The sequence below is a fragment of the Balaenoptera acutorostrata genome, chromosome 4, assembly GCF_949987535.1.
Source record: "Balaenoptera acutorostrata chromosome 4, mBalAcu1.1, whole genome shotgun sequence".
Taxonomy (NCBI): Eukaryota; Metazoa; Chordata; class Mammalia; order Artiodactyla; family Balaenopteridae; genus Balaenoptera; species Balaenoptera acutorostrata.
This window is the reverse complement of record NC_080067.1, coordinates 123670805-123737634: the sequence shown is the minus strand read 5'-3', so window position 1 is coordinate 123737634 and position 66830 is coordinate 123670805. Positions and strand designations below refer to the sequence as shown.

Sequence of the window (66830 nt, the reverse complement as noted above, 5' to 3'; positions counted from 1 at the left end):
CACTTGTAAGACTTTATGTTGTCTGTCACTTGTTTTTGATATTTTAAAAACTGCTTCTTGAATTGGAGCTCCTTTTCCTAAGAAATATCATGTGGAAATCCAATGTATAAAAATATATATAAGTCGGGCCTCTCTGATTAGGTGTGTGTGAGGTACCCAGAGTCACTGAAGTACACAAAGACCTGTTTAAAATGCTTTTCACATAAATACGTTCTTCTAACAAGCAAGCACCTTGTCTTGTGAATGTTGAGAATGGCATGTCCACTCAGACCTTTGCCAATAGGGTAAAGGATTTTAGTCTTAGTTCTATATATATATATATATATATATATATTATTATATATATATATAAATAACCATGAAGAAGTACTACAACAGAGGAGAATATAGCAGTATGGAGAAACTATTGTTATCTTCTGAACAATAGATATCCCTACCCCAGCTAGAAAGAGACCTGCTTTTGTTTGGCAGGATCCTGAGAATAAGGACCCTTCATGGATGCTGTAGATAGTAAAACCAGCTAGAAAATGAATTACTCTTTTTTGAACTCTCCAGTCTATGTTTGCTTAAGTCATTTAACTTAGAGTTCATGCTTGTAACGATACAGCGGTTAGCTAGATACTGTGTGAAAAAAAGAAAGGAGGAAAGAAAGAAAAGGGGAAAAAAGCTAGATTGGGAAGAAAGCACTTGGAAAGAAAGACGTGAAGAATCCTCATGTCTAATGAGGATTTTGCTTAAGTTTCCGCCACACGGTGTGTGATGTGGCACGTTCTCCATCTCTCTGAACCATCTCTGTAAACCATCCATTTATCATTACTGTTCGGCTGAGTTTTTGAGCACTCTGTGAGAGACCCAACAAAGTGCTGGCGACAATCTCCAGGTGAGTTAGGAGCCAAGGCTGGGGCTGGCCTGAAAAACCTCTATGAGTGAGTTTCATAAACATGAATGGTTTACAGTGTATCCTGAAACCCACCTGCTCCTCCCGTATTAACTTGGAAGATACGTGTCACCTAAACTCACTGTTAAGATTGTGATGTGTGATTATGATGTCAATTAGGGTTGTATTGGCATCTGATCTCCAACTTTCCCTGCTACTTGGTCTCTAAGCCATAGCGGCTTTCACCCCTTCCTCCTGCCTGCTTAGCCAGTGGTACTAAATTAATATCAAGTGTTTGGACAACCAGGGGTCATTTTGAACATCAGTCCCTTACTTCCTCTTCAGGAGCTATAAAATTCACCTACACCAAGAACTGGTTAGAATAATAACTATTAGCATAACTGGTTTATACTTCCCTTGGCCAGAAAAGTTCTAGCTTCTTAATTTCCTGTCTTCACTCTGCTGAGATTATCAGATGCCAGTTTCGAGACAAATGATGAAACAGCCATAAAAGGAGGAGTGTTCAGGAAGGCTCAGCTCACTACTGGGAGCTCACGTTCATATATTACAAATGGGGTTCCTCTTGCGATCATCCTTTCAGTGAAATGTAAAGGAGCAAGATTCTGGGTTTGTATTTTGCTTTTGACAGGCCCATAAAAAAGAAGAGCCAGCCCATGTGTCTAAAGAAGAAAGAGGAAGTGAATTACTGATATATGGGGGCAATATAATAGTTAAGAACCCAGTGCTTTTCAAAAATGAATGGGCATACACATCACCTGGGAATCCTGTAGAAAGTCAAATTCTGATTGAGTAGGTTTGGGATGGAGGCAGAAGGTCTGAAGTTTTAATAATATGACCAGTGATACAATTCTGCTGGTCATGTATCCCACTTTGAGTAGCAAAATTCTAGAGTCAAATTACCTGGGTTCAAGTCCTGGTTCTTGACTCCACCAAGCTGAGTGACGTTGGGTAATTTAACATCTATATGACTCATTTCCTTATCTGTAAAGTGAGAATAAAAATATTACCTACATCCATGAGTTGTTGTGAAAGTTAAAAGAGTTCATGTATAATAGCACTGAGAAGAATATCTGGCACATGGTAGGCGCTCAATAAATACTAGGTAAATGAATTACTTAACAGAAGGATAGAAGCCGGGAAAGGGCCTGTGCTTTTGAACCCAACTCTTTTTTTTTGGCTGTGCTGCACAGCTTGGGGGATTTTTAGTTCCCCAACCAGGGATGCAACTCAGGCCCTTGGCAGTGACAGCATGGAGTCCTAACCACTGGACCACCAGGGAATTCCTCCAACTCTTCTTTTTTTTGGGAAAAATAATGATAGTGAAAATATCACATTAAAAAATATTTTTATTGAATTACAATATTATATTAGTTTTAGGTATACAGCATAATGATTCAGTATTTTTACAGATTATACTCCATTAAAAGTTATTACAAGATAGTGGCTATAATTCCCTGTGCTATATAATATGTCCTTGTTGCTTATCTATTTTATACATAGTTTGTACTTCTTAATCCCATACCCCAAATTTGCCCCTCTCCCCTTTGGTAACCACTAGCTTGTTATCTATATCTGTGAGTCTGTTTCTGTTTTGCATATACATTCATTTATATTATTTTATTCCATATATAAGTAATATTTCATTGTGTGCATATATATATATATATCACATCTCTTTATCCATTTATCCATTGATGGGTATTTGGGTTGCTTCCATATCTTGGCTATTGTAAATAGTGCTGCTATGAACACTGGGTTCACATATCTTTTTGAATTAGTGTTTTCATCTTTCCTGGAGGTATACCCAGGAATGGAATTGCTGGATCATATAGCAGTTCTATTTTCAGTTTTTTGAGAAAGCTTCATATTGTTTTTTATAGTGACTGCACCAATTTACATTCCCAGCAACAGTGTACGTGTTCCCTTTTCTCCACATTCTCTCCAGCATTTGTTATTTGTGTTCTTTTTGATGATACCCATTCTGACAGGTGTGAGGTGATATCTCATTGTTGTTTTGATTTACATTTCTGTTTTAATTAGTGATGTTGAGCATCCTTTCATGTGCCTGTTAGCCACCTGTATGTCTTCTTTGGAAAAATGTCTATTCAGGTCTTCTCCCATTTTTTGATTGGGTTGTTTATTTTTTTGATATTGAGTTGTAAGAGCTGTTTATATATTTTGGATATTAACCCCTTATCTGTCATAGCATTTGCAAATATTTTCTTCCATTCCATAGGTTGTCTTTTCATTTTGTCGATGGATTCCTTTGCTGTGCAAAAGCTTTTAAGTTTAATTGGGTCCCATTTCTTTATTTTTGCATTTATTTCTTTTGCCTTAGGACACAGATCTAAAACTCTTTTATGTCTCCCCAAAAGAGTCATCTGCCCTTTCAGCCTCTAACTTTGTACCATTGGTTGTCTTTGAGTCAACTCTGTAGAATCCTAATTAGGGCTCAGAAGAGCAAAACGGGAAGCCTCTGCAGAAGGTAATGGGTTCTTTTTTTTTCACACGTGAGGGCAGGGAATGATCATATTTATATTTAAGAAAATCGCTCTGAGAGCAGATGGGAGACAGATAGCAGGAGCTGGACAAAACTGGGGCTGGGGAGATAAGGTTATAGACTGTCATAATTGGCCAGGGAAGAGACAAAATGAACCTGAGATTCGGGTAGTGGAGAGAGTTGGGGAGGGGTCAATACAAGCACAATTAAGGAAGTTGACTTGACATAGCATTAATTAGCGGGCACAGCTGATGTTTAGGGAAAAGCGTGGGAAAGTTTTCTAGCTTGGGTAAGAAGATAGATCTTGGGAATGATTTGCAAAGATAGAGAGTAAAGGGAGAGGGAATATGTCATTAAAAAGATGAATAAAACAGAAGGAGAATAAGATGGTAATAGGACTAATTTTGGACATATTGAAAGTGACTGTGGAGCTAGATAACCACAAGCAATTAGATATCCAGGTCTAGAACTGAGGAGACATACATGTTGACCAGACAGATTTGGAAGTCACCAGCATTTGTGTGTTAAGACCCTGGAAGGGAATGAGTCTATCCAGGGAAGTGTGAGCTGTAACACAAAATGGAAGCCATGAGGAAGACTGAGAGAGAACCACGGGAGAGGGAGAAACAAAGTCGAAAGAGAGTTATGGCAGAAAGCCATGAGGCAAGTGCTTCATCAAGAAGGGAATGGTCAATAGAGCCAAATTCCATAAAACAGCATCCACACTGCCAGGAACCAGTTCTCCCTCCATGATTCATTGAACCTGTCAACACCACATCATGATTCTAATCTCTCAGGTCAAAGCCCAGTACCTTTTTTTGACTCATTCTGTTTCCTCATTCTCTATATTTAAGGCGCTAAATTTCCTTCCCATTCCTTGATATCCATTCCTTTGTCTGTAAACTCAATACTATATTTATTCCCTTCAATTCTTTACAATAAATTTTTAACTTGAAAAATTGGTTTTGTTTGGGAAAATAAGTCCCTATGTATCTAAGTATTAAGAAATGTATGAGAATAATAAACACCAAATTTAGGATGAGGATTACCTCTGCAGAGGGTAGGACAGTTATGATTAGGGAAGGGAGAGATATCAACTGCATTAATAAAGTTTAATACTTAAGCTGGGTAACAGGATCATGGATTAAAGTGTCCTGATAGTTAAATAATGCAAAAAAAAAAAAAACCTATTTAAGAAATGCTTTATAATGACGTCACCCTGAAATTCAAGTTTTTAAGGTCTTCTTAGTATGGGACCCTGCTCTCTGTCTTATCTTACTTCCCACAGTTCCTTTCAGTATTCTCTTCTGGGTCTGGCTCCTCTCTATATCATTCAAAAAGGTCATTGTCAAGTGCATTTCTTTGTTTTCTTTCATTATTAGTGTCCCCCGGCCAGGAATGCAACTCCACTCAGTCAGGTATTCCTCTCCAAAATCTTTACAGCCCTTTAAGCTCAGAAACATTTGTTGCCCTCTCTCCATTGAACATGAACTCCCCACCCTCTGAAATCTCATGAGTGCATGCATGTGTGTGTGTGTGTGTGTGTGTATGTGTGTGTAACATCCTTATCTATCAATCACTTTCAAATCTATTTGCATGATATTTTTATCAATATAGTTCAGTAATTCTAATCCTGGTGGCACATTAAAATTATCTGAGACATTCTTAAGAAATATTATATGTCTGAGCTTCGACTCGAACAAGGCTGAATGACAGAATTTTAAAAATCTTCCAAGTTGATTCTAATACTGCAGTTCTAGCTTGATCATGCCTTGAAGGCAGGGACCACCTTTTCTTAGCCACCTCTACACTAGCACAGAATTTCACATATGAGTACATGAAATATGTGAATACGAGCTTAAATACCAATTTCATTCAATGAAACCCGGAAAAGCTAATAATCTTAAGAAACTACTGCACTATTCTTCTGACATTACAATATATAAAAAAGTCCACTTAACAGTAACTTGACTTTCAATAGTTCACTGTCATGAATATTTGGAAGCAAGTTACCTAAATGTGCAAACATGAACAGCTGGACTGAAGTCGAACACTGACTGAGTGATGTTAAATACTGGAATCCAAGGAGGCAAGGCCATAGATAAAAGCTTTTAGTTCCAATGTTTGACAACTGATCCTTAATGCCAGATAGGATCAAAGTAGCAGTAGACAAGTATAAAAAATGAAGCATGAAAAATGTAGGGCATTTAGCAAAAGAATGACAGTACAAAGATGTTAAAAATAATCGTTCATGATAATATGCAATAGTGGGATAAATCCTGTTCTAATTTTCCAAATTAAATCATAAATGTTTATAACTTGTGTGTTGCATTGTTCTTTATAGGCAAATGGTATTTAACTGCCTAAAGTTGTTACATCTGTGTTAGTTGTGTCAAAATGATATGCTTCTATTTGCAATAGTCTTGATGGCAAGAGTTAGTTAATTATTTACATCATTGGCATACCATCAGAAAAGAGAATGTATTTTTAATCCAAATTTTCAGAAGGAAAATGAGAAGATATATTAGATAACTTTTAATGTCTCTTTCAACCTTTAGATTCTTTAACTAAACTATTTCTATTGATCTATCTTCAAGCTCACTGACTCTTTCCTCTGCCATGTCTCATCTACTGATGAGCCCACAGAAAGCAGTCTTCATTTCTGTTACAGTGTTTTTCGACTTCTTACATTTCTTTTTGATTCTTTCTTAGATTTTTCATCTCTCTACTTACACTACCTCTCTGTTCTTGCATGTTGTCCTTTTTTTTTTTCATTAGGGCCCTTACCATATTAATCATAGTTATTTTGTTTTATTAAAAAATTTTTCAGAAACTGTTTATTTTCCAACAAGCTTATTTCCATTTTCTGTTTAAGAATCTGTAGATGAACAGCTTAGGAACACTCCGTGGTTGCTCCTACATGTCCAATGGCCTCAGCAGTGGGAGCTGCAGACTATTCTTCAGCAGTAAACTGCTGAAAAGGCACAGGAGGAACCTTCATGCCTTCAGCCCAGCCTGCGACCTCGGGTTGAGTAACAGTAAACTCAGGAGCTGGAGCAGTGCATTCACTCTGAAATTTCTTCTTGGTCACAGCCTTTTCAGCAGCACCCTCTTCTTCCTTTTCAATCTCTTTAGGATTCCTGTAGAAGTAGAGATCAAGCATGACTTTCCATGAGTGTTCCTGGGAGATGGTGTCATGCACACGTAGAACTTCTAGAACAGCATCCGTCACATCAGACCTGCTGAGCGAGCTCCCTTGTATGGGTGGCAATGTCCACATAGCACAGAGGAGAGTCTGTGTCACACAGAGCAATAGTAGGCAGGAGATGCCCCTGTGAGAGGCTGGTTGTCAGCCCTGGGATCAGTAACCACCAAAAGTCTCTAGGCTCCAGTAAGGCTTCCTGGATCTAGTTCCAAGTTCCAGGAGTAAGGCAGCTAGCACTAGAGCAGAACACTTCAGCTCAGCTCACTGGCCAATACTCCTGGATGATATGACGCTGACATCAGCTGGGTTTTCAAAGGCAACAATAGCACCAGCTGCCGGCAGAAGCTTCTCTCAGATTTTCTTCAGATTTATGAGGTAGATGCTATCACTTTACCTTTGGTGATGGACTATTCCATTTAGAAGTCAAGGTTGGTACCACCTAAGTGTGTGACTGCTGAGAGGAATTTGAGGAACTCTTCCTCTTTATTTGCAGGACACTGGGGGCTCTGGACATTGTGAAAATTTCCCTCTAAGTTACAACAGAACCCAGAACAATGCTGTATGGACCCCTCTCTGGGTAGCACATAAAGGCTAATCACAGTTATTTTCAATTCTCTGTCTGATAATCCCCAAATCTGTGTCACGTCTAAGTCTGGTTCTAATGCTTGCTCTGTCACTTCAGTCTGTTTTTTCTTGCCTTTGGCAGGCCTTGTAATTTTTTGTTGAAAGGTGAATATGATATGTACGAATAATTAGAATGAGGTAAATAGGGTTTTAGTATGAAGATTTATGTTAACTTTTGCTGTAGCAATAGGTTCTAGAAGATTCGAATTCCTCTAGTGTCCTTGCTTTGTTTTTCCTCTTGACATTGGGCTTTCCTGAGAATGCCTCCTCAGAGAGAGTCTGCTTCTTGTAGGACTTAGAGGTGTAATCTACTGTTTTACTGGAGCCCTGTTGGTGTGGTAGTATGGTGTGGGCAAGGGGGAGCGTTCTATAATCTTTCAATTAAATTTCAGTGTTTTAATCGGCCTTGATCTTGGACTGTGACCTTCACAGGTGTTTCTCCATGGTACAGCTTCCCCTACCCACTGCCCTGCACTCCCTTCCCTGGCTGCAGCCTTCCCAATCTATTTCCTTGAACCTCTGATCCCTGTTGACTATGCTTTTGTTTTTTGTTTTTGTTTTCCCTCTTCAGGTGAAACAGGAAGCCTGGAAGGGGGTGGAATGGGAGGGGTTCCCTTCCACCGGCTGGGATAAGGCTCTGAAAAAGTCCTTTTGCCGGGAGAGTATCCTTCGTTATGGTTCAACTGTTGGTTTATTTCACAATGATTACTCTTCCCTTCCCCCCGAAAGCCACAGGGATCTTTCTTGGATCTTCATGGTGAGAACCTAGTGGAGGTACCAGACACAAAGCCCATGAGAATGTAGGGACCCTCTTAAGACTGCAGCCCGAGAAGCCTCTCGCTCTTATCTTAATGCACGTTCTGCTTCCAGCCAGATATTCACCAGAATTACTGTTTGTGTTCCTACCAGTTTATGGCTCCAGCAGCTTCTGCTTCAGGTCAGCAAGTCTCACCTGTGTGTCTCTGCATGAACTTGTCTCTTCAGATTTCTGCCTGGTAATTTGCCCTGCAACCTCAGTTCTCTGATGTGTTCAAGAATAGTCACGGATTTTCAGTTGATCCAGCCTTTTCTTATTGTAAGGACAGAAGTGACAACTTCCAAATTTTTCGTCTGTCAGAGCTGAACCCAGAAGCCTAATCAAATTATTTCTAATTGTATGTTTCTAAACTTGTAGGCACACATAATAGTTAAATGCAGGATTTAAAACTATTCTATCGGAACTAAATATCTTGTCATTTAAGTATATTTTAAAACTTAATTAAAAAAAAACTGTCAGTGTTTAGTATTTGTTGACATTTATATTTTAATTTTTGTCAGTTTTCACTGTTGACATAGTGAACATTGCTTTTAGTTATTTAATTGAAGAAACTGTTGCTTCTCAATTAATAAGCATAGTAATAGCAGTCACTGCCATTTCACGAAATCTTCCTCAGAGGTTACCTTATATATACTTCCATTAATCAAGAGTAATGTTAGGTCTTATTTTATTCTGTCTATTTTGGGTATTAATATCTTTATTTAAATAACTTACAGTGTCTGGAAACTTTGATCAAGTTCAGCATTTCACTGTATTTATGAAACTACTTGCTCTGGTTTCTTAACCTAAAATACTTTTAAAAATCACATTTTGTGTCACAATCTCAGGATTTTTTTTTTTTTTTTTTGTAAATAGGTAAAGCACCTCCTACAGAGTTTTTTTTCTTTTAATGAATTAATGAATTAATTTATTTTTGGCTGCGTTTTGTCTTTGCAACCAAGCCATTTGCTGGGCACGGGCTTTCTCTAGTTGCAGCGAGCCGGGGCTACTCTTCGTTGTGGTGTGTGGGCTTCTCATTGCGGTGGCTTCTCTTGTTGCGGAGCACGGGCTATAGGCATGTCGGCTTCAGTAGTTGTGGCACTTGCGCTCAGTAGTTGTGGCTCATGGGCTCTACAGTGCAGGCTCAGTAGTTGTGGCACATGGGCTTAGTTGCTCCAAGACATGTGCGATCTTCCTGGACCAGGGCTCTAACCCGTGTCCCCTGCATTGGCAGGCAGATTCTTAACCACTGCGCCACCAGGGAAGTCCCAGGATTATTTGGATTATTGAAGCTTTTCTGGAATAAAGGGAAAGTATTATTACTGATGGGGTTTAGAACGTGCTAACCCCAAATATGGCACCGTTGTATATTGAATATTTTAAGTTGAAGGAATTTGAGAAATGGAAGGTGCTGGAAGGACTCTCCACTCTCTTCTTCCCTGAAGCAAGTCATAAGGCCCTCAAGTGAGAGGTGCCCTTTCTATAGCAGGAGGAAAGGAGCAGCCTTATCTCTGAACGTGAATGGACAGGTCTTGCTGATTTCCCCCATTTGACTACAGTTACCTCATACCCTTTGTCCTGTCATATCTTTTCTCATCTTTCCACTCTTCATCAAACTCAGCATAAAAACGCTTAGGTTTAACTGCTTCTTTGGGTCTTTACTTCCTTATGAAGGCTCCTGTGTCACACAAAACTTACATTAAATAAATTTATATGCTTTTCTCTAACTAATCTGTCTTTTGTTACAGAGATCCAGCCAACAACCTGGAAGGTAAAGGAAAAGTGGTATTTTTTTCTTCCAAACATTATAAATAGAGAAAGTTTTATTTTTGTCTCTTGTTTTTTGTTAGTATGAGGTGGTCACTGACAGATGTTGTAACAAACCATTAACATTATCCAAGTTTAAATGATCATTATTTTGGTATATTATAATGAAGGATTTCCTCATTCGAGGAGCTCTGTGATAATTTGATATCTTGTCTTGCATGTCAGGTCAACTGTGGGTCAGGGATGTGACCCTTTGTCTCAGGCTGTGGTTTCAATCAGCCAATCCTCGGAAGCAGGGTACCTCTGTATAACTCACCTCTGTATAACTCTGTACACCTCTGTATAACTCTTGAATTGCTGTATAATTATAGGCTTAAATAGAAATAAATTTAAATGGGGCTTTATTCTTAGTTGAAGTAAACTGAAACCCTGCAATTCTGTGGGACAATGAAGAAGGTAAATTTTGAAGCCTTGTACTTCTGGATGCAGTTCATGAAGACTGGAAACTAGTTCGGATTTCTCAATTTTTCAATGAAATGAAATTTACAAAAAGGCCCCAGGGCTTCCCTGGTGGCGCAGTGGTTGAGAATCTGCCTGCTAATGCAGGGGACATGGGTTCGAGCCCTGGTCTGGGAAGATCCCACATGCCACGGAGCAACTAGGCCCGTGAGCCACAACTACTGAGCCTGCGCATCTGGAGCCTGTGCTCCGCAGCAAGAGAGGCCGCGATAGTGAGAGGCCCGCGCACCGCGATGAAGGAGGGGCCCCCGCTTGCCGCAACTGGAGAAAGCCCTCGCACAGAAACGAAGACCCAACACAGCCAAAAATAAATAAATAAATAAATATTTAAAAAAGAAATAATAAAAAGGCCCCAAACTATTTTATCAGTCTGAATTCCCTGTATAGGTATCTGACTTGCCTAAGAGGAGAGTTTATGAGATGTCTCCAAGTCAGTTCCATCTCCCACTCTCTCAACCATTTCACACATTCTCCTCTCTACAAAAGCCTCCAGCACCTCCTCCCATCATTTTAAACTGATGGCCTTGTTTCTTATTTCATAGAAAAAATACCAACCTTCCAACCTGCATCTGTACTCATATATCCTATATTCCCTTTTGTAGTTAAACATGATGGACCGTCCCTGGTCCTAAGGTCAACTCCTCCTCTTGTGTACTGCCTCTCATCACCTCTCCCCTGCTCAGACTTCACTCTGGCAATTGTCCCCTCTCTTTTCCATAAAAAAAGAAGGAAAAAAAAAAAAAGGACAACAAATTCACCTTGATTCCACATCTCTTTCAGCAACATTTTCCATTTCTCTGCTCCCACTTACAGCCAAAGCTCTTAAAAACAATTGCCTCTACCCATTGTCTACAATTCCAGTTTTCCCACGCTCCCTTGAACCTACTCCAATCTGCCTCCTGTCTCCTTTTCTCCACAAGAACAGTTTATTCAAGGTCACCAGTTACCTCCATGCAGCCAAACCCAATAGTCACTTCTCTGATATAGTCCTGATATAGCCTTACCTATAAGCAGCTTTTGGCCCACCAACAGCTTTTTTTTTTTTTTTTTTAACAAATGATCATCCTTTCCTTCCTGAAACACTTTTCTTCACTTCATGTCAAGACCTTCCTTGCTCTTGATTTTCTTCTATCTCTCTGACCACTCCCTCCCAGCCTCCTTTGAGGAACTTGGTTCTGCCTTACCTTGACAGTCTCTACATCGCTCTGCCCCAGAGAATTTTTTTCTACGTATATTCACTTTTCAGATAATGTTATTTAGTCCCATAGCTTTCATGCTCTCTCCATAAAAATTCTAAAATTAATATCTGCCTACTCAACAAACAATTCCACATGGATATTGACAAGTTCCTCACACATAGACTGTTCAAAATTGAACTCTTGATTAAATCTGTTCCTCCACAAGCCTCTTCACTGTATACATTTGGGTGTTATTATTTGCTGAGTACCAAATGCCGAAAACAGAAAGGTGGTTTTAAAATCATTTTTAATAGTTAAAATTTGTTTTTAAAAAAATAGTGTGATATAATCTCTCCAGTGTGAACTATGCCTCTTTAGCTTACTTTAAGGTAATAAGAACTAGCCAGTATAGGACTGTTTCCTCCCTTTTTCTTTTTAAACCAAGAAACCCTGATTCTATTTCATCATTTAAAGATAATTTGGGCCACATGTGGCAGTGGGTCTGAGGAAAGGAGAGCTTTCTAGAGACCTGGACAGTGCACTGTGACGTGGGGAGCTGGGGAAGGGGGCAGGAGTCTGGCCCTGGGAATGTGATCTAGGCTGCAGGCTCCAGGGTCAGTGAGGGCCTGGGTTCCAGAATTCAGCTTAGTGCAGCTGACTAGACCCTTTGGAGTTGGCTGCAGCTTTGCAGTAAAAGCACTGAAGGGGAGCAATGCATTTTGGGTAGTGGGACAAAAATTAATTTCTGCAGACAAAATCTTTAACAACGATACTAGCCACAAAGAATATAATCATAATGAGGAAAATTTCCTGATGGTTATGGTGACGAAACCCAAAGCAGTGAAACAGCAGGCCCGGATACATGCAGCCCAGAGATCAGATCCACCCACCACTGCTGCAGTGGTTCAGCCACAGCAGCAGCTTTGGCTCAAGCGCCAACCTCTGTCCCTGCTTTGGCTCCCACCTCTGCACCTGTACCCATCGCTCCAGCATCAAGGACTCCATCTTCTGAACCTGTACCTCCTACTGCAACTAAACAAGGGAAACCTGCACAGAAGCCAGTGGGGACACCTGTGACTACTAGCCCAATACCCACTGACAGCACATTAGAAGAGTCTTAGCAAAAGCCTTTTTGAAGATGCAAAGAGCACTTGTGACAGGTTGGTCTTATGAGAATATGGTAATGAGATCATGTCAATGAGCTGTTTTCAACAACCCTGACAGAGCAGTGAAGTATTTTTTAATTTACCAAATAAAAAAAGATGACTGATAAGCTTTATTTTTAAGAGCAGTTTTAGGTTTACAGAAAAATTCTGTTTGTTCATTCCTTTTGTTTGTTGGGAATTCCATGCTCAAGTGAAATCATACAGTATGTGTATTTAAAGAGAAGGGAAACACTCTCTTTAAATGAAAATAATTACCAATTAAAAAAAAAATTCTTGACCATTGAATGTAAGGCAATTCTTAGATTATTTGAGAAGCTGTACAATTACAGTATATACTTACTATACAAAAACATAGCTTCGTGTTCACATTTTTTGCTTGTTTTGGGTAAAAACTGGTAGTTGTCTGGGTTTCAAAATTATGACTGTGGGTTTGATTTCAATGTGTGCTTTGGGGTAATGTAACTTTTGAAGCTAATGAAGACATGCAAAGGTCACTTTCACTCTCTTACCTTTTCCACAGCTGAAATGTGTTTACCAGCAAGCTATGAGTTCAAAGAGTTGCCTTTCTTTTTTAAACCCACAAAATGCTTATTGAATTAAAAAACTAATGGAAATGTTTCAAAACCATGTTTCTGACATTTTTTAAAAATTGCATTTCTTTTAAAAAAATATTTATTTATTTATTTATTTTTGGCTGTGTCGGGTCTTAGTTGCAGGACGCGGGCTTCTCTCTAGTTGTAGTGCACGAGCTCCAGAGCGTGTGGGCCCAGTAGTTGCGGCGCCAGGGCTTAGTTGCCCCGCGGCATGTGGGATCTTATTTCCCCCACCAGGGATTGAACCCATGCCCCCTGCACTGGAAGGTGGATTCTTAACCGCTGGACCACGAGGGAAGTCCCAGGTTTCTAACATTTATAAACTTTTTTTCTTTGTTAGATAGAGATGTGTGACAAATAAAGTCATTGACATTATAATAACTTTGAAAAAGAGGAGGAGGATAGAGCTATATCCAGCATATTTTTTAAATTAGCATTCTGGTATATTTATTTCCAAATATTTATTTCTATACAACTTTTTTTTTACTTAGTTGTGATCATACTTCATATAAAATATATCTTGCTTTTCACTTAAATTATATCACATGTATTTCCCATGTCATTATAAGTTACTTAGAACTACAACTTTAGGTAACTGCACAGTAATCTGTTATGTATCCAGCATCTTTTTATTGCATTAAGAAGATGGGAGCAATCTTTGGAGGCCTGAGAAATGCACCTGGGAACATATTTTGAAAAATATAAAGTTAAGATTTTCATGGCATATTAAAGGTAAAATCTTAATAAGCAAAAAAAAAAAAAAAAAAGAAAAAGAAAAAACCCTTTTGAATGCCCTTTTAGTTATGTAAATATGATATATAATTATATATATAACATCTCTTGTATGTTGTACAGGCAGCTCAAATCGAGAGCTCCCTGAAAAAAATTCTTAGCTTTCCTCCCAAACCTAATTATATCCAAGATTTCTTCACATCAATAAATGGTAGCACTAGTAACACCTACTCTTACTGACTTATAAAAGCACTTTATTAACCCTTTGTCACATGTATTTTATAAATAATTCCCCAGAACGAAGCCTTCCCCTAAAATTTGATTCCACAATAAATCACGGAAAAAAGACAGTCTGAGCCAGACATAAAAATAATTCATACTTACAAAATAAGTTAGGATATAATCATTTGACTCCAAAAGAGCCAATATTTTCAGAAAATATTGAATTTATCCAGAACTTTAAAAAATTATGACTTTTTACAAAATAGTTGTAAGGTACCAACCCATTTTTGGGAATACTTAGATTAGGTTAAATACCATTTATCTTTAGTGTGACTGCTACATTTCTGTAGAATTTAAGTCAAAATGTAAACACTATTATACCATTTGACTATTGTGTCTCCATCTACAAACATGTGTCTACATAATCAAGTTTCTATAGAATATGTGGAATAACTCTCTAACCATCAGAGTATTGCTGCATTTCCCAAGCCCAGGTTCTCCATTCATTCCCACTCGATTCCCTGTGCAAGACACTCTGGGGTTCCAATAGCTCTGACCTTTTAATCTATTCAACCTGTAGAGACTTGCTTTGGCCAGCTCTGTATAAACACTTTGTTTTTCTTAAGAAAATAAACTCTTATTTCAAAACCACTCTTCTGTGGGCAGAGGGCTGTGGTAGAGCCTTGTAAGTAGTAAAATATTTCTCAACACCAGAAAAATACTCTTGACTTTTTTAAAGGATGTTTTCAATTAAAAAAAATTAACCACAGTCATTGAAGAGGAAATGAGATGGCAGTTTATTTGATGCTGATAATTTAATTTATTCTTCTGAAAAATTGCCCCAATTTAAAAAAAATCATGAAATAGAAGTTGTATGTAAATACTGTTAGCTCATTACTATTGATTATTCTTATGCCACTCATTAAATATTTCAAAGTGAAGTTCAAAACCACAATTACTTTCTACCCTCTTCTCTCCACTGCACTGTCCTGTTCCTACACTCTTGAACAGAATTTTTCAAGTCAAGTTGGCATATTTGCTTTCCTTCAACAGCAGTAACAGAAATGTCTGGGAGAAAATGTGTCTGCGGACAAGCACAAGTCATCATATTTCCCACACTCTATTCCTTATTACAAAGCTATTTGTAATCTTTGCGGACTTCACTTATTTTTCTAATTACAATATCAACTCTCTGAAGCAATACTTGTCTATTTGAAGCAAACTTTTAAAGTTGAATCCTACTAAAGTAATTCTAAGACACATTCTTTTCAACAAGGAATCTATTTGATTGAATAAACTTTAAAATAAAAAAAGTATATAAATGTACATTAGAACACCGATTCTTAGTGGAGAATTGGAAGAAAAGGAAGCTGACAAGGGGATGCGGCCTTGGCCAGCGAAGTGGGGGATCAGAATCTTGTCATCCCTGAAGAGAAAGGAAGAGAGTGTTCCCAGAAGGAAGTTTGTCACAGTGTCAAATGTGTCAGAGTTCAGAAAATTAGTGACTAAAAAACACCGTTTGATTTCAACAAAAAAGTTGGTACCTTCGATGGAAGCAGTTTTAGGCAGGTTTGCAGGGAGCATTTGGAACTCAGCTAGTTAAGAGTTGGAGGTAAACAAGATGTTAGAAAGTATAAAAATCTAGTGCAGAGAGTCCTTTCATGAAGTTTGACAGGGAAGGAAAGAGAGAGGAGGAAGCAGCAGAATAAAGATGTGGGGCTGGGATAGAGACTGCAAAATTATTAAACATGGGAGACATTAGAGAACTAGTTTAAGGACAGAAAAAAAGGATCCAGAGAAAGAATGAAGACTCAAGTAGGAAAGAGGATAACCCATGTATCCCAGAGACCCTTAGATGGCAGGAGTGGATAGGATCAGATGGGATTCATTTTTACAGGAAGAGAAACTCTACACCATTGCGACAGAAGCGAGAAAGAATTAATGGGTGACAAAGATAAGATTGGAGTCTATCTTTAGTATCTATATTCGGAGAGCACATTTGTACACATTGCTATTTGCTGTTTCTGAAAGGCCCAACATCGTCCCTCCATGTACACACATCTCCTAGCCATATTGCCATACATAGCTCAAACATCGTTTCTGGAAAGCCTTCCCTGGCAAGTGCAATCTGCTTTGGAAGTTACTCCTCATGCTCTCAGATGCTCCCCGCGCATTGCTCTATGCATACTTCGCCTTATAATTTAACTGCATTTACTTGTCAGTCTTCTCCTTTGGACGGCAAACACTTTGAAGGTAGAGACATATTTTATGTGCCTTTGTATCACAGAACCTAACGCATTTGAGGAACTTCGTCTGTATTTGTTAAGTCAATGATCCCTTCTACTTAGATGAAATGAATTGTCATGAACACACCTCCTCTGAACACTGTGAGTGGCAGGGCGTGGGAATGGAGGTGAGCTTCCTGTACTCTCTTGCTGTGAATTTCTGCTCTTGGCTTGACTCACTATTCCTTCTTATCATCTCCTCCCTGTAGCTCTTGTTCCCTCTGAGCTTAGCCTTACCCCAGGCTCCATTGACCATGGCTTCCCGACCCTCTTTCTCCATTCCAAAAAGTCACCCTAAGCAACAGATTTTTCATTCCATGTAAGGGTTTAATGGAGAAATGCAGAAATATGCGGCAAAACAATCAATGCAACGTGAGGTATTAAAGACCATCATAAAAAACAGTTGAACGTCTCATTGACAATCAATTCCTACTATAGGGAAACTCTGACTGGATATCTTTCTCATGAGAACGTGACCTACCACTCTTTCCAGGAGATGCCCAATCCTTATCTCTCTCCGGAATTCCTTCTCTACTTTTCTCCCCAGGTCGTGCCACTCACTCCTCCCTACAAGGATCATGGTAGGCAGAATAATGGTCCCTCCAAGGTGTCAATGTCTTAATCCTCAGAACCTGTGAATATGTTATGTGGCAAAGGGGAATTAAGGTTGCAAATCAGTTGACCTTAAAGCAGGGAGAGTAGCCTGGATTATCCGGGTGGATCCAAATGTAACCACAAGGCTCTTTAACATTGCAGAGGGAGACAGCAATGTCAATAAGACTCCACTGATCATTACTGGCTTTGAAGATGAAAGGGGCCACAACCAACGAATGCTGGAGGCCCCTAGATGCTGGAAAGGGCAAGAAGATGCATTCTTCCCTGGAGCCTCCAGAAAGGGACTGAGCCCTCATGCTGACCCGTGTTGGCTTTCTAAGTTACAGAACTATAAGATAATGAAGTTGTGTAATTGCCAACCATTAAGTTTGTAATAATTTTCACAGCAACAAATAGAACACAAATACAAGGACCAAGATAACAAATCCAAATTCATTTTGATGTGAAATATCTTAAAATTCTTTTGACTCAACATCTGCTCTAGTCCAAGCTCTGGGACTTTGCTTTGCCAAATCAAAAAGAACATTAACAAACTTTGCTTTACAAAATAGTTATCTAACCCTAAAATGAATGGAAAAGAACCCTCTCATGCTCAAGCCCTCTTATCATATTTATGACATTTTTTATTTCTATCACAAATACATTGTTCAAAGTATGACTCCAGAAATAACATTATTCCTCTACCAGGAAGGCATTAAAATATGTTTGTGTATCTCACACTGTTCATTTTAAATAGATATATATAAATAACATGCTTATCAAAGGGAAAGGAGGAGAAAAGCTTGAGGAATAGGAACTTTAAAAGTTTGATTTGCCAAACTCTTCCAGTTTGACTCTGACAACTCAGTGTTAAATAGCTCCTTATTGAAAGAGAAGAATATTAATGTTTAATGAACTTGAACAAAAAATCGTACAACTTAACCCTTTCAATTATTCAGATAGAGTTTCCTACACTGGACATGAATGAAGTTCTAAAGCAATCCTTCTCAAACTTTAATGTGTAAACAAATCACATGGAGATTTTTTTAAAATGCAGACTCTAATTCAATAGGTCTGGGTGGGGGCTGAGATTCCGAGGTTCTGACTTTCTAAACGCTCCTAGATGATGATGATGATGCAGTTGGTCCCTGGACCACATTTCAAGTAGTAAAGTTATGGAGGACATTGAGGGTCACAGTAAAATCAAATGCTTGAATTCTATGCTTCTATAAATTAAACATATCAAAACTATACACTCACTAAATCTGTTTACGTAGCAAAGAGAGAATTCTATAAAATTATTATTTGGAGTTGAAAATCATTTTATGACAAGACCTTAACATTATGAATTTCGTTTACAATTGTTTATAGCATCATTAAACAATTCTTTTTCAGTGATGGTGTAATCATGGCAAACTCTGTGTTCCACCTCCCCCCACTAACCCCAGCCCCAATGGTTTATAATAAGCATAGGTTTCTGCTAGCTCACTGTAAGAGTCTGTTCATCTGTGTGCCAGGAAATGGTAGGATTAAGAGGTCAGATGCCATTAGCTAGTTCCCTTTGCCACCACTGCCATTGCCTGAGAGATGTTCCAAGTCTCCAGTAGAAGCCTAGCATTTGGTCCCACTTCCAACACATTGCAGGAATAACAGTACCACAAATCTGATCCTGTTATCTAGATATAAAACTTATGAATGTCTGTTAACAATGCCTCCTAATCCCACCTCCCGCATGGTCTATCTCCTGACTTGCTCTCCAGTCCCATTTTACGCCAGTCTCTCTCCTTCCTTGTGTCATCTCCAGTCACACAGCTATTATCTCATTTCTTTCAATATTCCATTTTCCCTTCCACCTCAGGCCTGTGTTCATGATCTTCTCTCCCTATAAATACAACTCTCCCCAAACTCCTCACTTTTGATGCTTAACCGTTTTTCCAATCTCAACTCAAAAGTCACTTTCTTGTCAAAGCCTTCTTTGATGCCTCAGACTAAGTCATGGGTCCTTGCCACACACTCTCATAAGCGTCTTTAAATGCACTTATCACAGCTCATAATTATATACTTGGGTGATTGTTGATCACACTTTTTCTCCCTAAATGATCATATGTCCCACGAGGGCAGGTCTGTCTGTCCCCCCGCTCCCTCCATTATACCTATATTGCCTAGCATAGTAAAAATCATTTAATAAATATTGATGAAGGGATAAGTGCAAAATTTCTTTCTTAATGAGCCAACTTAGCTAACATTAGAATGAGGGATGTATTTGCAAATAGAAAAATGGCTGACTTGGAAATGAAAATTTAGAACAACTAAATTCATTGATGACGGATAATATGTTAGGCTGATCAGTTCTTACCTATATGATTTGTTTATTTGTTCATTTCTTATCTATCACCAGGGCTATGCAAGGTATTGGGAATATAGATATGGATCTAACTGGGCCCCTCTCCTTGGGCAGCTGAGCCTAGCACATACTCCCTGTTGACTGTGCAATGCTCAAATGACCTGAAAGAGGCTTGTGCACAGTTTTCAGTTTTGTCTAAACCTATGATTACAATGGAGACTATGCAATCAGGGCATGGTTAGAATCTGACTCATGTCATTTCCCAGATGAAGACCTGTATGATCTGCCTGCTCTGTGTTTTAAACAACATGGTGGCTAAATATTATTCCACTGCAATGAAGCAAGACATAGCCTTTTGCCATCTCCTTCTCTCCACTAAGTGTTGTTTGCAAATTCAACAATGATCAGAATCTCTGTTACATAAACGCTTAAAGAAAAATAACACTACACACTTCATAACACTAGAGCAATCGCATTTCCATTGTAGCTGTATTTGAACACAAAGCAGACATTTTGACATTTTCCCTAAACTCACAGAACAGAATTTTACCTCTATATTTTTTAATTTTAAAAGGAATAAAAACATAAACATTAAGAAAACCCTGATGATTCCCATCTTAGTTTTAAAGAAGTTTTTGTTTATGTAGAGCCAAGAGGCAGTTTATGAAACTTCAGGGCTTCACCAAAAGGAATAATTCCTAGACAGAAGAAGAAAAAAAAATGATGCTGATTTTGAAGATTTATTCATAAAACAAATATTTATTGAGTTCTGCTTTTACTCCAAGCATCTTCTTAGAGACAAATGTCCTTATACTCAGGGAACTAATGTTTTCATTAGGGGAAACTAGCAAGATAATGATAGATAGTGATAAATATTTTGAAGACAATGCAGGATGAATCAAGATAGAGTTATGGGGATTGATTTGGAAAGGAAATGTTTGAGCTGAAACTTGAATCCTGAGCAGAAGAATGCCTTGCAAAGAGCTGGAGGAAGGACAGAGAGACAAGGATGCAGAAGACTTACAGCAGAAACCATGGTGGCATCTCAGAGGAACAGAGTCAGATGGCCCAAAGCCAAAGAGGGAGATCATGCCCAGATCATGCAGGTTTGATTTCTAATTGCAATTGGAAATCACAGGAGAATTTCGAGCAGGAATGATGTAAAATTTTAAAAATTACTCTGGTGGTAAAAGGAAATAAAGTATAGTTGAACAAGAGAAGAAGGAGGGAGAGATCAGTTTGGTTATTGCATTAGACCAAGGAAGAGCTGGTAATAGCTTGAATCAGAGCAGTAGCCATAAAACTGGAGTGAAGTTCTTGGACTCAAAATGTAACTCTATACGCAAACACTGCAAATAAATCCTAGATGAGCAGGTATCTTACATAGGAAATTTCTCCATAAGACAACTGCCATTCTCCACAGGCCATTTTATGAAAGCATGATATAGCTGTGGCTAAAGTAATAGGTTTATTTCATATACAGGTTCGGTTAACAAACAGTACTTTGAGTTCAGCCAGTATGTTGGATTCAGTCAGCCATCTTTCCAATATTTGCCTTTAGTTATAAATTGGTCATGGTACTGAAAAGGGATGAACATTATTCTATCAACTTTTTGAAAACTGATACCCTACAATTAATGAAATACGAAAATAATGCCTCATCAAGGCACTCATTTTAGTAAAAGAAGTGGTAACTTCATACATTGACAAGATTAATCTTCTAATCAGAGAATGGAAAGACAACTAAAACTTATTTAGGACCTGGAGTATTTTAAAATTTGGAATGTATTCTGTAAATACAAGTACTACCAAATAAATAATACTTAAAAAACAGAATAGCTTTGTAGTTATTTCACCCCATTGTCCAAATAGTTGTCCAAAATACTTGTACACAACTGTACCTGCTCTTTTTACATTGGAAAACCCGATGCTTCAATGTACAACAATCACCTGTATAACATGGTTAATCCTTTCATGCTAGGCTTTGATTAGAGCCCATTTTACTTCCATGGCCAAAGACATTAAGGTTGTTAATCACCAGAATATAACACATCAATACTTTGTTGATTTCTTAAATTAGAATTTATGAAATAGATAAAATTTTACATCACCATTGTGCTAGATGGGACTGAATTTATAAGACTATTAAAGAAAATTGCAAGTTCCTTTAGTAGCAATAAATGATATTTTAAGAATAATAATTTCCAAATCATATTTTCTACTAAAGTGTAATTCTTCATGAAACAACTATTTTTTTAAAGCATATTTTTATTTTCATTGTTTTCACTTTATAACTGCTTTGTAAATATTTTGGAACTGAGTTCTTCATTTAATATATTGCTAACATTCATCCATATTGATGCATGTCACTACAGTTTATTCATATTGACTAAAATATTCCATTCTGCAAATATTACTGTATATTCATACAATCTCTTGTTAATGGACATTTGGGTTCTTTTCAGATTTTTGCTGTTTGGAGAATACACTATGTGTCCTTGTACATGTGCGAAAGTTGTTCTTGGATAAATACCTAGGAGAGGAATTGTTGGATCCTAAGGAATGTAAACATTCAACTTTAAGAAAAAATACCAAACTGTTTTCTAAAGTACTTGAATCAATTCACATTCCCACCAGTGAAAAATAACAGACCCTGTGGATTTACATCCTCTCCAACACTTGGTATTGTCAAGTTTTTCTATTGTGTCAATAAAAGTGATATAAAGAGTTATCTAATTAATATCTAGGTATTTTCATTTCCCTGATGATGAAAGATATTGAACATCTCTTCATACATTTAATGGACATAAGTGTTTTTTCATCTGTAAAATGACTGCTCCTGTCTTTTGCCCATTTTACTATCAAATTCTTTGCAGTTTGTTATTGATTTTAGGCTTAATTACATATTCTTGATATTAAATCCTTATTTGTTCTGTTTATTGCAAATATCTTCATCCAGTCTGTAATTGCTTACTGCTCATTATCTCTAAGATTTATTTGATAAACTGAAGTTTTTAATTATAATGTGTGTAAATTTATTAATATTTCCTTTTATAATCAGTTTTTCTGTACTGTTGAATAAATCTTGTCTTAGCTTAAGGTGTAAAAGATATTCAATTAATTTTTTTCTTCTAAGGCTTCAAATGTTTAAATTTAAGTTCTTAATTCATTTGGTACCATTTTTGTATTAAGTATCATTTTGGCAAACAAGTAACTTTTTTCAGTTCCATTTATTGGATGGCCCTCTCTTTCTCCACTTATCTCATTTGCCAAGTCTATCAAATTCCAAAGTTTTATACATTCTTAGGTGTATCTGCGCATCTATTCTATTCTATTGGTTGACTTGGGTACACCATTGCTACCACAGTGTCTTAATTACTATAACTTTATACTAAGTCCTGATATCTGATAGGAAATATCTCCTCTCCCTCCTTCTGCAGGAGTTGCCTGGCTACTTTTGACTTTTTATTCTTTCACATAAATTTTAGGAAGATTTTGTTAATTTTCATGAGAATCCATTTTAGGAATTTATTGAACTTGCATTGAATTTATAGAATCAATGTGGAGAATATATCATCTTTACAATAATAGTTCTTCCTGCTGATAAACATGATATATCTCTTCATTTATGTTTGTTTGCTTTAATATCTCTTAATGAAGATTTATAATTTCCTGTAGAAGTCTTGCTTATGTTTTGTTAGATTCATTTCTAGACACATGATATTCTCTGACCGTATTACAAATGGCATCTTGTCTTTAACTTTCCAGTTGTTTGCTGTGTGTCTATAGAAATGCAACTGACTTTATTATCTTGCTAAACTCTCCAATTATTTCTAATAATTTATAAATTGTTTTGTGTTTTCTGTTAGCAATCATATTACTGCAAATAATTAAATTTTACTTCTCTTTTTACAATTCTTAAGCATCTCATTTTTTTGTTGTTGTTTTATTTCACTGGCTAGGACCTCCAATAAAATGTTGGACAGACGTAGTGATAGTGGGCATCCTTGTCTCATTTCAAATATTGAACCTGCCTTACATCCTTGGAATAAACACTTGATCATGGTGTATAATTATTCTATTTATTGCTGAATTCTATTTGCTAATATCTTGTTGAGGATTTTTGTATGTATAGTCATGAGAGATACTGGCCTGTAATTTTCTTTGTTTGAACTGGTTTTTTTTTTTCTTGTTTGATATCAGAGTAATACTAGCATCTTAAAATAAGTTGGGAAGTGTCCCCTCCTTTTTTAGTTTTTGGAAGAGATTGTGTAAATTTTGAGTTACTTCTTCCTTTAATGTTTGGTAGGATTCTGTAAAACCATCTGGTACTGGAGATTTCTTTTTGGGGAGTCTTTTAATTACAAATTCAATTTACTTAATATTTATAGGGAAACAACTATTTTTATATGTAAGAAATTGCATTCATATTCAGAACCATAACCATATAATTTCAAATAGTATGATCTATCCACTTTCAAAAATATGTCAAAATTTCTGCTCTTGTTTTTAAATAACAAACTCTACATTCCTGAAAATATACTCTCTTTATCCATTGTTATTTTTGGTCTCTGAAACTGTAACTCACAGAAAGTGTAACTCACAGACACAGAATGTTTTAATTAACAGTATTGAACAAATAATATTTCTGGTTTAAATTTTCCACATTTGAACCAGGAATGAAAAGTGAAACTAATATTTGAAAAAATGTGTTATTTCTCCCCAATTATTTTCTGAGTTTTACTAGACATAAAAACAAAAGAGTTTTCAATGAAGGCTAGTCAGTGGGTGGACTAGTAAGGGCTGTTCTCTTTCTGTTTTTCTTATAATTAAAAATATTCCTAAGTGAATCTATACCTCCTAGAGGAGTGTACAATTACCTCCTGGATTAGAGTCTCATTCTCTTTTCTGTATTAAAACTCAACATATGCAATGACAATTTTAATTAAAAATAGTTAAGAGTATATAAAATAGTTCATGAACACTAAGAGCCACAGTATTCATGAGTAAAGAAGGGCTAATTGCCAAATAAAACTCATGCCTCTAGACTATTAGCCTAGTCTCCTGATTCTGCACACTTTTCAATTGATTTAGTGTTGTTTTGTGATTTGCAGCAGTTTGAAACCTATAAATCATAGGTTTCATAGTAATTATAGTACCAAATGAAAATTTAACTGTGGGAAAGAGCTCCTAAATTCCTTAGAGAATTAAAAGTGGAGTTTGTGTTGAACTCAGTAACTAAGAGAGAGTACTATAGCCAAATGCTTTGAGAAAAAAATTTCCACTTTTAGAGAACATCGATTATCAATAGTATGGGAAACAAATCGTAAACATTGCTTTTCTGGGCAAATTATATTTTGATATCATTTCAAACAGTGTAAAGTTATAAGACTCTTATGAATAACTCCCGTATATTCTTGACCCAGATTGAACAACTGTTTATAACTAGCACCATTTACTTTATCATTCTCTCTCTCTATCAGCTTTTTCTGACTTTTTGAGAATAAGTGTAGACATCTTGCTGCTTGACCCCTAAATAACAGCATATATTTTCTGAGAACAAGGGCATGCTCTTAAAAGACCACAGTATAATTATTAAAATCAGGAAAATCCATATGAATTTGACATTATTAGTTACACATATTCCTTTTAAAAGTTTCATCAAGTTGTTCCATTAATGCCTAATACCCTTTAAAGCCCTGTTCGCCCTCCTCCTGTGATCCGCCCTCTGTCTAGAATCCAACCCAGGATCGCATATTGCATTTCGTGGTCACATCTCTTTAGTCTCTTTAAATCTTGAACTGTTTCTCAGTCTTGTTTCATGACCTTAACATTTTCTAAGAGTACAGGTCAATTATTTTGTAAAACATCCCTCAATCTGAGTGTCTCTGATGTTTTCCCATTGTTACATAATACTAGACATTTTGGAAAGGAATACGAGGATTCCTATCCAATGAGGATTTTCCCCATTATTGATGATGTTAAGTTTGACCAAATGAATAGGTTGGTGTTTATGAAGTTACTATCTTTCCCTTTAAAATCAATAAGTTTCTAGTGAGTTATTTAGAGATTATATAAGTATCTCTGTGACAGCTAATTTCATGTGTCAACTTGGCTAGGTTCTGGTGCCCAGTTGTTTGGACAAACACTAATCTAGATGTTGCTGTGAAGATATTTTGTAGATGTTTACATTTATGATTTGTTGACTTTGGATAAAGATTACTGTCAAACGGAGCTGGAGGAATCAGGCTCCCGGACTTCAGACTATATTACAAAGCTACAGTAATCAAGACAGCATGGTACTGGCACAAAAACAGAAATATAGATCAATGGAACAGGATAGAAAGCCCAGAGATAAACCCACGCACATATGGTCACCTTATTTTTGATAAAGGAGGCAAGAATATACAATGGAGAAAAGACAGCCTCTTCAATTAATGGTGCTGGGAAAACTGGACAGCTACATGTGAAAGAATGAAATTAGAACACTCCCTAACACCATACACAAAAATAAACTCCAAATGGATTAAAGACCTAAATGTAAGGCCAGACACTATCAAACTCTTAGAGGAAAACATAGGCAGAACACTCTTATGACATAAATCACAGCAAGATCCTTTTTGACCCACCTCCTAGAGAAATGGAAATAAAAACAAAAATAAACAAATGGGACCTAATGCAACTTAAAAGCTTTTGCACAGCAAAGGAAAACATAAACAAGAGGAAAAGACAACCCTCAGAATGGGAGAAAATATTTGCAAATGAAACAACTGACAAAGGATTCATCTCCAAAATTTACAAGCAGCTCATGCAGCTCAATATCAAAAAAACAAACAACCCAATCCAACAATGGGCACAAGACCTAAATAGACATTTCTCCAGAGAAGATATACAGATTGCCAACAAACACATGAAAGGATGCTCAACATCACTAATCGTTAGAGAAATGCAAATCAAAACTACAATGAGGTATCTCCTCACACCAGTCAGAATGGCAATCATCAAAAAATCTACAAACAATAAATGCTGGGGAGGGTGTGGAGAAAAGGGAACCCTCTTGCACTGTTGGTGGGAATGTAAATTGATACAGCCACTATGGAGAACAGTATGGAGGTTCCTTAAAAAACTAAAAATAGAACTACCGTACGACCCAGCAAACCCACTACTGGGCATATACCCTGAGAAAACCATAATTCAAAAAGAGTCATGTACCACAATGTTCATTGCAGCTCTACTTGCAATAGCCAGGACATGGAAGCAACCTAAGTGTCCATCGACAGATGAATGGATAAAGAAGATGTGGCACATATATACAATGGAATATTACTCAGCCATAAAAAGAAATGAAATTGAGTTATTTGTAGTGAGGTGGATGGACCTAGAATCTGTCATACGGAGTGAAGTAAGTCAGAAAGAGAAAAACAAATACCGTATGCTAACCCATATATATGGAATCTAAAAAAGAAAAAAAAAGAAGGTTCTGAAGAACCTAGGGGCAGGACAGGAATAAAGATGCAGACATAGAGAATGGACTTGAAGATAAGGGGAGGGGGAAGGGTAAGCTGGGATGAAGTGAGAGAGTGGCATGGACATATATACACTCTCAAATGTAAAATAGATAGCTAGTGGGAAGCAGCCACACAGCACAGGGAGATCAGCTCGGTGCTTTGTGACCACCTAGAGGGGTGGGATAGGGAGGGTGGGAGGGAGACGCAAGAGGGAAGGGATATGGGGATATATGTATATGGATAGCTGATTCACTTTGTTATAAAGCAGAAACTAACACACCATTGCAAAGTAATTATACTCCAATAAAGATGTTAAAAAAAATAAAAAGATTACTGTCAATAATGTGGGTGGGGCTCATCCAATCAGTTGAAGACCGTAAGAGGAAAACCTGAGTTTTAAAATTTTTATTATTTTTTGTAATAATAATTTTTATTATTAAAATTTTTATTGAAGTATAATTGACTTACAATATCATATTAGTTTCAGGTGTTTTACATAGTGATTTGATATCTTTATACATTATGTAATGATCAGCACAAGTCTAGTTACCATCTGAAAACCTGGGATTGTTTTAGAACAGCGTATATTTATATAAATATGATATATGTTATAAATAATAGATTATGTATCTTTATAGGGTTTTATACAAAGAAGAGAGGGAGAGAGAGATGTACTCTCTCTCTATATATATTATATATTTCCTATTGGTTCTGTTTCTCTGGAGATCTCTGACTGATACAATCCATTCCTTATAAGACTTTTGCTCACTAGGTTCAGCATTCACTGACGATTCCTGCCTGAATCAAGCATTGCTATGATGATTGCTGAATGGTAATTTTCTGTCATTCCCTCATTTATTTGGCCTTCTAAGGAAAAACTTTCCTTTCTTCTTCATTTATTTTTTCATATATTTATTTATGTCAGCATAAACTCATGGGTTCTTATTTTATTCAATAGGTTTTAATCAGTTACTATTGTTATTCATGTTTATGGCTAAATTGTTCTAATGTGACCAGTTGGAGTCCCGTCAAGCCAGCTCCTGTGTCCTTTTGGCACGTCCCCATCATAGCTTGAGTACTTCCATACTTTCTGTCACAAGATGTTCCAGGCTTATCTTGTACTTTCCCTGCCCCAGCTGTGAATTGACTAATTCATTTTTCTAAGGAGCCCCAATTATTTTTTCGTGGAGGATGGTATTTATTTATTTATTTATTTTTCACACACACACACACACACACACACACACACACACTGTATTTTATTTTTACACGAGATAAATAGACTGACACCAAGCATTGTACATGGATGACCACAACAAAAGCAACAATGATTGCAATTACCAAACATGAAACACACTCATACTATGTCATAATATTGACATTCAGTCCAGTAATCCTCCACTGTAACAGCGAGGATGGTATTTAGAAACCAAGGTCTGGGCTATAGGTACCCACTGTACCATTTAAGCGCAGTTGACATGAAACCTCAAGATAATTTAATCAATTCAATTCAATCATTGAGTCTTAACTATATAGAAAAACTGCAGGATATTCCAATAAGAAGGAAATAAGAGATTCAACAGGGTTTACATTTAAAGTCAATTGAAAAATATTACTTACTTCAGATTTGGAAGTGTTTTCTTCTTGTCATCTTCTCCAATTTGATCTGTAAGTTAATTAAACATTATTCAAAAACCAATAGTTGAGGGCTTCCCTGGTGGCGCAGTGGTTGAGAGTCTGCCTGCCAATGCAGGGGACGTGGGTTCGAGCCCTGGTCTGGGAAGATCCCACATGCCGCAGAGCAACTGGGCCCGTGAGCCACAATTGCTGAGCCTGCGCGTCTGGAGCCTGTGCTCTGCAACGAGAGAGGCCGCGATGGTGAGAGGCCTGAGCACCGCGATGAAGAGTGGCCCCCGCTTGCCACAGCTGGAGAGGGCCCTGGCACAGAGGCGAAGACCCAGCACAGCCATAAATAAATAAATAAATAAATAAATAAATAAATAAACAAAAAAAAACCAATAGTTGATTTAAAGATCTAAACAATTTAAAAACAAAACTATAGAAATCAGAAGAAATACAAAGCATCACTTATCAGCGGGGTGGAAGAAGAGTGTGGAATGTGTTCAAAAGATGGGAAATATCTCGTATTGACATAGACGTGGGGGAAACAGTGTTCTAATACACTGCAGGGGCAGTGTAAATTGTTACTGTTATAAAGGACAGCTTGGGAAATCTATAAAAAAAAAAAAGCCCATGCCCTTTGACACTCCACATGTACAAGTCTATATTAGGAATATGTTAGTTCATGAGCACAAAGAGATAAATAAAAGTCTATTAATTATGACAGTTTTGGTCAGGGTGAAATACTAGGAACAACTCAAATATGCATCAGAACAGGGCAGGGTAAATAAAATTGTGTTATGGATGTGCTGTAGATTACTAGAGAAGGTAAAAGAATAAGTTAGATATCTATGTGCAGCTGTGAGAAAATCTTTAAGACAGGTTAAGTAAAAAAAAAAAAAAAAAGGTGCAGAATAGTCCATATTATTTCTGTGGAAGAAAACATTACATATGAAAATGTTAACGCAGAGAAAAGGGTCTGGGAAAAACAACGTAATGATTAATTTAGGAGAGGGACATGGAATTTAGGGAGATGAGAGACTGAATTTTACTCTTTATACCCCTTTAGTATTTGATATTTTTTGATCAAGAAAGCATTATACATTACTTAAATGAAATGTTTCCAAGTTATTGGAAAAATTGACTTCTAAAACCATGATCTTAACACCATATTACAATAGAATCTTTGGCCTTTCCCCTTTCCTCCATTAGTTATCTATGGTTGCATAACAAATTCCTATACAATAAGTGCCTTAAAGGCTTAAAACAACAGACATTTATTATCTCACAGTTTCTGTGGATCAGGGACCCTGGGCCTTGCTCAACTGGGTGCCTCTAGGTCAAGGTTTCTCATGAGGTTGTAGTCAAGCTGTTGGCTGGGGCTGCAGTCTCATGGGAAGCCTCAACTAGGCGCTGAGAGTTTTGGAGAGGCACAGCTCTCTTCTTTTTATTTTTGCAACTTCTAACATATTAGAAATAAAGCTATCTAAAAAAAGTTAATAAAATTGTAGTTTAACTTTCTTGTTTATATTAAACAAATTAATCCTTTTAGGATGAAAATATAATTTTTCTATTTACAAGATAACTTCAGAATTTATAAAAACAAACGAATTGCTTATTATAGATGGTATGGCCTGGTACTAAGATACAAATTAAAGTTGTGAAACACATTCTTTCAATCCTGTACGATTTTATGTTACTCCTTTTGGAGAATATTTTAAAAGTCAATGTTTGACACCCTTCATGAACATGCAATTCTAGACAAGTGACCCTCCTGGTAGCCCGCTTTGTGACAGCCCTAATTTATTCAACATAGGATGGGTTTAATGGTGTGTGATTCTAAACTATTTACTATTACACAAAATATTGTAGACTTACATTCTATCTTAATATTCTACCTTAAACTTAGGCTAAAATTCTGTAAAACGGAACATCAAGTTCTGCAGAACATATACAATAAACTATATATGCATTTATAATACAAATATTAAGAAAACATCTTTAAAATCAAGCTCCAGAAGAAATGTTCTGAGCCTTACTGACGGTATTAACAATAATGAAAATGCCTTGATAAGCCTATTCAGTTATCGTAGTGCGGAAACTTCTTCCCTGTTTCTGATGAAATAGAAACTTTTCTGCGGAGGGAGTTCTAATAACATGACATGCTTGAGTCTTTCCCTTTCTATTTGTTTTGGGGGGGGTGGAGTGGTGGATCAGTGTGCCTGTGTGCAGAAAAGATGTATTTTGCTTCGCTCCTCCATGTTTTACATCCTTCAGGGGCAAGCAGTCACATGAAGGACCTGTGGCAGCCCAAGGCTGTCCGTGAATGAATAAGTAAGTAACGTAATTTCAGTGTCTTCGAATTAGGAAGTTCAGCTGTTCTCAGGTATGTCAGAAAATGAGCTTTATCATCAATACAAGTGATATTGTACTCACCATTCACCTTCTCTTCAGATTTACTTCTCAATTAGTTCAGAACTCATGTAGGAAACAAATGTGTTATGTTGGTAACTCCCTGTTATGGGTTGAATTGTCCCCCGCCCCCAAAAAGGATGTGTTGAGGTCCTAACTCCCAGTACCTCAGACCGTAAACTTGCTTGGAAATAGGGTCATTGCAGGTTTACATAGTTAAGTTAAAATGAGGTCATGCCGGGGCAGGGCAGGCCCTTAATTCAATATTACTGGTGTCTTCATAAGAGAAAAGAGACCTACAGGGAAGTTGATGACGTGAAGGTGAGCGCAGAGACTGGAGTTGCCTCACACCAAGGGGTACCCGGATTACCAGAATCTGGAAAGAGGCAAGCAAGGGTCCTTCTCTAGAGGCTTCAGATGGAGCATGGCCCTGCCAGTACCTTGATTTCAGGCTTCTTGTCTCAAAAGTGTGAACAACAAATTTCTATTGATTTAAACTACCTACTTCCTGGTACTTTGTTATGACAGTCCTAGGAAACTAACACCCACCCCCCCTTAAAATATCAATAAATATAAGACCTAAATGAACTAATCTGGAATTTTACTTTCTCCTCTTCCTATCAAGATGGGAAAAAAATTGTTGAAAATCTTCATTCACTATTGGTGTTAATGAAACCAGTTTACCCCTAAATTACTAAACTTCTTGTTACAGTATAGAGACATCAGTTCAAAAAGACGCAGGAGTCAGGAGTTCCCTGGCGGTCCAGTGGTTGAGACTTTGCCTTCCAATGCAGGGGGTTCAGGTTTGATCTCTGGTCGGGAAGTTAAGATCCCATAAGCAGTGAGAGGATTTCATTCAATGTATTCAAGACAGCCTGATACCAGTGGTTAAATCCAACTACAGATGAATACAAAAGGAAAACTGTTCCCTATAGTTGATGAAGCATATCCATGTGTGTTAGAAGATCCTTTGACTGAATTATCATCTTTGAATAGGAAACAAAATGGATCATGAGTGAAACATGACCCAGCTTAATGTACTAAAAACAGAAATGGACTCAAATTTTACTTCTTTAGCTGGTACCTCTAGGGGAATCTGTAACATGAAGCATACAGAATCACTCCTTTGTGAAGGTTTCAATGCTTTTGAGATAAAAGAATGGGCTAGATGTCAGGGGCAGGCATCAATGGATACTCTAAAGGGGAAAAATATTTTTATTCAGACATAAATAAAACTCATATTTTCCAAAATATTTTGTTGTGCCTTTGATTTAATTTAATCTAGAAAAAACAAAGTAGTGCTAGTGAGAGTTGATCAGCTAAAAATATCTACAATAAGTAAACAAAGTCTGAATTTAATTTAATTTGTCAGAATGATCAATGTTACTAAGCACTATAAATGTGGTAATAAATGTATCCCTTTTACAACTGTATATTGATATAAGCAGTTAGCCTATGAGTTAGCTGTGTTTCAAAAGCAGACTTCTAAGTTGTTTGGAACAAAGAAAATGTTGCTTTATTGTAAACATTCTAGTTCCCAGGCTAGCCTACAAAGCCTATTTAATATGAGGCTCTTTCAAGATATATTTGTAGCAAAAATACTGATGAAAACACTTTTATAACTGTTCTGTTATTATTATGATATAAAGCATAAATGGGAAAATACTTTTTTCTTTTGTTTTTTTTTTGAAGTTCTAGTATTTGAAGAGTACATTTAAGTGAGCAGAAAATGAAGTCTTTTTCTGCATTCTGAAGGAAACTTATTTTCAAGGCTTTAGAAATTAAAGGAGCCAGTTTTTTTTCTTCCTTCCTCCCTCCCTCCCTCCCTTTCTCTCTCCTTCTTTCCCTCCCTTCCTTTCTTCTCTCTCTCTCTCTCTCTTTTTCTTTTGGAGCCTAATCTAACTGAGAAAAACTATTATTTGCAAACAAAGTATTCTAACTGATACTAGTACTCTTGGTAGGAACACCTCTCCTTTGTTATAATCTTTGTTATATTCCTCCATATCGACTCGTCCTGTGGTAACTGGGTTGTGATACTTAACTGCTCTCTGCTTCTTTCAGAGTAGTATTTCCATCTTAGATGTGAAAGAGTTTTCTCCTGTTTTTTAGTCCGTTTGATTTCTGTTTTACTATTTTACTTAGATTTCATCTCAGTGTTGCCCCAAACAGTTCCTCATTATTTATGCTTTTACTTTTAAAAATTTAAATTACATAAAAATACTTAGGAAGGCATAAAACTCTCATAAACCGGGCTTCCCTGGTGGTACAGTGGTTGAGAATCTGCCTGCCAATGCAGGGAACACGGGTTCGAGCCCTGGTCTGGGAAGATCCCACATGCTGCGGAGCAACTAAGCCCGTGAGCCACAGTTACTGAGCCTGGATGTCTGGAGCCTGTGCTCCGCAACAAGAGAGGCCGCCACAGTGAGAGGCCCGTGCACTGCGATGAAGAGTGGTCCCTGCTCGCCACAACTAGAGAAAGCCCTCGCACAGAAACGAAGACCCAACACAGCCAAAAATAAAAATAAATAAATAAATTAATTAATTAAAAAAAACCCTGTCATAAGCCATTTTATGCACTTTCTTTTTTTTTTTTTTTTTTTTTTTAATTTTTTTTTTTTTAAAGAATTTCACTTTATTTTTTGGCTGTGTTGGGTTTTCGTTTCTGTGCGAGGGCTTTCTCTAGTTGTGGCAAGCTGGGGCTACTCTTCATCGCGGTGCGCGGGCCTCTCACTATCGCAGCCTCTCGTTGCGGAGCACAGGCTCCAGACGCGCAAGCTCAGTAGTTGTGGCACACGGGCTTAGTTGCTCCGCGGCATGTGGGATCTTCCCAGACCAGGGCCCGAACCCGTGTCCCCTGCATTGGCAGGCAGATTCTCAACCGCTGCGCCACCAGGGAAGCCCCTATGCACTTTCTTAAGTTCAGAAGAGTTGAAGGTGTTCAATATAGCAATGTGTGGATTTCTAGCCTTAATGTCAAAGAGGTTCAGTAAGCATTAAAAAATAAACATAATTCTTATAAATATTTACCCACTTTTTTTTTTTTTTTTAATAAACCGATCCATTGATTACATGGAGCTGCCTGCCTCGTTTTTCAGTCTCAATGGTGGGCACTTCTCGTTCCCTTCATCCTCCAACACCTCACCCACTGCTGTGGGTTCAGTAGTGTCCCCCCAAATTTATATCCATTCTGAACCCAGAATGAGGCCTTATTTTGGAAACAGGGTCTTTGCAGATGTACTTAAAATGAGATCATACTGGATTATGGAGAGCCCTAAATCCAACATCTGGTGTCCTTATAAGAAGAGGGAAATCTGGACACGGACACAGAGGGGAAGCCATGTGATGATGGAGGCAGAGCTGGGGGTGATGCAGCTCCAAGCCCAGGGGTGCCAAGGATTTCTTGAAACTTGACATTAATAATTTGATAAATTAATAGGTATATTTTTTTACCATGATCACTATGTTCAACAGTAAGTTGGCTGAAGTAATCACATAAAAATCATACCTAACTGAACTTGAGAAAACATACCTAAACATTTTACATATGTAGAATCAGACATTTATAAAGTAATCTAAGAAATGGAAATGTAATTCCAATATTCTTTAAACATTCAAGCTTTATTTTGACCTTTTGTCCTTCATTGGTAAATTTTGCTGCAGATTCCTGATGTGAAATTTTGTTATTATTTATATTTATATTGTATTAGCTGTACACTGACTGAACATCTGATGAATTAATCCATTATTTCACACATTAGTACCCTTGATTAATATAGCAGCCAAACTCTTAGAATTCTTGTGAAAAGCAACAGAATTTGTTTTGACATTATTTTCATGTGAGTCAGATTTTTGGTAAGGAAACCATAATTAGCCGATGTTAAAACACTCAATGGAGTAAAACATGTATTTATATTGCACAGGATGCAAAGGTATGTGCCACTGTGAACTAGCAAGTTCTTTCTGGCAGAATCACATCAGTCAGCTAAAGACCGTGAATGGTATGTCATCGACAGCTGAATTATATCAAGGTGGGGCTGAAATTCAGGTGGTACATTGTTTGGCTGGTACATGTCACTTAAGTAATGAAATACTTGTAATTCCTTGGTCACACCAGTCCTTCCCCCAAACCCCCAGATCTTCTAGGGCTCTTTTCCAATGCTCTGGCCTGTGTCCTTTTTAACTGGTCATTTCCCGTGCTATACCAGTTGTTAAATATTTTTACACCATCCTTGGATCAAAGTGCTAACAGCATTTGTAGGTTGTATATGCTATACTGAGTTTTTTCAATGAAAAGTTCACACCGTTAATAAGCAAATACAATGGCGACTTCAGGCTCGTGTGTTGGACTTAGCTGATTTCTTTAAGTAACATGACAGCTTGAGGATATGGGGAGGGGGAAGGGTAAGCTGTGACAAAGTGAGAGAGTGGCATGGACATATATACACTACCAAACGTAAAATAGATAGCTAGTGGGAAGCAACCGCATAGCACAGGGAGATCAGCTCGGTGCTTTGTGACCACCTAGAGGGGTGGGATAGGGAGGGCAGGAGGGAGGGAGACGCAAGAGGGAAGAGATATGGGGACATATGTATATGTATAACTGATTCACTTTGTTATAAAGCAGAAACTAACACACTATTGTAAAGCAATTACAATAAAGATACTCCAATACAATACAATAATTATACTCCAATAAAGATGTTAAAAAATAAAATAAAAAACAAAAACAAAAAAACATGACAGCTCTTCCACGTTACTGGGGTGAAAACTGCTTTGTCCCTCTTCCAAAGGTGTGGGGAGGTGAGTGTCAAGCACCTCTCCCCAAACCTCCCCTGACAATGCTAACCTGTTCTCTGTAAACGGAATTAGTGGGAGGTATCCCCAAATATTTTGACACTCAACTCACAAACAGGTAATGTAACTCTCTTAGGATTGCAGTTGGGTAATTCTGCCCTTTATATAAACAGTTACTGATTCCCTCTTTGGAAAGAGCTCTGCGTGGCTGCCTTTGGAATGAAATCACCAGCTACTCAGCTCAGCAGGAGTTGCTGCTACTTTTCCAGTCTGACTTGGCCAGTGACAGTGGAAACTCCAGTCCTTCAACTGCTCCCCAAAATCCTCAAAATTCTGTCCTGCTCTACTCTCTCTCCTTCCTCTTCCCCCACCTCACCTTTCCCTACCCACATTCCAATAGCCACTGAGGGTGTTTAAGGTAGCAGGAGTTAAATGAATGGGGCAAAGAACAAGGGAAAAAGTGAGGAAGATGTGCTTCGTGAGATCTATGGACGCATATATCTCTGGCTTCACTTTTTACTGAAATTGAATTCTTTAGCACACATCTACCCACACTCCCCATCTGATTCAAGTTCCTCTGTTCAGTCCTGTCAACACCAAACTCCCTTACTTATTACTACATAAAGGAGCAACATTTTCCCAATTTAAAAATTTCATGATTCTAAGAAAATATGTTTTCCCCCAAATAAAGAATAAATAAATCCCTGTATTCTCTGGGCCGGTCATAGCAGGACTTTATAGGTTAATATTATAGTATTTTGTTTGGGCTGATAGTCCAATGTGTTTGCATTTTCTAAACACACAAGGACTACTTGAAAACACAGGTAGTTCATAACACAGGCAGTGGAGTGGGTGAGTGGGGAGAGTGACAGGAAAAAATGAGCCTTAACATTTAAGCAAAATGAATAAGCCATGTGGATATCGATGCAGTGTTGACTAGAGTATGATCACCATTGGAGTGCTTTCTGACCCCGTCTAGGTTTTCAATGCTGTCAGTAGAGTAGCACTGGAGACGGCAAATCATCTCCTGAAAATGTCTTGGCTGATGTCCATTTCAGAATAGAGAAGTCAGAGAGGAGACTGCCGGGCTTGGGAGAGCATAAGAATTATTCCTGAAAGTGATCAAATACATATTTTGGGAAGAAAAAGTGAGCAATTAGGAAACAGACATGATGTGTCACAGGAGATGACATAAGCTATTGGGGTGAGTGGCACTAATGACTATGAAATCTGTTGCGCTAGCATATCTGAGACGAGAGGCCTGGCAGCCTAGCATTCCATAGGCCTGAGATTCCAAAGCAGTAGCAGCTAATCCCCATTCAATCCTCTTGAAATTTCATCCCTGCATAATCCACAATCTATTCTCAAATGCTTTCCATCAACGTTTGACGTAGGAAGCTATAAATTATCCATGAATATTCAGGTTTGTATGAATGTACAGTGTTTGCTGATTTCTCCAAAGACACCTTAATTCTATAAACTGGAGTTAATTCAGTACAAGGGTATTAATAACGTGAAGCTAGGCATGGTGTGCTACAGTCCAGAGGTGAAGTCTGAAAGGTCATTTCAGGAATAGCATTGTTAATTCTCAGTAAACTCATGAGGGAAATAAATGATTGGCTAATTATATCTTATTGGGGTAATAATTCACAACTAAGTTGACATGCTTTTAAAAATCATATTATCTGAACCAGAGCTATTTATGTGTGTGTGTGTGTGTGTGTGTGTGTGTGTGTGCACGCAGTGTTTCAAGGTCCCAGAAGGAAAAATGTGTTATCCTAGTTCTAGTTTATTGGCATAAAAAGTAAAGTTACCAATTTCTAAGTATTTAAGATAAACTTCTGTTTCGAATGTATGATTTTACTTTAATTTAATAATGAACTTCCGCATTTAAGGTTTTATTTCAAAAACAATATTTGAAGTGAGATGGGGAAAACATATCATAACCTTTTAACTAGATTATACATAAATCATAATCACTGGCAAGATAGAGGCATATTAATTCAATAATAATTATTTCTAGATTCCTTTTAGACAGTTATGTAATTATCTTTTTTTTTTTTTTAGAAATTAAAACATAAGCAAAGAAGTCATTGTCAGTGATTCATCTTTGAACACATTATAACATCAAATGCAAATTAAATGGGAGATTTTCAGTTTAAAAAGAAAGTTAATCACCACCATTGTAAAAACTTCTAAATCATATTTGCTTTACCAAATAATCTTGTCCAGAGAGTTAAACCCAAGACAAACAAAAACAACAAAAAAGAAAACTTGTTCAATAACTAATTTTGGTCAATCATTTTTCAGTTAAGCAATACTGATTACCTGCTCAGATTTATTTTGAAGGCTTCTTTTTATTTTAGAAACTAAATTTCAATGGGCTTGGGGTACAAAGGGAAGCTGAATTATAGTCCTCCCACGCCAGGCAGATATTTTAAAAATTACCCAGCTATGAAGAGTATTTAGGAAAAAGCCTTTCTATTTGTTTTTTCATTCCATTAGTTGAAGTGTAGAAGTATAGATTATGGTCCATTGTTAAAATGTTGGGTTAGGAATAATTTTTTTCTAATTATTATTAATTTATTTTTAAAATAAAGAGCTCAGTCATTCTATCATATATATACATATATGTTGCATTCTATAATTTGAAAGCTCATTTCTCTATATATTATTATTTTAGCCTCACATTAACTCTTTGAGACTAAATAAGACATTGTAAGCACTAGACTCCAGGTCTTCTATACACTATCACTCTTTTCTTCTAATTAGATGACTTGATATGCTTGAAGATTATTTTCTATTGTCCTTTTTAGAGATCAAGGTAGGCAAAACCTTATTTTCACAATTGCTATGAGATTTTCACAGTACTCGTTTTCTTCTTAAAGTTGCAATTTATAGAAAAAAGTGAAATTATTTGGAACGATGCTATGTTGGATAACATAAAATAGTGAATAAGATTTAAAACTTGTCTGAATGATTATATATCAAATGAGTTAAGGAAATAAGACCATCACTTAAGATATTCAGAGATGATACTGAGAACAAACACTGTCTCTTGCTGATATACAGCTTTAGTTTTATTATAAGAAAATTTGCATTTATAAAAAAGGGATTTTAAAAATAATGTATGTGAGTGATGCTTTATGATTTAAAAAAAAAATAAATCCATTTAGAATATAATCTAGTTGTGATCCCGAATCTGTAATGTTCTTATGATTTTGTTTTAAAAAATATAGGGAGGAAGTTGAGAACATTTTCTCTTTTCCTTCTTAACATGAACCACACCTTTTAAAACTTATTTTCAACTGTTTTTATTTTGATAATTTTGCCTGCCTAACATTCTTCTACCTACCCTTGCCCTATGTGTATTATTTCTTAATGTTTTAATACTCTTAAAAGTTTTTGTTTTGTCTTAAGAGGAATATTTATTGCTCTGTTAGCTTAAAATGTGAATTTGGAAAAGGAGAAAAATCTCCAGGAAATAAAGACACTCCACTTACCATTATCCAGAGATAGTCATTTGATTTTGATGTAGTCTTCATATATGTATTTTTCTAAATTGAGATAACATTGTACAGTATTTCGTAACTTCTGTCATTTAAAACTATTAAAGATGGGAGGGAGACGCAAGAGGGAGGAGATATGGGGATATATGTATATGTATAGCTGATTCACTTTGCTATAAAGCAGAAACTAACACACCATTGTAAAGCAATTATACTCCAAAAAAGATGTTAAAAAAAAACTCTTAAAAAGTGAACATTTCCAAATATATCAGGATTTTTGATATATCACTACTTCTTCAAGTAATCAATTTGACGCATATCATTTCATTGATTCAATAAATGAATAACAATCAATTTCAGAACATAACTTCATATTTATTATAGAAGTATCTATTGTTTCTCTTTTAAGTTTTAAGTGAGTAAATCTTTTATGGATGTTTGATAACCAAAATACAAATAATGCCTTCACTCAGCAAACCCCTATAGAGGCAATATGGTATTAATGGGGAGGATTTCAAAAGCAAAACTGTTATCAAGTTACTCCTCCTAACACCTTATTCATCTGTAATTTTAGACATGGAAAAACTTCAAACTGTAAATTTCCTGCTCTGTTAAATGGGCAGAGCACTACCTATCTCAGTAGGTTTTTATCAAGAGTACATATCCCTCTGACAGTGAAAACACTTTGTAAATATATCGAATATGCTTTATTGGGGTAAAATATCCATCCCCACTTCCTTCTAGTGGGTCTTTCTGTACTGCAGAGACTGAAGACCAAAATCCACCACACCCAGTCTCTCTTGTACCTATGGGTCCTTCATAAAATGAGTTCCCCCAACAGAGATGCCAGATCCCAGGAAGTGGGAGTGAGCTGCAGACACCTCCTGCTTGTTTACGCTCTGTTCTGCTGGTGGACATACTTGAGAAGTGGCGTTAGAGATGTCAGGAGGAAAGTGCACTGGAGAGCGCAGCTGGTCTCTGAGGGCCAGTGTTTCAGCGCCAGTTTCCCGGGAGCTGTGAGAGTTGCTCTGGCAGTGGCTTTTTTTAATCCTTGGAGCAGAATGGCAGTGATGATTTTTTATAACTCAGTGGTTTCATCAGTGATTCCTGCTTCCCTGACTTCCTGACTCTGGCAAGTCAGATCTGGAGGCCCAGTCTTCAATCCACACTTTCAGTTCTTCCAAGGATTTTATGTAATTCCTTGATTTGATTGCTTTCCTTCTTAAAGTACCTAGAGTGATTCCAACTGCGAAACTGAATCCTGACTAATACCATTAATTGTAAGCAATGCCAAAATGCTAGAGATCCAATGATTGACTGCATATTTCTGTTTTCTCTTAAATCTATCAGCTTGTGTTCCCATAAACTAAGTTGTAGAATTGAGATCCTGAAGTATTCCTTGACTTTTTTCACATAATTCCTTTATTTTTAAATTTAGTTATTTATTGATTATTTATTGATTATATGAGCAATCTCTCTCTCTCCTCATCACCCACATTTTGGGAGGCTTAAGAAGTTTCACTGAATTTCCTTCCTCCTTGAGAGTCACTGAATGATTTTAATGATTTATGAAAGAATTCTAATTTCTAGGCTATAGTTGTAACCATCCCCCATTCATGTTATTAAATCCAAGGAAAATAAAACAGAGAGGATAGTTCCTGAAATATTTTTTGACATTCAACCAGACTGACCTTTTCTCAGCCTGTGCATTCTTAACAGGGTGAGAATTCTCAGATGACAACCCACAAGGACAATGAAGACAGGGAAGATTATTAACCTTGTCATTTGTGAGCTGGATTGAAATACACACTTGCCAGCATGTACAAATGAAGCGCAGCACAAAGTAAGGTAGATTTTTTAGAGTATCTGTCACTTCACAAATACAAAAAACCTATAGATAATTTAAGCTGGATGTATTCAAAGTACCTGGCTGTGCTTCTGGGCATTAGGATATGGCTGGTAGCTGTATCAATATGTATCATTTATTAAAGAAGAATTCATCAACATTGCCATTCTGTATGCTTAATAAACTAGCAGATGGTGTATGACAATTTCCTCAAGGTGACATCAAAAACATTCCATGGAGTCCCTTCTTGTTTCCTTCAACACCAGTACATTAGAACATTTTTTTGGGGGTGGGGGCTGCATCGGGTCTTAGTTGCGGCATGCGGTATCTTCATTGAGGCATGGAGGATCTTTTGTTGCGGCACGTGGGCTCTTTGTTGTGGTGCGCGGGCTTTTCTCTATTTGTGGCATGTGGATTTTCTCTTCTGTAGTTGCAACGCCTGGGTTCCAGAGCACGTGAGCTCTATAATTTGCGGCACGCGGGCTTAGTTGCCCTGTGGCATGTGGGATCTTAGTTCCCTGACCAGGGATCGAACCCTCATTGTCAGGCAGATTATTTACCACTGGACTACCAGGGAAGTCCCGAGAACATATTTTCATTTGCAAAATGACAAGAAAACCAGACATTTGATTGACTTTTTGTGCAGAGATAAGTAGATGTTCAAGACACATTTAAATTTGCCTCAATGATCTTGCATGAAATGTACTGAAAATTATAGAACAGAGTTCTAAAAGCAAGAAAAAAAGGTTAGAGTAGAAAAAAAATTGCTGATCATCATACTTTAATCTAACATGTTTTTTGCTTATCCAGAAATTGAGTCAGTTGAGTTTGAAGATAAGCCGAATGGATTTTAGATACTCTCTCTCTCTTTTTTTAAATTGGGTTATAGTTGTTTTATAATGTTGTGTTAGTTTCTACTGTACAGCAAAGTGGAGTTCCTTGTGCTATATAGTGGGTTCTTATTAGTTATCTATTTTATAGGTATTAGTGTATATTTGTCAATAGGAAAACAAAAAAAGATACTCTCTTTTCTTCAGGGCAAGCTGGGACAGCATGCATACAGTAACTGTAGTACCTGTACCTTGATATGGTATAATATGGTTAACTTGGGAAATGCTTAAATACTGCTATTAATACCAATATTTCATTAAGAACTGCTAGAACTAATAAAACAAAGCACCAGTACTAGAGATTTAATACATTTTATGTACAAATTTATAAAATTTTATAAATTTGTACATTTTATGTACAAATTTATAAAATTTTTATAAATACTTTAATAAACATTTATAATGCTTATATATAACATAGGTTTAATAACAAAAAATCAATATACATCATTATTGATATTATATAATCAATATACATTATAAATGATTAGTAGGTAAGACTAATAAAAGTTTCATTAAAAATAAAATCAACACTATATAAAACAAGGACAGTGTAATCATGATATATTAAAAATTGAATATTATTTATTTTTTAACCAACATGAATCAGTTGTGTCATAGTTGAATAATAGCTTATTTTTATCAAAAAATTTCCAGTTCTGAGTTTAAACTAGTTGGGGATGAGGTGGGTATACTGAGTTTGTTTTTAACCAATCAAAATGTTTCCCTGTGTCACCTTCTTCAACAATCTGGTCTCTCACTTGATAAATTTATAAAGTGTTTTTTGAACAACTTATTGCTTTTGAAGAGGCTATAAAATTTTATTGGTGTCAAGCCGAGTTTGTCTTTTTCAAATAAAACGTTTTGGGTTTGTGATCTCCTTTAGTTTTATTATCCATTGATGGAGATTTTGGTGCACTGCCCTGTTCACATTTATATTTCACTTGTTCTGAAAGTCTTTGGACTAGAAAAGGATTTTTCTTGCATCTGACTCTTGATAACACCAGAAGATGCTTGCTCATTGAGATTCACACTTGTACCAGTTAACCTAGACATGCAGATGTCCCCATGTTTTTTTTATAAACAAATTAAGTCCTTGACTTAAAATGAGTCACCCAAACTTAAATGACTCAGATGTCAAATTTTTAAAGTCCAGAAATAATAGTATTCCACTGACAAAACGGTTGGTGTACTAAACTTGAAAGCGGTTTCAAAAGAAGCGCCTGTGTATTTTGCAAAGGATAAACTCTGCCAATGATTAACACTCACCGTTGCAATCACCACCATAATATAACGTGACCTGGTGCCAGGTACTTTCACATTCATTATCTCAGTTAGGTTTCAGGCAATGGAATAACAAGGGCAGAACAGGGATGAAGGAGTGCATTGCATGGGGATATTGCAAAAACAATAATAAAACTGACTAAAGTCGGTCTGCTTTTTATTATCACCAGGCATCAGCATCTCCAAATAATGTCAGTGCTAAAGTACTCCTGCCAGAAAAAGATCTCTTGGTCTAAATTCTAAACAATAGCTGTGGTAACTATTGTGTTTTGATAATTGTATTCAAGCTTCAAACTGGCACATTTTTAAATTAGTTACCTTTCAACAAACATTGTTTTATAAATGGAAGTAACTTTGGAAAATTCTTTGGATATAGTTGCCTCCCCCCACACAAGTGCATGCACACACACACACACACACACACACACACAGACTCAGGTACACAGTTTCATTCTCGTAGTTTAAGTTTGTAGCAGTTTAGTCTCATTTGAGTTTTCTTTGGGAGCAGTTCCTCCTATAACGCCTGTGATAGCACATGTTCCTATATTTAAACAGTGGGTCAAAATAAATGATGACAGCACACTGAAAATATGAAGAAATAGAACTTGATTTACTTTAATTCTAGCATTCTATGTTACCACTTGTAGATTTCACTTGTTTAAACTTTAAAACAGTGGAAAAGTATGAAATTCAAAGTGGAATATTTTTTTATTGAGGTATAATTGACATATTACATTAGCTTCAGGTATATAACATAACGATTCCATATTTGTATATATTGTGAAATAATTACCATGATAAGTCTATTTCACATCCATCAGTCACCCTAATAGTCATAAAATTTATTTTCTTGTGATGAGAACTTTTAATATACTCTCTTAGCAAGTTTCAAATATGCAATACAGTATTATTAACTATAGTCACCATGCTGTAGCTATATGACTTTTATTTTATAACTGAAAATTTATACCTTTTGACCACCTTCAGCCATTTTGTACACCCCCACCCCATCCCTTGCCTCTGGTAATCACCAATTTGTTCTGTGTATCTACAAACTTTTTGTTTTTTTGTTTGTTTTTAGATTACACGTATAACAGAGTTCATATGTTATTTGTCTTTCTCCATTTGACGTATTTCACTCAACATAATGTCCTCAAGGTCATCCACCTTGTTGCATGTGGCAAGATTTCCTTCTTTTTTATGGCTAATAATATTTCACTGTATATAAATACCACGTCTTCTTTACACATTGCTCTATTGATGGACACTTAGATTGTTTCCATGTCTTATCTATTAGAAATAATGCCGCAATAAACATGAGGGTGCCTATAGTTTTTCAAATTAGTGTTTTCATCTTCTTTAGGTAAGAACCCAGAAGTGGAATTGCTGGATCATATGGTAGTTCTATTTTTAACTTTTTGAGTAACATCCATACTGTTTTTCATAGCAGTTGCACCAGTTTACATTCCTACCAATTGTGCACAAAGGTTCCCTTTTTTCCACATCCTCACCAATGCTTGTTATTTCTTGTCTTTTTTATAATAACCATTGTAACATGAGGTGATATCTCACTGTGTTTTTGATTTGCATTCCCCTGATGATTAGTGATGTTGAGCACATTTTTATATGCCTGTTGGCCATCTGTATGTATTCTTTGGAAAAATGTTTATTCATATCCTCTGTCCATTTTTAAATCAGATTGTTTGCTATTGAGTTGCATATATTCTTTATATATTTTGGATATTAGCCCCTTATCAGATATATGATTTGCAAATACCATCTCCTGTTCAGGGGGTTATCTTTTCATTTTCTTAATGGTTTCCTACACTGTACATAAGGTTTTCAGTTTGATGTAGTCCCATTTGTTTATTTTTGCTTTTGTTGCCTTTGCTTTTGGTGTCTAATCCAAACAATCATCTCCAAAACTTATGTCAAGGAGCTTACCACCTACTTTTTCTTCTAGGAGTTTTATGATTTCAGGTCTTACATTCAAGTCTTTAATCCAGTTTGAGTTAACTTTTGTTTATGGTGTAAGATAACAGTCAGGTTGCATTCTTTTGCATATAAGTTTTCTCAACACCATTTACTGAAGAGACTATCCTTTTCCTCTTGCATGTTCTTGGCTCCTTTGTCATGGTCTATATGATCACTTGTAGTTTTTACTTGTATTTAAACATTAAAACAGTGGAAAAACATGAACTTCAAAGTGTGGTATATTTACTTGATAAATACCTATTTTAGTTTATATGAAATATTTTACTAAATCTAAATGTTAATAAAACTAAAATTCTTTCTTTTTAATTATTTAATTATTTTAAAACTAAAGAATAAATCATAAAACAGAAACTAATATTATTATATAATGTAATATTATTATATTATTCCTTATGGTTTCCTTTTTCCTCCCCAAATACATTAATGAAACTGAAAGTATTAAGTAAATAATTTGTCTTTTTTATACTGTAATTTTTATGCTATTTAAAAAATTGGCATGTTCATATGATGTCCCATAAAATTAAAAAAAAATTCTTTGTCTGCATTTCTTTTCTGGCTATTATTATGGGCTTGGGAAGCGAGTAAAAGAATTTCAAAAATTTTACTGAACACTTATTTTATGTAAGGTAATTCGTGGAAGACTAAGATTTGAGACTTCTGGTGCCTTGACAGCTGGTACCATATATTATAGTCATCTTCTTACTAAAACATAGTTAAGATATACAATATTACCCTTATTTTTTTTGGAGCCTACAGTGTTATTGGAAATGGTAACTATGTACAAACAACTATGATAAAATGAAATACCTGATTTTTTTTTTAACAGAACCGAAAAGAGTTATTTTGCTTTATTGTAATCGACTGTTCTGGAAAATGAGGATTTCCTCTCGTTCACAGTTCCCTTCCATGTGTCTACCTTTTCTTTTTCTCCTTCTTCTTCTTTTTTTTTTTTTTTTTTAATCTCTTTAGTCTGTTTTCTCTCTGAAGATGGTCCTTTGAGAATTTGGAAGTACTTAGTGCAGATGACGATTCGTTTTGTATTGGCTATTCAATTCCAAGTAGCATTTCCAGGAACAAAATATTCTTCTTTTGGAGTGGACTATTAGTGCCTGTCATGATGAATAAGGCTTTTTTTTTCTGTTTTAATTTTTATTTTATATGGGAGTATAAAAGTATCTGATTACTGCAGATTTTCAGGAGAGAGAGAAAGAGAAATCTTGTGATTAGGGTACTCACAACACATGTCATGGATGATTATTTAAGCTGCATCTTGAATAACTTATAAAAAAAATGTATGATGAAGAAAAAGCTTTACCAGGGAAGGATAATGAGTTTGGGTGTGGATATGTTGAGTCACAGGAGACTCTTCAGTCCTGATCATGAATAGGGGTCTATGGGTATCTTTTGTCAGGTATCTTAAGTTCTAGCAAATTGGATATTTAGTTAGAACCTGTAAGCATTTTTTCTGACACACCTAAAATAATGGACAATTTATTCAGCACTCCTTCACTTAGAAAGTATAGACTATTATAGAACTTGAATATCGAATGCACAACAATATGGCATAGGGTTTATTTGGTTTTGGTTTTTGTTTGTTTTCTACTATAGTTGATTTACAATATTGTGTTAGTTTCAGATGTATGGCAAAGTGATTCAGAATATATATATATATATTCTTTTTCATATTCTTTTCCATTATAGGTTATTACAAGATATTGAATATAGTTCCCTGTGCTATACAATCAATCCTTGTTGTTTATGGCTTTGCTTTTTTTAAGTGGGTTTAGCTTATTCTGTCATTCTCTGTATAAAAATATGGATAACTTCATTCTTCTTTTGGGAAGGTACCATGGAAAGGGGATCAGAGATTTAGAGGACAGAAGCCACCCTCAGAGCTATGGTCATTGCAAACCATTTTTATCACTGGAGAGCCTCCCAATGAGAAGAGATGGTAACAAACTGAGGAGCGTGACTGACCGCGGGCAGCATCATATTCTCTCATTTGTGGCTTACCTCTCTCTTGAGATCTAGAACTGGCCTTCTGTTGTTAGATCTGAGTCGCAGTTTATTTAAATTTAAAATTTGTGTAGGGAAGGTTTTTAGCCTATTCTACCTAGATATGTACATAGTTAATAAACTAGTATTTTCTTTCCAAGCAAAGCTGAAAATAAATATATACTTACAGTATTCTTTATTCTGCCGGTTGTTGTGATTAACAAACAGTTTATTTTTTGGAATCCAATTTACAATCATCTTTCTGTTATTCTTGTTAATATTATTATTTTATTTTATTTCTAGATATCACAGTTATTCAGGTTCAGTTTTGGTAAAATAGGCAAGACACTGACACCAAAGCCATAGGCCCAATCTGCACACTTTGTTTCTCTGGTCCCTATGATTGTGGTTATTTTTGAAGTCGGGCACCTTTATAAAAACATGCCTCTTCCATAAACCTCTGGACCTACTACTTCCCATAGCCTTATTCTTACTTCTAGAATTGTAAGATTCTTGAAGGCATTTGAATATGTGACTTCTTAAAGTTACTCTGTTGGTTTTCAATAATAAGTTACCTATTTTACTAACAATACTAATAAGACCATATTAAAGGAGTCTTGGTAAAGCTACTGACTATGCCTTGCGTCTCTCTGGGCATGAAGATCTTGGCAGTGCAAAGAGTTAAGTAATTTACTCGCAAAGAACAATGATTTTTCTCCCGTTTATTTTGGACAGTTTAAAACAGAACAGTAGGGACTTAAAACAATCAATATTCAAAACCTGAGGTAGCCACTGCTAGTTCAGCTGACACTCAGAAATCAGACAGAAATATCTTCTTGTTAGTCAAAACTGAATCTGCTGTCTTATATTTGTGGGACTTGAGATCTGGCATGGCTATCTTTATCTATACATGTCTATGGATAAGTCACATCACCGACCGGAACTCCAGTTTTATCTGTAAAAGGGAGATGAAGAATTTCTATCTCACATGGCTGTTGGAGGTCTTAAATGAGCTAACATGAGAAGGTGATTGATTCTTATTAGTCACTCAATCAAAAAACATGCAAAATATGTCATCATAATGCAAGTTAAATTATTTTAAAGTGCAACTGAGTTATTTTAAACCTCAAATTGATTTAAAACTTCCATTTGTATAATTTAATTTAAATAAGATAATGGCTCTTTAAACATTACTATAACTTTTCATAAAATTATCTACTTTTTTCATTTTTGGCACTAGGTTCAATTAAAATTTCATTTGGCATTTGAAAAAAATCGAGGTATGAAAGTTTTCTACGTTGAATTTGTGAGATGAAAAATTTTGTATTAAAAAGTCTTCAATATTGCCAAATATTTATTTTGAGACAATCTTCCATTTTAATTTCCCTCTTTAAAAAAAAACAGTTTATTTTCTTAAATCATTTTGTGGTTAGTTTGCTTTGAACATACTTCAGATATTTCACAATTTATGTATGGAAAAACAAGTTTTCCCATGTCTAGTTGATATTTGATTCACAGAGAATCTAATAATAAAGTGGTCCCCTATTTAACATCTGTAAATTTAAACATACCGGTTGAAATGGGGTAACAGATATAATTATCCAGATAACTTCATCCTTCCCTATCCTTAAAAGTAACAAAGACATACTTTTACCTAGATTTTGAATATATGAACAAAATGTTTTGTGGTCCAAATCCTTGGATAATTGCATTGATTTTTAGTGTAGGAGGGAACCTGAGGGAGAAGTAAAGTAAAGAACCTGTGGATACACTCCAAAAATAACTTAAAATTTGTAAAATATAATTGCTTTACTCTAACTTATAGCTCTTGGGAATATAAATTCTTACTATCGCTTGTGGAGAACATTTTGGCAATACTTATCAAAATGTAAAATGTACATGCTTTTTGATTTAAAAATTCTACTTCAAGGCATTTATTCTATAGATAAACCCTCCCATATAAAATAATGTATGTACAAAGATACTCCTTATAACACTGTTCATAAAAGCAAAAGTTTAGAGTCAACTTAAATGTTCATCAATATGGTTTTGGTTAAGAAATCATTGGCTACATACGTCTTATTAAGAGAGTTAGTTTGGTGCTAGTTAGGAGTACAAGCCCTGGAGCTGCACAGCTTGGGTTCTCATCTTGGCTCCACCATTTATTGCTGTGTGGACGAGTCATTTAGTTTCTATTTGCTTCCATTTCTGCATCTTTAAAATAGGATAGCAATAGTACCTACTTCATTGGATTTTTGTGAGGGCCAAGTGATTGCAGAAGGTTTAAATATGTGCAGAATTTAGCACAGTGCCAGGACACAGGAAGCACTTCACACATAGCAGTAGATCTTCTGCTTGGTTGAAAAATCTGTTTCAGGTGGACACAAAGAAATAATGATACATGAGTAATAAGTGCTATCATAGCACAGAGAATGGACAATTAATGTTTTCTGAGATGTAAACACATACATGCTAATGCAGATGATCCTACAAAGTAGATTATTTACATGTAGATTACGGGTGGGGGAGGGTTTAAAACAATCTGTTTGGATTTCTGAAACATCAGGAAAAGGTAGGATTGCACCAACCCAGGTCGGTCCTTGACTGTGTATCCTGAGATTCTCATAGCATATTTTATTTCTTTAACGTTTTTGAAGTCTAATAGTTGGGTTTTGGGAATTGATTTTGGCAGTAATTATTTTTGCTTAGTAGAATATGGGAAAGGTTTAATGATGGTATAAGAAAAAAAAAGGACAATTTTTAGTTTACAACTCACAGAGTCATTTTTTTTCCTTTCCTTATACCTGCATAATTAGACTTTCAAGTCTTTAAGGGTATAAAGATTTTCAAACATAGTACCCTGAATGCAGAAAAACCAAAATATTAAGCATAGTAGCTGTGAGTAAATGCAAACATCTCATCTCTGGTAGAGACTCTTGAATTTTTTTGTGTGAAGAAATTCCTGAAGGGGAAATAGGTACTTGAAGCTTTAAAAGAGCAGACATCGTTTCTTCCTTGTTTCTCCTTTCTTAAGTCAATCAATAATTTAATGAACATAAAGACATAGAAAGGGAAATGTCAACTTTAAGGAAATGATGAAACCATTTAGCCCCATAACTTAGTATATATGTATAATGTAGGGCAACCAGGGGCAGGGAAAATTTGATCAAGGTTAAGAAGACAGCAAGAAATAAAGATATTGTATTATGAAATTATTACTTGGTTTCAGAAAAGAGAAAGGGGAACAAAGGCAATGTCTGCTTTTTAAAAATTGAAAGTCTCCATTTATCTTGAGGAGCCCCTCTCCAGAAAAAGTTCAGTGGTCACTGCTGTTAATATTGGCAGTTATTCCCATTATGTATAATTGTTTTTATTTTGTTGTGGAGTCAGGTGAGCATAGTTCTCCAAAATCAATGACTTATTGTTCGTACCAAGTAATTTTCTGCAGCTTCTTTGAAGCTTGTTTAAAGAGATGCTATCTTTTCGGCATCTTTGTGGTAGCCTCAGTGTTTATAGTATAAATCTTTAACATATCATAATCTAGCTTAGAACAGTATTATACCACTTCATATGCAGTATAACTTCACAATAGTATATTTCCATTTCTCCTCTCCCAGGCTTTGCACTACTGTCATACATTTTGCTTTTCTACCTTAATGGAACACCATACTACATAAAACATTTAATGGAATAACTTGCAACAGTTAAAAAAAAATGAGGAACCACTTTATGAATTACATGGGATATGTTCCAAAATGTACTGTCAAATGAAAAAAGTGAAGAACAATATGTTGCCTCCGTGTGCGCATGTGTGTGTACACAGATGTATTTACACATACGTTTACAGAGAAAAAGCCATCTTGGAAAATGTTGTAACAGTTCAGTAACTGGTCATAGTTCCTGTGGGGAGAGGAATTGGAGAACTTGCATCTTTTGCATTTGCTACCTCACTTATGCATTATCTAGTAACACAAATAAATATGTAAATAAATAAATGAAGGTAGATGGAGAGGGTCGACACTGGACTGGGAAACATTACTAGAAATCTCTGCCATCAGGCCCTTGACTGTATCAGTATCTGAGTCATGAGAATTTTAGATGGGGAACAGAGGAGGAGGGGCAGATATGAAGTACTGAAGAATGAGTTTGGTTTTATGAGTATTAATTTGAAAACATAACTTCAGAGAAGTGAATTTAGAGCATAAAAAAGAGAAAGGAACGGGTTTGAGATAAATATTGTAAATTCACTTATATGTAGATATTAATTGCAACATGACATTGACACGTTCACCTAGACTGAGTGTGTAGTGAGGAAAGAAGAAAGAAAAAGATGGAATTCTGCGGCCGGTAAAATAAGAGATGCTATATGAAAGAGAGATGGAAGGGAAATCAAATTCTGCAAAGAATTAAGAGAGGTTGTGATGTAAAAGAAGCACAGGGAATGTGAATAATGTGAAGACTAAAAATAGAAGCCAATTTAAGGATTAGGAGATAGTACATGGCAGAGATTTTTGACCTGCATCTACTATTTCTAGGTCCATATTTCTATAACATCTAAAATATGTAATGTGTTATATATATATATATATATATATATTTTTTTTTTTTTTTTTTTTTTTTTGGTTGGAGCACTTGGTGGCCTACGTACCTTGTTGCTCTGGGACAGATCCTGCCTGTGAGGGCCACTTCTTACCCTTCCAGTAAGCTTCTGGTGGAAATGCCAGTGGCCACTGGCTTACCAGCCTCCCGTCTGCTGTATCTGCAGATTAATTTACTGCCCATCCTTTTTCTGCTCTCACTTGACATCTCATAAAATCCCATAGGTGGAATTTTAAATTCTGTGTTGATTGTTAAAAATTTATATATATTTCAAACTTTCATAGATACAAGATATATATTTTATATATAGTATATATAATATATACATGTTAGTGTATGTGTGTATATATATATTCCTTTTATACCTTCAACTTAGGACCAGGATACTGTAAAAAAAATCAACTCTTTATTTCTTATCTGTGAACAGATTGTGAGACTGTGGTCAGGGGCATGACCAGGAGTGTCATTCAGCTGGAAAATACTGAAAGCTGAAAACAAGTGATAGGTTCTGAAGTCAGGTTCTACAACAGGAATAATTTGAACCTTTTAAAGATATCTATAATGATTGTTATCTGGGTCAACTAGAAAACATATATTTGCCAAAGGTTTGCTATAACCTAAGAATTCAGCGTGATATCCCTCACTCATTTTCTCCACCACTTCACCTCAAAATAAATGGGCTTTGTCCTGTGGTGTAGCCTTTCTTTTTCTGCAAAAAGGAGAAGACATGGCAGAGAACATGAGTTAGCTACTTGTGCAAATTGAAATCAGTGATTTTCACTGGAATGAATCTAGCTTGTTCTCTACAGATTGCCTAAATAAAGAGTGGGAAGCCGAAAGGCCTCTGCCTTTTAATATTTATTTGGTTAAGGCTTGAAGATAACGTTGACCTCAACATTAAAACCTAAGATTAAAATCTTTACAAACCACAATTTGATTGAGTAAGGCCAGAAAGTGACTAAAATAAATGATTGTACTGAGATTGTGTATATTCCCTAGAGACTAAATTTGTCAGAAATAAGAAAGCTGCCTAGCCTATTTTTAAAGAGCCAAATCGCATTTCTGTACTTTTTAGTGTATCTTAGCAACCCACAGAGCCAAATATGTACGCCTGAGCAGAGAGAAGATTCATACTCCTATATGCTTCATTTTATGCAATGTTAAAATTCATGATTTTCTATTACATTTCTGGATGAGACAGTCCTTCTCCAAAATATAAGAAAGCCATTTAATTGTATTATATTTCATGGAGAAAAGGTACTCTGAGGTTTTCTTTGGTTTACAAAATTTACGTAGTATTTTAGAGGGATGAATCAAAGTTTTTACTGCGGAGCTGGGACAAAGTTTTTACTGCAGAACTTTATATAATTATGGAGTCTAAGCAAGCATCTGCAAGGATGAGAATGTCTTTATTGCTTATCTAACTCTATCCTAAGAGATAACAATTTTTAGGGAAATTAAGTATCTTGGAATAAACATTACATGTGTTTACTCATTGATAGAAATCAACTCATTATATATTTATTGAACATCTACTGTGTGCCATGCACTGTGCAAAGAACTAAAGAAATCCAGGTAAAGAACGGTAGTTTTTGTCTCAGTGCACTGACATTCTAAGGGAGAAAACAAACTAAAAAAGAAAAAAAAATGTACAATGTAATGAGAGCAATGGTAAAAGATGTGACCTGGGATATTGTATCCATTGAAGTACAAGCAAAATAGATATACAGGCCTACAGAAACAAAAAACAAAAAACAAACTTCTGTTCAGGGAATACACATTTTGAGCTAATTCACCCTGAACACTTACAGCACATAAGCATTTTACATGTAAGAGAGGATAAAAAGTGCCACACTTATCTTGAATTCTACTTAATTGATATTTGGGTAATTTTTCCCCCTTGTAGTTTGCTTGTAGAGTTATCATTGATATTACAGTGTATTTTTTTGCATATTTTACCTTGGCCGTAAAATATGCCAAATTATATTATAAAAATATTTTTGTCCCATGGGAGAGCAAAATATATACCTGAGATCTAGAAGCTCTTTTTTAATGATGAACTCAGAGTCATAAAATACATTTACCTGATGCCTTTTTCTATAGTTTAAATAGTTGTCTTGCTCTCCTTGATAAAAACAGTGTGGCTGAACCCTTTTTTTTTCCAGAATTCTTTTTGGTTTTAAAAACTCTGTCTATGGTATGAGGTGTTGATCTAAGCAAACCACTTTCCTTCCTCCAGATCTTTTACCATCATTTATAAATTATTCTTAAAACATTTTCATAATAGTTTTTTAATATTTTCTCAGAAAACCCTTGTATTATAAATATTAAAAGAATAAATTATCCAGCCAAAAACGTTTAATGAACCACATCCATGTTTCCCAATATATCGTTTACTTTTCTTTGCCATGGAACAAAGAAGGATAAATGTGAATAGTTGAGAACTGTCAAAGTGACATGGTGCAAATCATGTATAATCTTAAAAATTAGTCCAATCCATGTATAATACTAATAATTACAGCAAGTCATGAATAAGATTAATCATTGATTTTGTAAGGTTTTACTATGTCACAAGTAATGTTTTCTCTGTTGCTTCCTGCAGTAAATAGAAAGCTGGGTGCTCCATTAATACATTTGCTCCAATGATCCGAGCTTTCGTATGTATTCCATTTTCTCCTTGTGTCATTGTAGACAGTAAGTTTAGGGTTTAAAGTTTTAAGTCTCCATCCACTGTTGTTTCATAGAGAGGATGGCTCACTTTTACATCATTCCCTCTAGATAGCTTTTCATCTACTAAAAAACAAGGCTCCAGACAAATCTCTCTCAGATCTGTCCTTTCTTTTCTATTTCCACTTCTGCCACATCCACTGCCTTGGTTTAGACCATCTTCTCTATCTGGACTGGTCCATTTGTCTCCCACCTCTACACTTGGTCAATGTTTTTCTTCTGGCATCGGAAGCAAACAAGACATTCTCAAACCTAATACGAATCTTTCATTTAAAAAAGAGGTCTGCATTTCTCTCAAGCTACTTTCGCAGGATCCCCGACAGCTTCCTTGAACAGGAAGAGATAAGAGGTGTTTCTGGCAATGACTGGCCAGCTTTGCTTTAGAAATTCTTCCGTTACCATTGCATTAATGGATTTGAACAAAGTGTGGCTGAAGGAAGTTGTAGGGAGGAAGGAAAAGGCAGCCCAGTCTCTGGAGATAAACCCTCAGGAAGGACAGCTGATTACAGTGTCGAAGAGTCCAGGTTTGTAGACAGAGACATTTAGAGTTTCTGTTGTGACAATGAGAAGAGGAAGAAGAGAGGACTGCAATTCTACCAAAGCAAGCATGGGGCCAGGCCTGTGACGCTGTGTGTCACAAGAGGCTGAGCTAGAGGGAACAGAAAATGGAGTTTCACTTCTGTACTTTGATCCCAGCTAATTTAAATGGCACTTAGATATGGGATAACAAAATGAGGCAGTGGAATCTACCAAACTAACAAACTTAGTTCTAACCTTGGGAATCCCTTAGTACAGTGGGGTAACCATGCTTCCTGGGTATGGTTGTTAGCGGGAGTGGTAACCCACATTCTCCCTCCCTCTTCCTCTCATGTTTCTCTTCCTCTCTCCATCTCTCTTTTTCTTTCTCTTTCATTTATTTTTATTAGGTAGACATTAAATACTAGTTACGCTACTCATAATATGTAAATTATAACAATACAGATGCTCATAAACCCACCATCCCATTATATAGAGTATATTGCATAATTTTTAGTTTCCTGTGTGCTTACCTCCATAGAGGTAACAGCTGTAAGAATCATGTTTACCATTCTCATGCTTTTCTTTATAGCTTTCCCACATGCTCATAACCCTAAACACTAAGTTCTAAACTATGTTTAGTTCTACATTTTAAAATTTTATGTAGTGAAATCATGCTGTATGCATTCTTCTACAGTTTCCTCTTTTCTCTCCAACTTATATTCTTAAAATGCATTTTTGTTGTTGCTTGTTACTATTTTATCTTCATTGTTAGATGGAATTGTGTTGTGGTAGATATTTGGGTTGCTTCTAGTTTTGTTTTTTTGTTTTGTTTTGTTTGTTTGTTTGTTATTGCAAACAGAGTTTCTGGGAGTACTTTGGTACATATTTCTTGGTTCATATATAGAAAAGTTTCTCTAGGGTATATACAAACGTAGGAGTGCAATTGTTTTGCCACACATAGGATAAATACATCTTCAACTTTAGATACAGCCAAACTGTTTCCAAAGTGACAATATAGCCTTACACTCCCACCTGTAGTGCATAAATGTTTGGTGTTCCACATCCTTGATAACACTTGACATTCTCAGTCTTTAAAATTTCCAGTCAGGTAAATATGAAATGATATCCCACTGTGGACTTTTCCTGAATAGTAATGAGGTTGAATATCCTTTATATATTCATTGATCCTTGAAATTTTCTTTTCTCTGAAGTGTCTTTTAACTCTTTTCCTCATCTTGTCTTTTTCAATTTGCATTGCAAGAGATCTCTGCCATGGAAATGTATTTGCTGTAAATATCTTCTTCCAGGCTGTGATTTATATTTTTACTCTCTTTGTAGCATTGTTTGGTGAACAGACATTCTAGAATTTAATGTAGTCAAATTTATCAACAATTTTCTGTACTTTCTTTTCTTGGTTAATAAATCCTTCTATATCGTAAATATGTAAAGATATTTTTCATATTATTTTCTAAGTCTTACAGTCTTTCTTTAGTATACTTTTTATTTTGGAATAATTTTAGGTTTACAGAAAGGTTTCAGCAATAGTACAGAGTTCCCATATATTCTTCCCTCAGTTCCATCCTTTGTTAGCATCTTGCATTACAATAGTACATTTGTCAAAGCTAAGAAACCAACATTAGTACATTACTATTAATTGAACTCCGATTTTATTTGTATTTCACCAGTTTTTCACCTGTCTATTCCAGGATCCAGTCCTGGGTAAGATTGCATTTCTTTGTCACTTCTGCTAACCTGTGACAATTTCTCAGTCTTTTCTCATTTTTCTTGACCTTCACAATCTTGAGGAGTACTGGTCAGGTAACTGTAGAAAGTCCTTGAATCTAAATTTTTAGATGTTTTTCTCATGACTAGAGTGGGGTTAAGGGTTTTTTGAAAAAAAATACTACGTAAGTGATATTCTCATCCCAGAATATCAAGGGGTGCATGATATCTACAAGACATCACTGGGAATGTTAACTTTAATCTTCTGTAAGAAAGATTTGTCTCCTCTTCCCAATATATTTATTTATGCAACCATTTATCTTTATTCATGTATATATTTGTGTACATTTAGTATATATTCATGTATATTTATTTTGTACTTTGGTTTAGTCTTGCAGTTTTTCATTTACATTTAAGTCTTTTGTCTACTTGGAACTGGTATTTCAATATGGCGTGAGGTAAGGGACCAGTTTTATTCTTTATATACAGATAACTAACTGTCTCAGCACCTTAATAGAAAAATTCATCCCTCACCCTCCCACATACACACCCTTATCTGCAATGCCAGTCTATTCATAAAAAGGTTCTGTTTAAAAAATTATTGTCAATCTAACATTTTAAAAATTATTTGATTTAGTTCTGGTAGATTGAATTTTTTTAATTTGAATTTTTTTGTGATCTTTGGCTATTTGGTATGTTGTGTATTCCTTGTGATGTTAAAAACAGTTTATAGCATGCATCAATTAAAAATCTTTTAAGAATAGTTGGAACTTCTTTAAAAGCCAAAGCAAAACATTCAAGGTAATAGTAACAACTGTTGATTAGATGCTTACTGTGGGCCCTATACTAAAGATTTACCTACAATCTTTCATGTTGTTCTCACATCATTTTTGCAATATAGGTGCTTTCCAGATTGCACAGATGAGAAAACTGAGGTTCACAGAGGACAAGTAATGTACTCTAAGTCACAGCTAATCAGTGGTAAAGCCAGATTCAAACCTGGTTTTGACTTCAAAGTTTATAGTTGATTTCTTCCAGTAAGGACTCTGCTTGCTTTACAACTTAATCCTTTTGACTCAAACCAATTTTCATTGAATCCTTAGTGTAAACACTCCAAGAAACATTTACTATTAAGGTAGGTTCTGCTACATCTGCCTCAGCTAATATTGGTTATGAACAATAGTAGTTTCAAACTGAAATAGATGCATAATTTCAAAACCAAACAAACTCAGTTGTTTATAGAGATATTAACTTGTGCTTGAGAGAGCAAATGTGACCACTTATAAATGAAACTATTAGAAAGAATCAAATTTACAAACCTACTTAAGCTATTAAGATTATTTTTAGGGAAAGCAATAAACCAAGAGAAACCAGCAAGTTCACCTTGCTATTAAAACCATGGAGAATTAAGGTAAGACTGGAAAAAGAAGATGGGAAACTAATTTATAAGAGCAATTTAACATCTTCAAGGTAATAAATATGTAATCCTTTGATAGATGTTTGATTTTAAAATTTGCTGTGCAGAGCACATTTTATTTTAAAAGGAACCATAGAATTTTTAGGTAAAGGGATATAATTCCTGGCCAAGGATCTGTGCTGCTGATAAATCCCATAAATAGCAAAAATCTGATTGGAAATCCAAATTCTCATAGAAAATAGGGACGTGTAGAAAAAAATTGAAATGTGGTTACTGAAAATGGACCTACAGAGTATTACTCAGTGAAATAAGTCAGATGGAGAAAGACAAATACAGTATGGTATCACTGATATCTGGAATCTAAAAAATAATACAAATGAATGTATATGCAAAACAGGAGCAGACTCACAGATACAGAAAACAAACCTGTGGTTACCAAAGGCGAGAGGGAAAGGGAGAGGGACAAATTAGGGTATGGGATTAATCGACACAAACTACCATGTATAAAGTAGATAAGCAACAAAGATATACTGTATAGCACAGGGAATTATAGCCATTATCTTGTAATAACCTATAATGGAGTATAATCTGCAAAAATACTGAATCACTATGCTGTATACATAAAACTAACATAATATTGTAAATCAATTATACTTCAATTTAAAAAAAAATAGAGTATTAGAAGGCATTGGCTTCCAAAAGAAACCAGAGTAGACAGGGTTAGAACATTCTGCCAATAGGTAGCTGCTCTTATGAATCACTTTCCTCAATTGTTCAGGAAACACTGCAATGACTTTCTTCTGGACAGCCATATTCTTTCCCCAAAGTTTTGTGTTATGCAGATTTATGCAGATTATGCATCTTTGTAAACTAACAAACCACTTTCACTGGTTTAGAATTTTGTGCATTGTATGTCTATTTCTATAATTCTTTCTTTTAAGGCTATTAACTAAACCATACAGATGTTAAAAATTATATATTTTTAAAATTTCAACATAAAATTTAGAATTGTTACACAAACTTCAGCAAATTGTCAAACTAAGGATGCTAAAATCACAGATAGTAAGATGTTACTATATTCGCCCTTATCCCCAAAGTCATATGAAATTTAAAAAAAAAGCATGGTGTGAACATATTTTCAACATATGGAGTAATACAGTTTATTTATAAAAACTAATGCATTTGAAACCTAGCATCACCATGATCCATTCACAGGAAGGGAATAATAATTAAAGATCAGAAAAATATGTATCAGGTCTGAATTTTGTATTAATAACTACATTTTTCCAATTCATGTTTTTATTTTTTGCTGCTAAGTAGACGAGTTTCAGTGTTACAAATATTATATCAAAAAGCATTATCATTCTATTACATAAGTGGTTCTTGCATTTGTTTTTGAACACATGGCTACTGCATTTTATTAACTAATTAAAGAATGTATACTCTTTAATTAAACCTTTAAAAATATTCTGTTATCCAAAATGCCTCCTATGTTAAAAAAGAATATTGGTCTTAACTTCTTATGATGCATGTACATTTATATTTCTTTGTTTAATACTATTTCTGTGCCTTCTCTTTACGTCCCCTTTAACAAACACTTCCCTTGTCACATCCTAGCCAAGAACAAAAAAGGCCACACTCATAACATTGCGGTCTATAATTTTGGTTAAAAAGGATGAGGTTAAAAAATGTTTCTAACTTCTCTGAGAGTTGAGTTATAAGGGAAAAGATAATCTAGAAAAAAATAAAATAAAATCACAGGTGTGGATAAAAAAAAAAAATGTCTTATAAGAAATTACCCAGATGGTGATGTCATTAAATCAAGTAGAATGAAAATTATCTAAAATGCTTTGGGAAGGTTGTTCCCTGGGGCAGTTCTTATAAATGAAGGATCCTTAAAAATGAAAGAGGGAAGCAGGTGTGTCAAAGTCAGAGAAGAAGTTGTGACCATGGAAACAGAAGTCTGTGCTCTACTGTTGGCTTTGAAGATGGAGCAAAGGGCCATGAGCCTGGGAAAGCCTCTAGAAGCTGGAAAAGTTAAGGAAACAGATTCTCCTGAAAAAAAAAAAAATGCAGCCATGTGGATATCTTGATTTTAGTCCAGTGAGACTCATGTCAGATGTCTAGTCTGTACAAATGTAAGATAATAAATTTGTGTTAAGTTGCTGTGTTTGTGGTAATTTGTTACAGCAACCACAGGAAACTAGTATAAAGGACACAGGCACGTATTTCATAGAAATAAGTAATTTTTTTAAAAAGCACAACCCTATGATATAACAGAAAGTGAGCTATAAAGATTTCTAGGGAAATAATTGCAGTTCTCTTCAAGTCAGAGCATCAGAGAACACTTTTCCTCTTTGGTTCTACAAATATCAATTACAAATGCTCACTTATTTACACGCAGTTTCAGATTATGCAAAAGGTTTAAATATCTTTGGTTCCATTTTACAGTGAAATTCATCTTAGCAGAAAAAGAAACAAGAATCCATGCCTTCAAACATTTACTGTGCAGCTACACATATGCTAAACCCTGAGGATAGAAACATAAATAAGACAGTGGCTGTTATTCCCTTATTTTGAGGCATACAATCTAGTATAGGGTTTTTCTCTTTGACCATGACCTATAGTAGAAAATAGATCTTCTATTGCTACTGAGTTTATACACCTATGACTGAACCAAAGGTTGATATACGCTAATATTTTCTATTCTCTTCTGTCTATTTTATTCAAAAATGCTACATAGAAACGGTTAAATTGATTTTATAACCTTCTAATGGGTTTGAAAAACACTCGTTTTGTAAGTTAGACATGTATAGAAATAGGTGAACATGTCATATGCTATAACAGAGAGGAAAATGACAACCATGGTAACTGCAAGAAAAACAGTATTAGTTAACATCTGAATGCTTCCTATGTTCATTGCTTTAAGATCATTTTAACATTTGTAGTACCTTAAACAGGTAATCACACTTCAGACGTAGCAGTATAAAAACTTCAAATATCATTTTGGAAGTCTATACCAGAGTTTTTAGTTCATAAGAAATATTAAAGATGACTTTTTAAAATAGTAAAATGAGTTGTGCTTGAGTTGTGTGATTGAATACAAGGAGGCAGCAAGCACCACTACCCATGGGTGAAGATGGAGTCAGGATTTGGCAAGAATGGCTGAAGCTAATATCTTTGGAGCAGCCTGCGAGGCCCACAGCTCCCTTTGGCGATGCACCTTCGTTTCAGAGGGGACACTTTTGCTTGACCCAAACCAGAAGTTTCGCTAATCTGCTTTCAGGACATCTTAGACTTGATACCGCAAGCTTAGAAGCACAGTTTATGTGACTGTGCTTGCTTGTTAGAAAATGTTAGACAGGCATTAATCTAAAACTTGTTTTCATAACATACCGTGAGGTAGCAAAGTTATGTGATCGTCAGCCAACACCTCCCTCTAATCACTGGGAGCTGTCAATATTTGCCCAAAGAACCTGATAATTGTTAAATGGTCAACTTGGCTTCTTTTAGTTCCCCAACAGACTTTGCACTGTGTTCCAAGGAACTTGTAGCAACTTATCTCTTAGCCTGTGTGTCTCAGCAAGAGGTATGCTGTCAGAAACACTTACATGGAGTTTAGTTTTCTGCATTTTCAACAAGCACCCTTGCCATTCCATAAGCACTGCAGTTTGAGAACACCAGCTGTAAGTGGGGGAACGACGTCATGAGTGCAGTGGTGATCCCATCAGATCTGCTGCAGCTTTATCTCCTTTCTCCCTCCCCAGCCCCATACTCGGAAGCGGAAGGCAAGGTGTCCTGATCATTGCTCTGAAAACTATAGCATTTTCCATTTCACCACACCTGGAATTCTTCTCCTTGACTATTGTTTTCCTCTTAGCCTATGACCTAAAATTTCTCCTGACTCTGGTAGTATCATAAGGACTGAGAGTAGAGAACGGGCATAAAAGGGCTTAGAAATATTACTATCAAGCATTTGTTATTTATTATTTTAAATCTTGCATCTTATAAGAAAGGATAGAAGGCAACATCAACAGTACTGAAAACATGATGTTTAATATACCTTTTCTTCACTCTTCCCTCTCATTCCTCAGATTCCCTTCTGTGATGACTACAATTATCTTCCTGCCTAACAGCCCTTATCTCCGTCCCTCCCCAATCCTCACTGAATGCCTAAGTGACTGTGCCTTTTTCTGCACACTCTACAAGAGTCCTGGAACTTTTAGGGTGGATACAAAAGAGCAACTGAAAATAATTGTGTCACATCTATCTTAGAGGTCTGAGGTATCCAAAAGGGAAAAGAGAGAGAAAGAGTGAAAAGGTGTGGACAAAGAATGTTGTCTGCCATTTCAGTAAACAATGAATGTTGCCCACCATCAAGCCATGAGCCATTGTGTCCACTGCTGACAATGCACCCTAAGGGGAATTCAGGATGGAGAAAAACAGGATACTGGCCCTGGATGGTTAGAATTCACGTGAAAGGGATAATTTCAATGAGCCCAGGCCCTTACATCTTCCCATACATAGAAAAGCGCTAAAATCATTAACTTGGGATGTCTGGTTTTGGTGATTAGCAGTAATTCTTTTGATGTTCAACTACGTGGTGGCTTTTTGGCTTTTGTTTTTGTTTTTGTCAACAAAACTCGTATATATCCTTGCTCCTCCCTTACCTCTTTGGAACAGTTCTTCAGAGCTACCTGAGAGGCTGTCTTCTGGGCTGTAGTCCTCAGTAAGTTCCCTGAATAAAACATAATTCTCAACTTTCAGGTTGTGCATTTTTTGTTTTTGTTTTGTTTTTGTTTTTTTTCAGTTGACAAAGGAAGGAAGAAAGGGAAGAAGGGAAGGAGGGAGGAAGAAGGGAGGGAGGAAAGGAAAAAAAGGACCCTTGGGTCCCTGGAGAATAAAATGAATCCTTCCCACAATGATGAATAAAAATTAAAAACAAAGAAACAAAGCTTTATGATTCAAGTTTGCTCATTTCAGTTACTCCTGAAAAAATTCTTCTCTCCTAATTTCAGTTTTTAGCATAATGTCTGAATCATGTGAAGATCATTAGTTATTTTTAATGAAGACTGGATTATCAGAAATGTTTAAATCTAATACCTCCCTCCCACACATGGCACGGAGATGCTGTTCCTCCTTCTGTGAGTTGTATATGCTTAGGATACACGGAGATTTCAATAATAATATTAGCTACATTTATGTAGAAAGACAATTTCATGATACTGCTTTAAAATGTTTCATATTTCAGTTTCTAAAATCTCCATATTGCCTACTTACAATTCTTCTGAGAAAACTTCCCTCATCCCTGGTTTTTGTTTGGAGGTGCCCCCTGGTTAAAGAGATTCTCTCTTAGAGCGCTTATGATAATTATCTCTTTCTCTGCTTAGAACAAAACCAGGTACACAGTAGGTGCTTAGTAATTGCTGGATAGAAGAATAAATGAATTATTGCCACTACATAGCTTATTTTTTCCCTCTAGTGTGACTAAGTGATTTTCCTTCCTTTTTGACATTAAGGCATTTTTACAGAAATGGAAAAACATTATTTAATGTGAAAAGCCACTATTATGGTCTATTATAATCTTCACCCCAAAATAGAAAGGAACAATTTGTCTTTCCATCTAGTGTCTAAATTGTGGGTAGCAAGTTTCAGTTTCTAAATGTAATTGCTGTGCAGATCCTATTCATTTTGTTCTTCTTGGATGGCTCTGAAGCATTCCTCTAGCCTTCTACCTTTGAGTTTTGTTTTAAGAACACTCTTGTCAGTTGAGATTAAGATAACATTTCTAAGTGAACACAAAAGCTGAGAAAGAATTCCAGTCATGATGCCTGAGGAACTAGCTGTGCTGTTCCTTTTATTTTCTCTCTGTTCTTCTCCAGACAGAGTGAAGCTGTGCCCCCAAACAACTAAGAGTCAACAGGTAAAATTGCTGGTGAGTAAGGGTTTGTACAACATCCCCTGAAATACACAACAAAGGCAAAGCACTGCAATCAAGGCTAGCCTTCTGTCATTCTATTAAATATTCTAGAAAAACTGATTTTTCAAATAAGTATTTCAGGGTGTAGGAAAGACTGCTGCCATACTCCTCAGTTTCTGTCCATTTTCTTTTGATTTAATGGACATCCAGAAATGTGGATCAAATCAGGGTGTAGTTTTCACTAAAATGTCTAGAATTTTCTTGACTCTAAAATAACCAGAGGTCTTTCTAAAAATAGTTATAGGAAATATTCATTTCATTCTGGATTCCTTTGTCCCCAGGCTTACTTTTTTCTGAAGTGACTTCAAGTTTAATTTGAGATCTGCCCATAAAGAAAATTCTTTCATTTATTGAATATTTGTGGGCATGCAATGTGGTGGTAACTGTTACAAAGAGTGGAGAACAAGGCAGAGAAGGTGCCTGCCTTTCATGATACTTTCATCCTCATGAATTTCTTATGAATTTCTCCTGAAACACCATAGCCCACAATTTTGAACAAGTTGCTTCCCAAATTCTGCTGCACTGTATTTTCTCAGTGTTTCCCAAATCTTTCTCTCAGAAAGGAATAAGACAACTTCATAAAGAACCGCCTGGGATGTTTTAAAAAGTTTAGATTCTCAGCCTGTGAGGCCCAGAGATTCTGTTTCAATAGGCAGGACTGACCCAGCAATTTCTATTTTAAAACATTTTCGTATATTTTGAAAAAGGTTTAAAATGCGTTTTAGAAATTCTTCTAAAAGGTGTGTTTTGGGGACTTCCCTGGTGGCGCAGCGGTTACGAATCCTCCTGCCAATGCAGGGGACACGAGTTCGAGCCCTAGTCGGGGAAGATCCCACATGCCGCAGAGCAGCTAAGCCCGTGCACCACAACTACTGAGCCTGCTCTCTAGAGCGCGCGAGCCACAACTACTGAACCCGTGTGCCTAGAGCCCGTGCTCCGCAAGAAGAGAAGCCACCGCAATGAGAAGCCCGTGCACCGCAACGAAGAGTAGTCCCCGTTTGCCACACCTAGAGAATGCCTGCTCACCACAATGAAGACCCAATGCAGTCAAAAATAAATAAATAAATAAATAAATAAATAAGTAAAAAGTGTGTTTTTTTGGGGGAGGAGGCAACATGGGAAAAGCAGAAAAATTTTGTAATATCTGAAAATTGGGGTGACAGAATAGTTAAAAAGCAATTTTATTATTGATTTGGTAAGCACATTAAGTCACGTTTGGAAGAAAATTATCAGAGACAACTGAACCCAGTGCAACAATGACCTGATAAAGAATAATGACTAATCCCGCCAAATACTTGACCATTGAGCTCTCTTTCAACTCATGCAGTGCAAACGTAAAATAAAAGACACAAATTAATAAGAATTGTATAAGACTTGTAAACATAAAATGAATGCACACCTTTTTTTTCTAGCTAGACACCTATCTGGCCTTTAATAGTTTCCATAGGACTACAAAGAATATTTTCTATATGAATAAGCACTATAAAAACTCTTATTACTGTGTAATCACGTGATAATATATTTCATGCATTGACAGAGCCAGAAGCTAGGATTAAAGCTGAGTCGTTTTGTTTTCTCCTTTAAATAGTACAAATTCTTCAAAAGGGATCTATAACTACGTCTTTGTAATCTGAGGTAGAAATTTGCCTAACAAATACAATCTATTATTGCTTAAAAGAATTTGAATGATAATATCTGGTGATTGGAACATTTTACTTTCCAGAATTTCCTTTACTGAAAATTAAGATTTGAGGATTCTTCTCAGAAATCTTCACGTTTCTAAAGACAGTGAATAAAAGAGTTATTTTGTATTATCTTCTTCTTGCCAACTGTCTAAATTTTCACCTATTTTTCCCTTCATTTTAGATTTGACACAGCCATTGCCAAATTAATAAAAATACTTCTTATGTTTACCCAGAAATACAAGATCTGTCTCCTAAAGTAAAGGAAATATAAACAAAAGTAAGCAAATGGAACCCAATTAAACTTAAAAGCTTTTGTACAGCAAAGGACACCATCGACAAAGTGAAAAGACAGCCTACTGAATGGGAGAAAATATTTGCAAATAATATGACCAATACAGGATTAATATCCAACATATATAAACAGCTCATACAAGTCAACATTAAAACAAACAACCCAATGAAAAAATGGGCATGAGAACTGAACACACATTTTTCCAAAGAGAAAATGCAGATGGCCAATAGGCACATGAAAAGATGCTCAACATCGCTAATCATTAGAAAAATGCAAATCAAAACCACAGATATCACCTCACACCTGTCAGAATGGTTATCATCAAAAAGAGCATAAATAACAAAAGTTGGCGAGGATGTGGAGAAGAGAGAACCCTCTACAATGTTGATAAGAATGTAAATTGGTTCAGCCACTGTGGAAAACAGCATGGAGGTTTCTCAAAAAACTAAAACTAGAACTACCACATGACCCAGCAATTCTACTTCTAGGTATATATCCAAAAAAACAAAAACACTAATTCGAAAAGACACATTCACCCCAATGTTCATAGCAACATTATCTACAATTGCCAAGATATGGAAGCAGCCTAAGTGTCCATCAACAGACAAATGGA

General features: G+C 35.9%; 1 pseudogene; it reads right to left on the bottom strand.

The window, feature by feature from the left end:
• Positions 1–6291: 6291 nt before the first annotated feature.
• Positions 6292–55721, bottom strand: LOC103001681 (40S ribosomal protein SA-like; annotated as a pseudogene).
• Positions 55722–66830: the final 11109 nt, after the last annotated feature.